General features: G+C 38.5%; 1 protein-coding gene and 1 pseudogene across 1 annotated transcript; both read right to left on the bottom strand.

The window, feature by feature from the left end:
• Window positions 1-16,691: 16,691 nt before the first annotated feature.
• Window positions 16,692-20,365, bottom strand: LOC101599603 (annotated as a pseudogene).
• A 23,959-nt stretch (window positions 20,366-44,324) lies between these two features.
• On the bottom strand, window positions 44,325-44,966 carry LOC101599890 (P2Y purinoceptor 6-like). Its single transcript, XM_004666958.2, has one exon. The coding sequence runs from the start codon at window positions 44,964-44,966 to the stop codon at window positions 44,325-44,327; it is 642 nt and encodes a 213-aa protein (XP_004667015.1).
• Window positions 44,967-72,089: the final 27,123 nt, after the last annotated feature.

Genomic DNA, 72,089 nt, shown 5'->3' with positions numbered 1-72,089 from the left:
ACTGTACATATAAATTCTGGTTAAACTGGATAGAAGAAATAATTGCATGATGTCATGCAGCTGCTTACAAGTGAGAAAACTGGGACAGCCCCCTGAGATATCTCCTTGGTTTTTGGGGATCAGGACTGTATGGATGTGAAGTGACCTCTGGGCCTCTCCATTGTTTTAATAACAGTTACCTCTGTGTGAGTAGTGTGGACTGTTTATACCCAGATGAATCATCCATTACTATTACCCCCAGGTAATGGTGAGGGTGGAGCAGGTCACCTCAGGTGCACAGTGACAATGAAATAGTCTTGCAAACAGAATTCAACAACACATCAAAAGCATTATCCACATTGACTAAGTAAGCTTCATCCCAGGGATGCAGGGATGGTTTAACATATGGAAATTGGTCTACTTAATACACCACATAAATAAACTAAACCATAAGAACCAGATGATCATCTCAATTGATGCAGAGAAGTCCTTTTGCAAAATCCAACAGCACTTCATAATCAAAACACTGGGAAGAATAGGTATGGAGGGTTTATATATCAATACAATTAAGGCTATAAATAAAGCTCCTAAAGCCCAAGTAATACCTAATGGAGGAAAACTCAAGGAGTTCACACTGAGATTGGGAAGAAGACAGGGTGCCCACTCTCACCCTGCTCTTCAACATAGTACTAGAAGTATTAGCCCAAGCAATAAGACAGGAAAAAGAAATAAAAGGGATTCAAGTTGGAAAGGAAGAATTAAGTTAACCCTATTTGCAGATGACATGATCCTATATATAAGTGACCCAAAAGTCTCCATCCCAAAACTTCTGAAGGTGATAAATTCCTTCAGTAAAGTGACAGGATACAAACTCAATGCACAAAATCAATAGCTTTTCTATATGCAAAGGACAAATATACAGAGAAATAAATCAGTGTGACTGTCCCATTTTAAATAGCAACAAAAAATTTAAATACTTTGGAATAACACTAACCAAGGATGTGAAAGACTATATAATGAAAACATAAAAACACTTAAGAAAGAAATAGAGGAGAACTTGAGAAGATGGAACGACCTCCCATGCTCCTGGATAGATAGAATTAACACCATAAAAATGGCAATTCTACAAAAAGGAATATACAGATTTAATGCAATACCAATAAAAATACCAGCATCATACTTCACAAAGATTGAAAAAATGATCTCAAAATTTATATGGAATGGCAGGAAGCCTTGGATATCCAAACATATCCTCAGCAAAAGAAACACATCTGGTGGTATCACCATACCTGATCTAAAGCTACATTATAAAGCCATAGTGACAAAAACAACATGGTACTGGAATAAAAAGAGAAACATAGAACAATGGAACAGAATTGAAGACTCAGACCTTAGGGCAAGGAACTACAGCTGCTTGATCTTTGATACAGGTGCCAATAATGTAGACTTGTAAAAAGACAGCATATTCTACAAATGGTGTTGAGCAACTTGGATGACCATATAAAGAAAAATGAAATTAGACCCACTCATTTCACCATACACAAAAATCAAGTCCAGGGTCTGGAGAGATGGCTTAACCATTAAGTGCTCGCCTGTGAAGCCTAAGGACCCCAGTTCGAGGCTTGGTTTCCCAGGACCCACGTTAGCCAGATACACAAGGGGGTGCATGCATCTGGAGTTCGTTTGCAGTGGCTGGAAGCCCTGGTGTGCCCATTCTCTCTCTCTCTTTCACTCACTCTTTCTCTCTCTGTCACTCTCAAATAAATTAAAATTTTTTTTAAAAATGCGTGTGCTATCATGCCTGACATTAAAAAAAAAAAAATCAAGTCCAAATGGATTAAAGACCTCAGTGTAATATGAAACACTTCAACTACTGGAAGAAAAAATAGGAAGCACTCTCCATGATATAGATTGGGAAACTTTTGTTCACTTAGAATGATCTGTTACAAGTTCCAAGTAAACAAAACCCCAGTAGTCCAGGAAATTAAATAAGCACTCAACCAATGGTATCTCATAAAGCTAAAAAGCTTTTGCATAGACCAACATACGACAAGCAGAGCCAACAGATTACTCACTGAAAGGGAGAAAATCTTTGCCAGCTATACCACTGACAGAACCCTAATATCTATAATCTACACAAAGAACTCACAAAAGTAAACAATAAAAAATCAAACAACCCACTCGAAAGTGGGACAGAGAACTGGATAGGGAGTTCTCAGAGGAAGAATTACAAATGGCTAACACACAATTAAGAAACTATTCAACATCCCTAACCATTAGGGAAGTGCAAATTAACTATGAGATTACACCTGACCCCAGTAAGGATAGCAAACATTAAAAAATCTAATGAAAAACAAATGTTGGTGAGGCTGTGGAGAAATAGAAACACTCATTCACTGTTGGTGGGAATGTAAGCTGGTATAACCACTATGAAAATCAATTTTGAGGTTCCTGAAAAGGATAGATATAGTCACCAACAGACTCTGTTATTCCCTTACTGAGCATTTACCCTAAAAGCTCCACAACTCAGTTCAGAGATATTTGCCCAACCATGTTTATATCTGCTCAATTCATAATAGATAAAAACTGGAATCAACCCAGGTGCCCATCATTGGATGAATGGATAATCAAGATGTGGTATATCTACACAATGGAATTCTACTCAGCATTAAAAAAAAATGACACAATGAAATTTGTAGAAAAATGGTCAAACTTGGAACAGATCATCCTAAGTGAACTCACACAAGCACAGAAATACAACCTTCATATGATCTCACTCATTTACAGTTCCTAACCTGGATCAGCCCAAGTTGCTGACATAAATGAATAGCATCTTGTAGATTAGACAATAGGGAGGGTAGGATTTGGGGGAAGGGGAGGACACAAAACTGAACCCAAAATGAACTGGTACCATAGAATCCTATATCCTGGAAGTCAGACTAAAAGGTGGAATCCTCAAGATATCCTTAGAGGGATCACCTGAATCAAAGGACCCTGAAAAGAGTGAGACAAAACGTAACCTCAAATTTCTCCTGTTTCTCTTTCTTCTCTGGATGTGGTCTATATCCACAATGATCAGAGAGACCTACTAGATCTCACAAAACAAACAAGACAGACTTCTGTCAGAGCACTTGATTACCTACCAGAGGTTACTAGTAAGGCCCTACTGCTGAAGACACCAAATGCTGTTGGCATGGAACATGGAAAGACCTGGTTGGAATCCAGTCCCCAGACAACTAGTCCCTCCAGTACTGGAAGGAGATAAATGAGCTACCAGGGGAAAGTGGCTGATATCTACCCAAGCAACACAATGTCTAAGTGACTCAGAAGCAAAGAACTTGACATGATGCTCACAGAAGTGCAATAGTGACATACAGCCACGGTGGGTAACCAACTGCTCTTGGATTCGCTAACAAATCAACTCAGTGGAAAAGAAACCATATCTGGAACTGGGAAACAAGTCAGAACCATATCCAGATAATGATTCTGTTTTATATTGTCAAGCTCCCACTAACCTTAGACTAGAAGAGTGTCTAAACCCTTTTAATTCTAAATTAGTAATGGATATCCCATTTAACTGATGCTGACTTCACTGTCCATTGGAGAATCTACTTCTCTTTTTCAGATGGGAACTGTACTTGAGGAGATAAATGACCCAGTGCACTCCACGCTGGCCCCAGCTGAAACCACAAAGGAATTGGGGAAATGAGCAAGCGTGCTGCTCTCTTAGTTAAGCTGATATCAGCACAAGGGTGAAGGAAATTGACAATGAGGACACTCAACACCTAACAAACCAGAGATTCCTAAGTGCCCATCACTGAAGCAGACTTAAAATGCTCCCACCATGGCTCAAGGAATTTTGCAGAAAAGGGGGCAGAAAGATTGTTAGAACCATAATTTGGGACATTTTGCTCAGAGACATTACCTCACCCCCCCCAACAATGCATGACCCACAATCCTCATTGGGTTGACCTGCATCCCCAACAAAGAAGGCCTCTTCAGAAAAGGGGCAGGGAGGAGGGCAAGGATAATACCAACATGTGATGTTTACATACAAAATATGTCCATATCTAATGATAAAATAAATTTTAAAATAAAAGAATGAGCAAGTGGCTGGGTGGCCGGAGGCTACCAGCAGCCTCCATCCCATGTGACATGTGACATGTGACATGGCTGGAGTTGTCTCAACTCTGGCCTTTAGGTTGAAAGATGTTAAAATGGAACCTCAGACTGCATATGGACCATTGCTGGCTGGCATAGGCATCCACAACTGGAAGGACCTAGATCAAGAGGACCAGCCCATCAGAGACCACCACCAGCACACAGCCTGATCAGACATGGATTCTTTGGGATTTGGCACCTATTAACCACAGGGACATATTACTCTGGGAAGCTTCTGGATTAGATCTGTGGCTCATGGCCAACCCATGTGGATTTTGAGAGAACTTCTTTTATCATCATGTTCCATCCTGATGTTGCTTTTTTTTAAATGTAAAACTGGGCAGGAAGCTGGCCATCTGCAGAGAGCAGTGGGCTCTACTGACCATCCCAGAGAGCAGAGAATTGTCAATGATGGTGACTTTGATAGGTGAAGAATGCAGCAGACTTTGGTACAGGTCCAGCTTTCAAGTTGTATCTGCCTGGAATAAGCTACATTTCCTGAATGTAAAGCTATTACCTCTGTCCTTTATAAGTAGGTTTCAGAATACTGTGAAGATGTCTAATAGGGATAAATGTGTATAATTTTCAGAGTGTTTTTATTTATTTATTTATTTATTTTAATATGTTTGTTTTTATTTATTTATTTGAGAGAGGGAAAGAGGGGAGGGAGGGAGAGAGAATGGGCACTCTGGGGCTTCCAGCCACTGCAAACAAACTCCAGATGCATGCAACCTTGTACATTTGGCTTATGTGGGTTCTGGGAAATTGAACCGAGGTCCTTTGGCTTTGCAGGCAAACACCTTAACCACTAAGCTATCTCTCCATCCCCAGAGTGTTTTGTTTTTAGATGAGATCTTTGTTTCTTAAAAGATATTTTCCTATTTAGACCTCAGGGCTACCTTGGACCCACAAATAAATGTAGCCCTTCCCACAGTAGCTTCAATTCTTGATATTCAAAAGTTTCATAGTCTTCAAGTTAAATATGTTATGATTCAACTTCTGACAAATTCTATCCAATGTTTTAGAAATGTAGAAGAAAGAACTAATGACAAAAGACTTAAAAATCACTTGAAAAATGATCATTTTCATAGCAAAGAAAAAAGAATCTGTAGCCATCTGATTTTCAACAAAGGTGTCAAAATACTCACTGAGGAAAAATATAGTCTATTTAACAACTGGAAAAACTGGATATTCATATTTTAAAGATGGAAACTAGATTGCTAACTCTCACTCTGCACAAATATCAACTCAAATAAGACCTGAAACTTTGAAATTACAAATGAGATACTTTAGGATCTAGGGATAGTCAGTGACTTTCTGGATAGCTCAGGAAATAATAATAATTGACCAGTGGGAAATTGGGGAGCTGACTCGCTTGTTAAAGATGATTGATTGCAAAGCCTATCAGCACAGGTTCAATTGCCCAAACATACACATAAAGTCTGATGGTCATACATTTATAGCAGAAAGAAACCTTGGCATGTGTGTGTCTGGAGGAGCTTGTTGAATGGTGTCATACCTTTCCTTTGGTTCTTAGATTCTTTCTGCCACTTCTTTCACAATGGACCCTGAGCCTTGGACGATATGATAGAGATATTTCAGTGCTGAACACTCCTCTGTTACTTCTTCTCAGCACCATGGTGCCTTCTGAGTCATCCTAAGGTCACTGACAAAGCTTCTCTAACCAAAAGTGAGAGTAGCATTAACTATTTTTATTTATTTATTTATTTATTTATTTATTTATTTATTTGAGAGCGACAGACACAGAAAGAAAGACAGATAGAGGGAGAGAGAGAGAATGGGCACACCAGGGCTTCCAGCCTCTGCAAACGAACTCCAGACGCGTGCGTCCCCTTGTGCATCTGGCTAACGTGGGACCTGGGGAACCGAGCTTCGAACCGGGGTCCTTAGGCTTCTCAGGCAAGCACTTAACCGCTAAGCAATCTCTCCAGCCCGAGAGTAGCATTAATATATTGGTATGAACCTTAAGAGGAGTACTTACCAGGCAGTTTGGTGAGCATAATGTATTAATTTAGCCAGACACCAGCAGACATTACACCCATAGGGCTCATTACTACCCCTGTTATAGGTTTTCAGTATCAGAGATGTATTCCCTCCCATGGAGCAGGCCTCAAGTCAAGTTAGAGATGAAGCCTACTTTGTTGAGGTGAATGATCTTTCTGATATATTCTGGTATTCTGTTTGCCAATATTTTGTTGATCATTTTTGCATCTATGTTCATGAGGGAGATTGGTCTGTAATTTTCTCTTTTTTTCTATCTTTGTCTGTTTTTCACATCAGGGTGATACTGGCTTCATAGGATGAGTTTGATAGGATTCCTTCCTTTTCTATTTTATGCAAAACTGTGAGAAGCATTGGATGAGTTCTTCTATGAAGGTCTTGTAAAATTCACCAGTGAATCCATCTGGGCCTAGCCTTTTTTAGTTGGGAGATTTTTTTTTATAATTGCTTGGATCTTCATGCTTGTTAGAAGTCTATTTAAGTGGTTAATGTCATCTTGATTTAATTTTTGTAGGTCATATAAATCAAGGAAATCATTCATTTCTTTCAGATTTTCAAACTTAGTGGAGTATATATTCTAATAGCGTGTCCCTGTGAGTATTTGAATTTCTCTGTTATCTGTTGTGATGGTACCTTTTTCATGTCTAATTTTATCAATTTGTGTCCATTCCCCCCTTTTTTGGTCACATTTGTAAAGGGTTTATCAATGTTGTTTCTCCTTTCAAAAAAACAACTCTTTGTTTCATTGATTCTTTGGGGGTTTTTTGTTGTTGTTGTTTCTATTTCATTAATTTCTATCCTAATCTTTATTATTTCTCCCCATCTACTGATTTCTTGTTTGCCTTGTTCTTTTTACAAGGCCTTAAGGTGAAGCATTAAATTGCTTACTTGTGATCTTCCTAATTTCTTACTATAGGGACTTAAAGGTATAAATTTCCTTCTTATGACTGCCTTCATTGTGTCCCAAAAGTTTTGGTATATTGTGTTCTCATTATCATTATAATTTGATTCTATGAATTTTTTTTATTTCCTTCTTGATTTCTTCATTGACCCATTCATCATTTAGTAGTACATTGTTTAGTTTCCATGATTTGTGTATGCTCTATAGCTTTTCTTGCTATGGATTTGTAGTATGATCCCATTGTGTTCAGATAGAGTGCAAGGAATTATTTAAATTTTCCTGTGTTTGTTAAGATTTACTTGGTATCCTAATATATGGTCTATTTTAGAGAATGTTCCATGTGATGCTGAAAAGAATGTGTATTCTGCAGCATTTGGATCAAATGTCCTGTAGATATCTGTTACATCCATTTGTTTTATGACCTCAGATGCATCTGTGTTTAATTTGCCAGGATGACCTGTCATTTGATGAGAGTGGGGTGTTGAGGTTATCCACTATGACTGTGTTTGATGCTATCTGTGACTTTAGTCTAATAGTATTTATTTGGTGAAATTGGGAGCCCCCATGTTAGTTTAACATATATGTTAAGGATTGTCATATCGTCCTGTTGGAATGTTCCTTTAGTGAAAATAAAGTCACCTTCCTAATATTTCCTAACTAATGTTGATCTCAAGTCTATCCTGTCAGATATTAGGATAGTGACCTCTGCTTGTTTTCTAGGCCCAGTTTCTTGTAACTTCTTTTTCTAACCTTTCCTATGAAGATAGTGTCCATCCTATATAGAAAGTTTAATTTCTTGGAGGCAGCAATTTGAAAGATCCTGCTTTTGAACCCAGTCTGCAAACCTGTGTCTTTTGGTTGAAGCTGTTGATATTAAGAGATTTATTGAAATGTGTGTATTTATTTTTGCCATTTTTCTTGTTTCATAGTTCTGGTTTTATGATTGCTCTCTTATATTAACTAATATTTGAATATGGTTTGTTTTTTTCCAGGTTCCTTATATGTGTGATTTTCTTTCTCTTCCATGTGGAACATCCTTTCAAGTATTTTCTGTAGAGTTGGTTTTGCCTTAAAATATTCCTTTTGCCTGTTTTTGTTGTGATATACCATTATTTATCCATGTATTTGAATGGATCAACAAAGTACCCTTTGTTGACAGTTGTTATCTTTCAGAATTTGGAGAACATCATTCCAAGCCCTTCTGGTTTTTAAAGTTTGTGTTGAGTAATCTGCTCTGATCCTGATGGGCTTGCCTTTGTATGTGACTTGATTTTTCTCTCTAACTGCTTTCAATATATTTTCTTTGTTTTGTGTGTTTGGTAGTTTAATTATAATATGGCGAGGAGAGGTTCTTTCCAGGTTTTGTCTGGTGCTCTAAAGGTTTCCTGTATCTGTATTGGCATATGTTTCCCAATTTGAGGGAGGTTTTCTTCTATGATTTTTGTTGAAAATACCTACTATTCATTTGGAGTGAAATTACTTTCCTTCTACTATACCCTGAATTCTTATGTTTGATCTTTTCATAGTGTCCCAGATATCTTGAAATTCCCATTCACACCTTACTATTAGTTTATCTTTCTCTTTATTGGACTGTATTAGATCAGCCACCTAGTCTTCTAATTTAGATATTCTGTTCTTCATCCATTCTAATGGTGAGATTTTCTACAGATTTTTTAAATTGTATCTAATGTGTTTTCCATTGCTAGTATTTCTGACTTTTTTTCTTGATTATTTCTATTTCCTTATTCATGTCTTGTATTGACCCCCTCGTTTCATTAAATAGCTGTGTCTTTGATTCCTTTGGTTTCCTCTTTGGTTTCTTTGAAAATATTTATAATCATCCTTTTGAAATCTTTCTCAGGCATTTCCTCTAAATCAGTCTCACTGGAGGTCATTTTTGATTGATTGATAATTTTTTTGTGGATTTATATTGGTAATCTTTTAATGAGTAGGATACCAAACACACAGACAACAAAAGGAGAAATAAAAACTAAAAAGCTGATATAGACTAAAGAAACCAGAGTGAAACAGAAACCTAGTAAATGAAAAAAAAAATACCTTACAGCAATGTATCAATAGTTGGCTTATATCCAAAATAAATGAGGAAATCCTACAAGGTCAAAGATATTGGGGGCTGGAGAGATTGCTTAGTGGTTAAGGTGCTTGCCTGCAAAGCCAAAGGACCTCAGTTCAATTCCCCAGGACCCAAATAAAGCCAGATTCACAAGATGTCACATGCATCTGGAGTTTGTTTTCAGTGGCTGGAGGCCCTGGTGTGTCCATTCTCTCTCTCTCCCCTTCATTCTCTCTCTCAAATAAATAAATAAAAATAATATTAAAAATAAAACTTAAAAAGAATGAATGAAGGAATAAAGGGAAGAAGGAAAGAAGAAGGAAGAAAGGGGCACAGGGGAAGCAATAACTTTATTTTACAAATGGAAAGTTACTTAAATAGGCACTTCTTCAAAGAAGACATAAAAATAGTCACCAAGTATGTGATTTCCACATCATTCAATATCAAGGAAAACCAAAAAAGAGATAGCAACTCATTCCTGTTCCAATGGCCTTTGTTCATGATGTACAGAAAAGAATTTCTTTGGCTAAATAGATGGCATCATGGTTAAGATGCTTGCCTGAAAATCCAAAGGCTCTGGCTTTGATTCCCTAGGACTCATGTAAGCCAGATATACAAGGTAGCATATGCATCTGGAGTTAGTTTGTGGTGGATGAATGCCCTGAAACACCCATTATCTCTCTTTATCTATCTGCCTCTTTCTTTCTCTCTGTTTCTCTCAAATAAAATAAACAAATAAAAAGTAAAAAGGAATAAATTTCTCAACTAAATCTTAAAGATCACAATTACCAATGAAATCATGTTGTGGCTGCATATTGTCTTTCTTTATTTTTACACAATCACAGGTAGATTTCTCTGATGGTCTACCCTTAAGTATCAAACGATCTTGAAGGAAATGATCTTAACTCCAATCTCAACTCTCATTTGAAAAAGAATTTCACTGCTCACTGAGTACTTTCAAAACCAGACATTCTCACATGAAGTATTTTCATACCCCTGGTAATTTAAGAGACTTTCCTAGTAACAGATTTAACAAAAATAACTAATGCTTTCAAAAGACATGATAGGATACCATTTCAATTAATTTTTTTTGCAGGTATAAAATTACTACACCAACCTGTTTCCTAGCCAAGCTTACAATTTTTTTCTAGTATATATGGCCTCTTATAAAAGACACAGAGAGAGAATAGACATTCCTGAATGTTTTGGAACCAAAACAATGACAGGTCATTTTGTCTGACTTGCATAGCTAAAGCCTGGTCATGAAAATCTTGAAGACAACAATCACATGTTCTCTCTCATATGTGGATCATGATTTTGAGTATTTCTATGTATGTTATTAGGTAATGTGAGAGTAGGTACAGGCCATAATACTATATAGAAGAACATGAAAGAAGAGTATGAGTTATTGAGAAAGGGTAGAGTGGGCAAATGCACTCTTGAAACATGAAAGTAGAGGCAAGACTATAGTGGGGAGAGGATATGTGGGAGGGAAAGAAGTAAGGGAAGAGAGGAAAACGGAAGCAACATAATTTGGGAAACAACATAAAGAACCTATTTGTATGCTAATACTTTTTTGTTGTTTTTTGAGGCAAGGTCTCTATCCAGCACAGGCTGACCTGGAATTCCCTATATAGTCTCAGGTTGGCCTCAAACTCACAGTGATCCTCCTGCCTCAGCCTCCTGAGTGCTGAGAGTAAAGACTTGCTCCACCACTCCTGGGAGAGAGAGAGAGAAAAGAAAGGAGGGACAGAAAGATATAGAAAAAGAGAGAGAGAATGTACACAACAGAGCCTCTAGCTCCAGCAAATGAACTCCAGACCTATGTGCTACTTTGGATATCTGGCTTTCCATGGGTATTGGTGAATCAAACTCGGGCCATTAGACTTTATAGGCAAGCACCTTAATGGCTGAGCCATCTCTCCAGCCCTATGAATACATTTTTATTTGAAAAAAATATAAGCTGTTTTCCAGGTGATGATAAGAACAAACCTTTATTCAACATGGAAAAGTAAAACACTCTGATGGGTCATAAAGTGTTGGGAAATCAATCATGTACTTCTCCAGCATCTAAAGGTCTCACTCAGAAGGCCAGTTTTTCTGCTGTAGGGTATGAAGCAGGTATGTTGATTTGTCTACCCTATGGAGCTAAACTGGAGTCATAGGACACAGGTTTTAGTCTGCTGGTACATTAATCCAGATGGTAATATTTCCAAACTTCTGGTAATATTAGCAAGTGGTTTTCATTTGAAGGCAGACATTTGGTCCATATATGGTCAATCAATGACTACATTACTGTATATTTATTCCAGTGTCATCTCATCTTTGTAGAAAAAGCAACAGTAGCATTTTCAAAAGCAATAGTAGTAACTAGTTGTAATAAAAGAGTAGAAGTAAGTATAGTAATAGTAACAACTATAGTAATGGAACCTTGTGATTGTGCATTCTCTTTTTTAAATTATTTACTTGTGGGCTAGAGAGATGGTTTCACAGTTAAGGTGCTTGCCTGCAAAGCCTAGGGTCTCATATTCGACTCTCCAGATCCCATGTAAGCCAGACACACAGTGAGGCAGGGGCACACATATGTGGAGTTCAATTGCAGGGGCTGAAGGGCTGGGCACTCCAATTCTCTCTCTCTTTCTCTCTCTCTCTCTCTCTCTCTCTCTCTCTCTCTCTCTCTCACACACACACACACACACACACACACACACACACACACACACACACATGAAAACAGCCAGTCTACTGGGCTTGCCTCAAAAAAACAATTCCTTGCAAAACTTTCATAAGCATCAGCTAATGTAATATTCACAAAAACCTCATGAAATAAATAAATAAATAACCTTGAGATATAAGAGGTATTGGCATTATTAGTATCATTTGGAAGATAAAAAAAAAAAAAAACCTAAGTATGAAGTTCCTCTTCCTAGAACAGCACCTTAATGGCAAAACCAGGAGCACATGAAAGTTATGAAGCCCTGAAGAAGCCTTGTAGTGCAACTTTTGCATTTTGCCTATAGTGAAATGGATTTCCAGACAGGGCATATGGATTACTTAAGACTACACAGAAAATCCCTAGAAAAGCCCAGACATCCTTACTCAAAAACCAGTAGCCCATTAGACGATATAGTTGTCATGCTGAATTCACTTTATGTTTTCTTTTTTGTACTAACATCAACTTTCTTCTTTAATTTTTCAATTAGCTTGTTAAACTAAAGTTTTCTGTAATTATACAGTTAAATGGGATTCTTTATGATGTTTTAACACATATGTATCAGTACACATTATTTATATTCGCCTCCATCACCCTCTCTTGCCCCTCCTGTTAATCTCCTTCCTCCCCTAAAATAATAGTTCCCCTTTTGCTTTGATCACACACACACACACACACACACACACACACACACACACACACACCACTCTAGGTCCCACAGATGAGAAAGAACATTCATTCCTTTAGACATACTGAATTCTAATGAACATTTAATGTTCATCAAAGTCAGTTCTCCTTTATTTTTAGGTGCATGGAGAAATATAGTTTCTTCACCCCAATCTATGAAAACCTATTCTGTCTAGGATAATTTAAGCAAAAAATATGTCCATGCAGAGCCAAGCATCTAAGCATCATTGCTTGGCTCCACAGACTACTTGGCTCTGCCCTGGTTACCTTAGAAGTGTATGCTGAGATGTTACAAAATCTGAAAGTGTGGGTACCTGAATGAATACATTGAAAAGGGACAACCCTGTGGACCTTCCTGGGTGTGGTAGTTTGATTCAGGTGTCCCCATAAACTTAGGTATTCTGGATGTTAGGTTCCCCAGCTGATGGCAACTGGAAATTAAAGCCTCCTGGAAGCAGTGTATATTTGGGGGCAGGCTTATGGGTGTTATAGCCAGTTTCCTCATGCCAATGTTTGGCACACTCTCCTGTTGCTATTGTCCAACTTATGTTGGCCAGGGGGTTATGTCTACCCTCTGATCATGCTGTCATTTTCCCTGCCATCATGGAGCTTCCCCCTCAAGCCTGTAAGCCAAAATAAACCTCTTTTTTCCCACAAGCTGCTCTTGGTTGGTTGATTTCTACCAGCAATGCGAACCTGACTGCATGTGCCACCTTGTGCAACTGGCTTATGTGTGACCTGGAAAATTGATCCTGAGTCCTTAGGTTTCACAGGCATACACCTTATCCACTAAGCCATCCCTCCAGCCCAAGAAATGTATTTTTGTTGTTTAAAAGTAACTAAAATTTGTGGGTTTGTGGTACCATAGCATATACTAGCCTGTTGTAGGTAATTCAGTCCTTGCTACTTCCCTACTTGTTCATTCGTTTTCTACTAAGGCCTACTAATGTGGCTGTGGCACATATATTTTATGATTGCCTAATCCATGTTTCTGTCTTCTCAGAACTGGCACCCAGCCACTTATTGGACTAGGTGTCCTCCTCCCATTTCAGAGTAAACATTTGACCAATCTCAGCCACATAGATTATTTTTTTTCTTTTAGGAATTTAGAAGTGGTGATTGGGGGAAATCAGAATTGATTTCTGTGGTACAATATTTGGCCCCACAGACTCCAATATTTTTATTAAGATTAAACTTCCTACTTAAGTCCCCAGCAGGCATATCTCTGTTGCAGGGGCCATGGCACTGGGGGAAGATCTTTAGGCCAGCCCTACTAGGTGTATAGAACAGTTTGAGCTCTGCTTTTTTATGATGTGGGTGCTGACTATTGTCATTCTGGTATGAATCTACAGAAGTGAGCCAGCTCATTCCTCCATGATTGAACTTCCCCTGGATTCTGTAAGCCTGGAATAAATCTTTTCCTCCCATAAGCTGTTTCGGGTTGGATGTTGGTCCCAGGAATGAAAAGGGTAACTGCAAGTTTCTGATCTCTTTTCTGTACTCAGAAGTGTAAACTTGGTATCAATGAAGTAGATGCCAGATGAATAGGTGCATAACCAACAAAATAAAATTCAACAAGAAAAGAAGGCAAAAACTGAATGAAGGAAAAGAAGAATAAGGAAAAGGATTAGAAGGAGGGAGGGAGAACAAAGAGTAGAAGAATGAGTGATAAGATAAAGAGGAAAAATTAGATGTGTTGGAGAAAGTAGAGATGATAGATTTTTTTTGCCAGTGTTATTAATGATTTCGCAACTCCAGTACCTTTTGAAACCGCATGTTCTGCCTTTGGGTTTTGTTAGCTGTTCCCTCTCATATCTTCACAATTTATTACTTTTACTGCTTAAATACATTTGAAATACATTTATACACCTTAAAAATGTATTAAGCAAGGACGTCTGACTTTTAGCTGTAGGTCTTTTCCATTTAGTCAGAGAGAATCAAATATAATGCTTAGTTCACCTATGTGTCATCCATGATTCAATTAACCGTGTGAGACAAAATCTATTCACCCAAGGAAAATAGAAAGAAAGAACACCTTAAGGGATAACACTGTTTAAAGGGTGAGAGATAGAAAAGAAATCAGGAAATGAAATAGAGGTGTGTTTAGGGACATGATAAGACTCCTGCAATAAATGTTTATTTTATGCCTACTAGATATCAGGTGGTGATTCATGCACTAGGTACACAGCACTTCCAAAACAGGTGAAAGTCTCTGTTCTTGCCAAATTTATAGCCAATTGGGTACTTTAATAAAGGCAAGATATCCACATTAGATGTTGAGAGAATGCTACTCAAAGAGATTATATTTATGACAACTCAATACCAATAAGTACAGGGCTCTGAGAAACCAAAAAGAAACACAATCTCAGATAGAGACATGAACTGAAAATAATTTTAGCTTAATAATAATGACCTCAGGGATAGAAGGATTTTTTTTAAAGATGGATGATAGAAAAAGACAATTAACAAGAGACAAAAGAAAAAGGTGAAGGAGGGTAGAAGTGTTGGCTCAGCAGTTAAGGCACTTGCCTGCAAAGCCTAAGGATCTGAGTTTGATTTCCCAGTACCCATGTAAAGCCAGATGCACAAGGTGGCACGTATGTCTGGAGTTCATCCATTGCAATAGCTAGAGGCCCTGGCATGCCCATTCTTCCTCTCTCTCTCTCCCAAATAAATACTTTTTTCAGTTGGAATTCTTTTAATGTTTAAATACAAAAAGTAAGCCCTGACTTTATTTTTTAACACAAAAATGCACACAGGTCTTCTAGTAGTGAAAATTTTCAAAGGAAAAGAGCTCCTGTTCTGTACACAGCCCCATCACTCTATCTTCTGGCTCTCTCTTACCAACATACACAAGGATTCCTAGTGGCTGTTTTGTACTACAGCTGTGAAGTATTTTGTCAGTTTCATTTTGTATACATGTCCCTCTCTGAAATATCCATTATTTATTTATAATTATTATTATTAGTTATGTACACAGTATATATACAGCCATGTTGGTACCATCGTTAGCCTCCTCCCTGTCCTGCCCACCTCCTTGTTGGGGAATGTGGGTCATGAATTTTGGGGGTAGCCATCAGTTATGTGTAAGTGGCAATGTCTTTGTGCATAATGTCCCAACTTGCGGCTCTAACAATCTTTCTGTTCCCTCTTCCGCAAATTTCCCTGAGCCATGTTGGGTTCCTTTTAGGTCTACTTCAGTGATGAGGTCTTGGGAGCCTCTGTGTCTCTGGATATCTGGCTTGGTAGTGGTTGAGCGTTCTCTGTGTCTCCTTCACCCTTGTGCTGGTACCAGATTCACTAAGAAAGCAGCACTCTTGTTCATTTCTCCAATTACTCTTGGTTTCAGCTGAGGCCCTGGTGAGATATAAACCGTCCTTGCTTAATCTCTTCAATGTTTTGATCATAAAGTGATGTTGTATTTTGTCAAAGGCCTTTTCTGCATCTATCAAAATGATTATGTGGTTTTTGTGTTTATCCTTGTTTATGTGGTGTATTACAATGGCAGATTTCCGTATGTTGAACCACCCCTGCGTTCCTGGGATGAATCCCACTTGATCAAGGTGTATAGTACTTTTGATGTGTTATTAAATTCGGTTTGTGAGGATTTTATTCAGGATCTTTGCATCTAAGTTCATCAGGGAAATAGGCCGGTAGTTTTCTTTTCATGTGGCATCTCTGCCTGGTTTTGGTGTTAGTGTGATAGTAGCTTCATAGAAGGAGTTGGGGAGCTTTTCCTGATCTCCAACTTTGTGGCACAGTTTGATAAAAATTGGTTTCAGTTCTTCCATGAAAGTTTGATAGAATCCTGCTGAGAAGCCATATGGTCCTGGACTCTTCTTTACAAAAAGAAAACTGTTGATAATTGTTATGATTACTTGCTTTCTTCCCTCTGGCATTAATGTTTCACCCCACAGTGGGACAGTGAGAACTCTCAGTGAGGAGCAGCTTACTAAAAGCAAAGCTGGACTAACCATCTGCATGGCTGCACTCTGGAATCAGAGTCAGAACAGGAAATAAAAGTGAGGACATCATAAAGAGCATGGTTGCAAGTTGGGAGTCTCCATGAGACAGTAAGGGAGTGTTCACACCCCCTCCCAAGTTTAAACAGATCAATGTGTCAAAGTTAAAAAGGGGGAAGGGAATACAAATAATCAGTTCAGACGCAACCGCATTTCAAAATTCTCCCACAAAGACAGGTTAATTATAGCAGCTGAACATCTAGATTTTTTTCCAGGAAGTGAACATACAGCCTGAAAGGCCCAAGAATTCAGAAGCTCAGAAATACTATCACGCTCCAAAGGGAGCTTAAGCGGGCCACCTTCATACCTCAAACTCCAGGTTTTACTCTCTGTCAGAAGCAAGTAAAGAATCCCTCTTCTCATTGTATCAGAGCCCACTCCTAATATAAAACTAGGTAAAAAGGGCATGAGATAGCCCTCAGGGATGGGAAATAAATAATAAAGTAAACCACTTATTTAGTTTCTGTAAATAGCCTGCACCATAAGCCTTAATAGCCCACACTGTAAGCCTTAGTAGCCTACACTGTAAGCCTTAGCCTTAGTAACTCGCACCATAGGCTGTAGCAGCCTGCCTCAGACCACCAAGGTCATAGGAGGCTGATACCATACTCTGTTACCCCCACCTAAGGAATTGCACAAGTGCTGACCTCCAAGGTCACAGGAGACTGATACCACACTCTGCTACTCCCACCCAAGGACCTGCGCAAACGCTGACCACCAAGGTCATAGTCATAAGAGAGTGATTGGTCCATGAGGGGCTTGAGCAAAGTAAACTAATTGGCTTAGAAACTGTGGGGTGGCACAAACTGACTGGCTAACACCCTGCAGGGGCTCCTGATATTAAATAATGATTGGTCTAATACACAGGCTTTGTTAGAAACCCTATAAAAACTACCCCATTCCTGCATTCGGGGCTCTGCAGTCCTCTACCCCTGTGCGGTGTACGACCGTGGGCCCCAGCGCACTTGGAATAAAATCCTCTTGCAGTTTGCATCAAGACCGCTTCTCGTGAGTGAGTGATTTGGGGTGTCGCCTTATCCGGGCAGAGCGTGGGGACCCCCTGGGGGGGGTTTTTCCCACAAGCCCCTGGCATTCCTCCTCACAGCCAGCCCTATGAGGACCTAGAAGTATTTGTCCCTGCTTCTGTTGCTGCATTTGCAACTTTTTGTCTCAAAGACAACAGGAAAAACCAGGATCATAAAGGAAGTTGTCCCAATCCGCAAGGCTGCTCTGGAAGATCTGTACATTTTTTGAGCCACAAAGAGCAAGAGATCACAGGTGGGTCCGGCTGCAGACTGGACCTCTCTAGAAACATTTCTGTCAGACTGCAGAGTCTCTCCATAGCTCCTCAACGTCTTCCTCTTCCTTTTCCACATCGCCTCTGGTGAGCAATTCTTCATGGGACAGAGGCTCCCCAGAGCCAACGGCAGTGGCAGCAGCTATGGCTGTAGGGAACAGGGAACAGTAATTATTTTTTTTTAAGCTTAAGAAGAAATGGAAGAAATCCAGAATGCAATATATTAGGATTAATTCAAAGATTACTATATAGTGACACAAAATAGTGATGCCACTTTTAAAAAACGGTTTGGCAGTTTCTCATAAAGCTCAACACACTCTACTTCCATGGCCCAACAATTTTGCTATGAGGCATAGATCAAATGGAAATAAAAACACGTGTTCACATTCAAACTTTCCACATAATTTTCCTACCAGTTTTATTCAAAATTGTCAAAACATAAAAAAACTCATGTTGAAAGACCCATAGACTCAATAACTAGATAGCAGTGTGTTCATATGATGGAATAATATGCAATATAAAAGAACAATTTATTCAAGCAGCAATATGAATAAATTGGAAATGAATTTTAGTATTTTTGCTATTTTTTTACATTTTCATACACGTATATAATGTATTTTGATTTTATGCCTCACATTTCCCTCTTTTATCTTCCTCCCCTCACATTAGCACCCTTCTTCTCCATTAATTCCCATCATTCTTTTATGTCTGTTTAAAAACCCATTAAGTTAAATCAGGATTGTTTGCATGATCACGGGTGGAAGGTCATTTTGTGAATGGGCAACTTACCAGTGACTGCATTAATGAGGAACCTGACTCCTCTTTCCAAGAAACCATTAGCTACTCTGGGAGGTGTAGGGATCTCATGCACTCTTTCCCATTGATAGTTAAGTATTGACAGGCTCAAACTTGTTCAGTAAACCACAGCTGCTGCAAATTCTTGACTGTATTGGCCATGTATCCAAGAAATAACATTTTTCTGTCCTCCTACCCATCCTCCTGCTCTCACATTCTTTCCATCTTCTTCTGAGAGGTTCCCTCAGCCCTGGTTGGGGTGTTTCAATGCTCTGTTTAAGGCTGAGAACATATTAGTTACTTTTTTTTTTTTGCACATTTGCCAGCTATGCATCTCTGCATTAACCACTGTCTATTGTAGTAAGAAACTTCTGTGATTGAGGCTTTAGTTTATGGGAACAATATGAATATTTAGATGGCAGTTTAACATGTTATCTGTTTAACAGAAACCACAGTAATGGATTCACTTTTGTAGTTTATGTCCCTAGTCATAGGCTTTTGGTCAGGTCTGCAGTACCAGGCATGATTCCCTTTTGTGGAGCAGGCCTCAAAGCCAATCAATGAAATGTTGATCATTCCTTTAACATTCATGCCACTATTCCACCAGTGGGCATATCTTCTTTGGAAAGTGGGTTGTAGAATACAGAAGATCTGCAGCTGGGTGAGACTATCAACTCTCTATCAAAGCAGCTTATATAGCACTTTCTGGTTTGAAGAAAGCTCTTCAGGAAGAAGGAAGCTTCCAGCTTAGTTTCACAATGTCCTGCAGCAACAACAAAAAAATGTGGTGCCTTCAGCAAGAGGGACTTAGGATCTAGTTTTGGTGGATAACCAAGAGCAATGACAATAGCCTATATTTTTAGGTACCTCTGTAGCCTTCCTCACCAACATCTTAGTGAGAGGTATCTCATATCTGACAATGGAATTTATGATTAATAATTTATGGTTCTTGGGCATTTTGCTAAATGAAAGATGCCAAACTACAAAGGAGCCACATTGAATGTTATTCCATTTATATAACATTCTTGGGGAAAAAAAAAAAAAGAAACATTGAGATTAACAACAAGGGCCTTCCAGGGACTGTGGTGAGAAGTGGGACTGATTTAAAAGAAGTAGTACCTGAGAATTGCACAGAAGGAATATTCATAAGTTTTTCTATATCACACAACAAAGGTTGTTACTTGCATATTCTAGAGTTTCTAAAATCCTAGTATTTGTTAATAAGATTCTTCTAGTTTCTTTTTTTTAAAAATTGTTTATTTATTTATTTCTTTGAGAGCGACAGACAGAGAAAGACAGATAGAGGGAGAGAGAGAGAATGGGTGCGCCAGGGCTTCCAGCCTCTGCAAACGAACTCCAGATGCGTGCGCCCCCTTGTGCATCTGTCTAACATGGGACCTGGGGAACCAAGCCTCGAACCGGGGTCCTTAGGCTTCACAGGCAAGCACTTAACTGCTAAGCCATCTCTCCAGCCCTCTTCTAGTTTCTTTTTGAATATTATGGCCAGTTGATACACCTCAAATTAATTTGATTGATTCCATTGTCCCTTAACAAAGAGCAGGACCACAAACACATTGGACATCTGAGACAAGTTAATGGGTGAAACAGAGGCTTAACTATCTTCAGAATAAAATGTACTCTGGATGGTCTTTGGAAAATTGTCAATTGCTTTCTTAGTCACTAATTTCTTGGCCAAACAATAGAGGCCATGCATTGAGATCACTATGCAGTTAGGTTTACACAATGCCAAACCCTGAAAGACATTTAATAAAAAAATTAATGAATTTAATAAAAAAAATGGTCAGCAAGTAATCTGAGAGCTCATCAGATGACTACAGTTTATCTGTGTTGACAGAAAACCAAATGCAAAAAATAGATCACAAGTCAAAGAGAAACAAAAGTATCAAAAAGACACACTAACTTTTAATTAAATTTATCTGGTCTTAGCCATTGTAAGCAGTTTAGCTATGAAAGTTATTTGTAAACTCAGCATAAAATCTACCTGCTGTGGTAATCAAGATAGACTAGATGATCTCAAGATTATTTCTTGCTTTATTTTAAAATGTTTCAAAGCTTTTGTATATATAAAATATTCATCTAGTATAAAATACTGTATGTTATACTGAGTGAAATCACCCTAAAGGAAAAATGCCACAGTTCTCTCTTATATATGGATCTGAATCTCAAATGTCCAGGGGTGTGTGTGTGTGTGTGTGTGTGTGTGTGTGTGTGTGTGTAACTTGGAGTATCTGCAGAGATAAAAAAAAGACAAAAGCAGACTTGGGAAGGAGAAAAAATCTTTAAGGGGGATGGGTTGTAGAACACAAGTTACATCAAAGTAATGGGGTAATACTGAGGATGGAAAGTGTTAAGCAGGGATGAGAGCAGTGGAATGGGTGAAAAAAGAGAGTGGGAGAGAGTCTATCAGACTCAGGAAATATGAAAAAAATATGATTGTCTGCTACCTTATAAAATAAAAAATAATTAAAAATGAAGAGAAAGAATAGAGGTATGCTGCATGGATAGATAAAGCTGCTCCTGAAAGCCAATGGTTAGTGATTAAATGGAAATAACAATATTTGGTGTGGGACACCTGCCTATGGGTCAAGGAAGCCCTAGAGGACCCCAGAACAATATAGACTATTGCCACTGCTGTGCATGCCCAGTAGAACTAAAAAGAAAGACCCTATTACTGAAGACACTACACACTTTGGGTATGGAATGTAGAGAAATCAAGCTGGAACTGAACAAGAATCCTTCTCCCTAGCAGCTAGGTTTTACAGTGTGGGAAGGTACCATGCAGACTACTGGAGTAGAAAAGTCATCAATGGTCTCACCCAGTGATGGAACATCCATTCTATAATACTACCTGCCAGACAAAAGGTATCCACTGGTGCAATAGTGTTATGACTGCTATGAGGGTAACTCACCAATTTCTGGTTGGATTTGAGACCCACTCTACAAGAGGGAATTCGTGCCTGATACTACAAGCCAGGGCAAAAAGGCCATGGCTGGGTGGGTTACAGGCTGTGGTGGTGAATTGACTACTATTGTTTTGCTAAACAAATGTGTTGTTGAACTGCCTTCTAGAATATTTGTATAAATACAAACAGATTAGTGCTGCTATCAGCCTTGAGGAGAAAAAGCTTACTGTCTGCTGGTCAGAGTGATTAAAATAAGTGATTATTGAGTGTTTAACACTATATGGGACATATATATACAATCTCTCCCCAAGGCTCAGGAAACATCATAGAAGTGGAGCCAGAAAGAATGAAAGAGCTGGAAGGTGGTGAAGAAGGCCTTAGAACTCTCTCATCTGGATATGATATGGTAATTGCACTCATAATCCAACAGCAGCTGTGGATACCTGCATGAGACAGGGTCAATCACTATTCTGTCATGGATGGGGAAGGGGCTTATGAGGCATCACATCTTGGAGGAGCTATTGGTAGTCAATGAATGCTGGGGGGGAGAGTCATTGTCTCTACTGATGTATCCACTAGTGTATGGGTGGAAGAAGGGGTTCAGCAGGAGTTGGAAGGAGATCATAATGGATATTTTATATATATATAATTACAACGTGTATGTGTGAAATTGTCAAATAAAATTAGATAATTAATCACTTTTAAGATATTTATTTATTTATTTGCAAGCAGAGAGAGATAGAGAGAGGAGACAGACAGAGAGAGAATAGGTTCGCCAGGGTCTCTAGCCACTGCAAACAAACTCTAGATGCGTGCATCCCCTTGTGCGTCTGGCTTACATGGGCCCTGAGGAATCAAACTTGGGTCCTTTGGCTTCACAGACAAATGCCTTAACCACTAAGCAATCTCTCCAGCCCTAATAAATCATTTTTTAAATAAATAAAAAAGAGAACAAGTAAAAAGAGAAAGAACAAGAAACACAAATAGCAAAAAGTTAGGAGGTACTCAATATGAGTAATCTTGAAGGAAATGTAAATTAAAACTATAATAAATGTCAGCTTTGGTCTGGAGAGATAATTTAGTGGTTAAGGTGCTTGCCTGAGAAGCCTAAGAACCCAGGTTTGATTCCCCAGTACCCAGGTAAGCCAGATGGACAAAGTGGCACATATGACTGGTGTTTATTTGCAGTGGCTGAAAGCCCTAGCATGCTCATTCTGCCCCCATCTCTCTCTACCTGCCTCACTCCCTCCCTCTATCTCTCTCAAATAAGTAAATGAACAAATAAAATAAATGTCAACTTATGCTTGATAAGATGGCTATTTGCATATGTAAGTGTAAATGTACATGTATATGTGTTGACAAGGCTCTAGAGAAATCAGAACCCCTGTCTGCTAATGGTAGAATATAAGATAGTGCAATTGCTATGGAAAACAGTATGAAAAATTTTTGAAATATTAGGAATCAGAATTATCATATAAAAATGACAGAAAGAAACAAGACTTAGCCGGGTGTGGTGGCACACACCTTTAATCCCAGCAGTCGGGAGGCAGAGGTAGGAGTTCAAGGCCAACCTGAGACTACAGAGTGAATTCCAGGGCAGCCTGGGCTAGAGTGAGACCCTACCACAAAAAAAAAGCAACAAGACTCAAAGCTTTTCAGTGGAATTACTCAAAGAGATGAATTTTTGCCAAAGGAGATTTGTATAAAAGAATGTTTCTTTGAAAGAATGTTGATTTATATTTGGTTCTTTGAATACGTCAAAGGAAGATCCTCTTTATGTCATCACACGTACCTTTGTCCTAATATATCATTGACCATGGGACCCTGGGGATGCAGAAAGGTCTGTATTTTCATCACAAAGAATAACTCTGTATGCATACTGGATTAGAGTAAAAGACAATTATCCAGCCAACAACAGCTGGGGAAAGGCTAATCATTTTCAAATGTCAAAGCAGAAGATAAGAAGAAATACAACTTAACAAAATATTGTGAAACTACCTTAAAAATTTAGTGAGTGTCATCTTTTTATTTTTATCGCACTTACTTGAGGGAGATGACAAAGATTTCGTTTGCTCAATTCAGAAAACTAAAGCCTAGACTTCAGCAATACTCTCCATTGGTAGAAAATATCTGGGTACTGGAGAACTACACATCAGTTCAGCAAGGTGATACTCATCTGGGAATAGGAGTGAGCCTTTGAACAGATTTATCCATCTTGAAAGCACCTTTAAAACTAGAATGAAGGGAGAAAGTTCTATATTTCTAGAGATAGAGATTTTACACAGTATTGTATGAAAGGCTCTAGCTAAATAAGTTTTCTCATTATCTGGTTTTCCTTAGCAGCTCTCAACTTGGTCTTTAAAAGACTATGAATGCCTTCATGGAAAATTCAATGAGAATCAGCATCTGGCAATAAGTAAAAGAGCACAGAAATGCCACCAAACTGACCACTGAAATTGGGAATAATTTAACATGGAGGCACAGTAGTGCAAATTCAAAGGTATCTCTGAGATTATAGAATAAAAGCACTTCATAGCTTGTGTAGCTATTAAAGACTCTTCACCAAACAAACAAACAAAAAAAAAAGTTTAAACTGATTTTGTTAAAATCCATGTCTCTATTTGGTAAAACTGCAAAGCAAAGTAATATATCTTAGATCACAAATAAATTGTTGAAATGTTCCAGTGTTTTGGTACCTAATAGGGAAATTTGTTATCCCTGGTACCATCAGATGAATAAAATTTCTTATACACTCTAAGTGCCTTATTTACCAAGCTAAGTCAGAGAATAACTCAATTCAATGAAAATTTTATACAGCCAGGCATATTGGTGCACACCTCTAATCCTTGCTTTTGGGGGACAGAGATAGAGGATCACTCTGAATTGGAGGCCAGCCTGAGAATACAAAGTGAGTTCCAGGTCAGCCTCAGCTATAGTGAGACGCTACCTCAAAAAGCCCCCCCCCCCAATGTGTATATAAAGCTGGGTGTGATGGGGCTGGAGAGATAGCTCAGTGATTAAGGCACCTGCCTGCAAAGCCTAACAACCTGGGTTTGATTCCCAGGTTCCCACGTAAAGCCAGATGCACAAAGTGGCATATGCATCTGAATTTCATTTCAGTAGCTAGAAACCCTGATTCCTTCTCTTTTCTGCTCTGCTCTTCCCTGCCCTTTACCCTGTCTCTGTCTCTGTCTCTCTCCTTGCAAATAAATATTTTTTTTTTCAAAAGCCAGGTGTGGTGGGACACACCTTTAATCCCAGCTCTCAGGAGCCTGAGCAGCTCCATGAGTTTCAGGCTATCTTGGCCTACAGAATGAGTTACAGGTCAGCCTGTGCTAGAGTGAGACACTGCTTTAAAAATGTGCTAATAAAGAGTTACTACATGCAAAATATGAGCCAGAGACTGGAAGGACAAGTATCCCAAATTAAAAAAAAAAAAAAAGGCAAAGTCTTTTCTCTCATCAGACAGAAAGGCATGAAAGCAAGCTACTCGTTCAAGAAGCATGGTGACAATTCACTGTGATGGGTACCCGGGAGACAGAGGTGAATTAGTTCGACAATTATGCTAAAGAGTATCTTTGAAGGCCTAGACTAGCTAATATTTACCCATGTTCTGAAGAACTCAGCAGATAGAAAGTCGATAAAGGTGGCCAAAGTGCATGGTAAATTTAAATCCAAGCAAGCATTCTGGTTTAACTAGATAATGATAGAGAATGTAAAAAGACAGGGTAGAAAGGTAAATTAAGATGCCCTTGAGTTCCAGAATGAGTTTTATTTTTAATTTTATCCTCTGACAATGAAGAACAATTACAAGTTTTTCAGCAAGAATATAAGGAAAACTATTCTAAAGAAAATAAAACCAGTACATGAAACTGCTATAGTCCTTCAGAAAAAAATAAATACATAAATAAATAAAGTAGCAACAATGGTATCAGAAGAGCACTGCTACATGTAGTGTCTTCTTTTGACATCCAAGAAACTATGTTTTCCATCTTTTTGTTCTCTTTTAAAAAATATTTTATTTTAAAAAATATTTTATTTATTTTATTTATTTATTTATTTTTAAAAAATATTTTATTTGTTTTATTTATTTATTTATTTTAAAAATATTTTATTTATTTATTTTTATTTATTTTTTTATTTTAAAAAATATTTTATTTATTTATTTGCAAGCAGAGAGAGAGAAAAAGAGAGAGAGAGAGTATGGGTGAGCCAGGGCCTCTAGCCACTGCAAACAAACTCCAGATGCATGTGTCACCTTGTGCATCTGGCTTACGTGGGTATTGGGGAGTTAAGCCTAAGTTGTTAGGTTTTGCAGGCCAGTGCCTTAACTGCTAAGCCATCTCTCCAGCCCTGAGTTTCTCTATTGAATTAAAAGAGAACACTGGGCAGGAGAGATGGTTTAGCAGTTAAGACGCTTGCCTTCAAGCCAAAGAATGTCAGTTTGATTCCCCAGGACCCACATAAACCAGATGTACAAGGTGGTGTATGTATCTGGAGTTCATGTGCAGTGGCCAGAAGCCCTGTTGCACCCATTCACACTCTCTCTCTCTCTCTCTCTCTTTCTCTCTCTCCCCCTCTTTCCCTCTCTCAAATAAATGAATCAATAATAAAATATAACAAAATTAAAAATAAATAAATAAAAGAGAACACTGCAATTTCAGAGTTGTAATTCCCCATTCATGGTACCAGTGATGAACCCCAGGTCAAGACAGGAAGGGTCTTCCCTAGAGTCACATGACTTGTTAGTGGATTTTGAAAATTCAAAGTTAACAGCCCATAGGTGAACATCATAATGACAACACAGAAGCGACTGTGTCTACCCAACATTAGGTGTGAAAGATGCAAGGAATATTGGATTATATCAAAAGTGGAAAGTAAACTTAGAAGTCTAGATATTCTGCCCAAGCTACTCAGTATCTTTAATGTTTAGAAATCATTGGAAAGTCATGGTTTCAGATATAAATCTTAAAAAAAAAAAAATCTCTGAAAACTTGGTCAACTGGAATTTTAACCGAAGACCATGATAGGTTCTTTTGTTTTGTTTTTGGTTTGGGTTATATTTTTTTTTTTACTTCCTTTAAATAGCATGTACAGATTTTAGTATTATTCCTTCTGGAATTTTCTTCTTTTTTAGTTTTATTTATTTGCTTACTTATTAATGAGAGAAACAGGCAGATAGAGAGAAGGGGCACACCAGTGCCTTTAGGCACTGCAAACATACTCCAGATGTATTCACTCTCTTGTGCATCTGGCTTACATCTGTTCTGGGGAGCCAAACCTGGGTCCTCAGGCTTTACAGGCAAGCACCTTATCCATTAAGCCATCTCTCCAGCCCCCATTCTGGCATTTTCAAATGAAACTTGTTTTCGTTGATTGTTCTCCCTCCTCCTCGCCCCAACCCCATCTCCCCCCTCAGTACCCTCCTCCCTTCTGTTTACATGTCACATGTGCCCCATGATGCTTTTTTGCACAAATCTTCATCAGTAGAGGATGTGGTAACATGTCTCACTATTTTTTTGTTATTTTATTTATTGCAGCTTGAGAAAGTGCACCCCAAATTATTTTTGAGTCTTTGTGACCTACCACTAGTGAGATACCATAGCATTCTCTGCAACAACTCAGTTTTCATTTTGAGGTTACCAAGACATTATACTTAACTATGTTGCTATGAACAGACCCAAAATTCCAAACTGAAGCTTCCTACTTAATGTGGCTTCAGACCACAGAAAAGCTGCTGCTTAACTCCTGATATTTCTGGGGTATACCTGAAGATGTTTTACACAAGAAACAAGGCATCAAGCAGAGAATCAGGAATCCAGAGTGAATCCCTTCAGCCACAGAGTTTGAATTTCTAAAATAGGCAGAAGTAATATCTTGTGCTCTCCTGATCTAAAATATTCTTTTCTCCTTGTGCCTTGCTTCCATGCCTTCTTCAGATGTTCACACAATAAAATTTCACCTTATCAATGAAGCCAACATATATAAAATTTAAATCATTCCTCCTTTCAATATTACATACTTCATTTACCTGCTGTGTTTCTTCATAGAACATAACAATACCTTACATGTTATAAATTATGTATTTTACTCATATCATTTTCTACTTCATCCATTAGAATAAGTACATCACAGTGGCAAGAATTTTATTTTTTGTTTTATTTCATGACATTAGCCTTGAATATTCTCCTTCACATACTAATAAATATTTCTTAAGTTAAAGCATGAATGTTCCTATTTCAAACATCACTGAATCTCTAAAATTTTGAAAAATTCTAGCAGATCACATTTCTGATAGTGGGTGAAACTTTTGGCATTAAGGATTTATGTCTTGTTACACTGTGAACTTTCCCATGCCAATAGGTGTAATGAATATATATATATGGACACTATTTTTTATTTTAACAATCAATTGGGGTCTCTAGATCTCATGAATGTACACAGGTACATATGTACAACATAAAAACAATAAGGAAACTGTTTGGGGAAAAGATACTAATGGGAGATGAGGGGGCACTTTAGAGTAAAGGAGGAAAATATGGTCAAAGTAAACTGCTGGACTTGAATAAAATATCTCAATTAAATTCATTATTTTGTACACTGAATACATTCTAATAATATTTTCATAAATGTTTCTGGTATCATTTTTCTAACATTGATTTATTCAATGTCAACATGTTGGCCAGAATTCCAGCCACAAGCACAACACGATACCAGTAAGAAACTGTCTAGCACATTCAGATTTATATCTAGTGTAAAAAAAAAATGAAGACACCTGGTTTTGCCTATAAGTCTCTCTGTTGGGCATTCATCATTACTGAACTTCTTAGTCTAAGTATAGGGGCTTCTGGTGAACATAAAATATATAACCAAATTTCTATTTTGTATCTGGAAAAACCGGCCATTGTTTATTAACGCATTATTACAATATCCAACTAAATATTTTTAAACTTATATATAATCTTTTAAAATTTTGTTGTTTATTTTTATTTATTTGAGAGTGACAAAGAGAGAAAGAGGCAGAGAGAGAATGGGCATGCCAGGGCTTCCAGCCACTGCAAACGAACTCCAGACGTGTGCGCCCCCTTGTGCATCTGGCTAACATGGGTCCTGGGGAATCGAGCCTGGAACCGGGATCCTCAGGCTTCACAGTCAACTAAGCCATCTCTCCAGCCCACATATAGACATTTTAATAGAGTTTAGTTTAGTGCTTCCATCTTAACCTTTTAACAAAACAATTGAGAACAAGGCAATACAAAAGTAGAATTTATAAACTAATTTGAATGAAAATCTAGTCTTTAGTAGTAAAGCTGATCACAGATGAATCGAGCTCCAATGAACAAGGAAAACCATTGAAAGAGAAAGAAGTTATAAATAGTTCAGAGAGAATGTGGGCTAGAGGTATAGTTCATTTAAAAATAAGAGGCATGTTTTCTAATGGCTAATAGAAACTTAGGACAAATTATGCAACAATCCAGATATCTAATGGCTTCAGGAAAAGGAATTTCAGCTATGTAAATTGTCCACAAAATTCAACTCCTTAGAAGTCAAAAATTGGGCTGGAGATATGGCTTAGCAGTTAAGGCACTTGCCTCTGAAGCCTAAGGACCCAGGTTTAATTCCCCAGTACCCATGTAAGCCAGATGCACAAGTTGTCACAGGTATTTGGAGTTTGTTCTAAGTGGCTTGCCCATTCTCTCTCTCTCTCTCTTAAATAATAAATAAGTAAATTTTAAAAGTTTTCTAGTCAAAAATTGGCCATAAAATTACTTTATAAGATTTTTTATAATATTGCTCAAATCTTCATCTTCTTTTACAAAGGACACTGATTGAATATGTTTCTTTTATATTACTGAAGTTAAACCAATAACTAGCACTGTTTTCCAATTACCAGGAAATGAGTTTAAATGAGTTTATTTTATAGAATCGGGACCAACTCTGGGCTTTCAGACTATGTCAAATGTGCACAGGATAACTCTATCGCTATTCAAAAGCAGTGAAAAATTCAGTTACCAAAACATTCACTATGCTAAGATCACATACCTTTTCTAGTCTGTTTTTCTTTTCTCTATCTACATCTCCATGTAATTCTTTTTGGCATCTTCCTTTTGACTGTAAAGGAAGAACCAGGACTAGTGATATAGCACAGTGGGTAAAATGCTTGCCTCACAAGCATAGAGACCTTAATTTGATCCTGAGTACCCATGGTAGCAGTATGGGCAAGAGGATCCCTGGAACTTACTGGCCAGCCATTCTAACCTGATCAGTGAGTTCTAAGTTGAGAGACCCTCTCAAAAAGACATGGACAGTGTACTGGATAATAAACCTTAAGCTTGTCCTCTGGATTCTACATTTATGAAAAAACATATGTATGCACACCTAATTCACATGTATAAGCACACACAGGAGCATGCATATACACATGCATGTATACCACACATAAAAGAAACTTAAATAAATAATATTTTTTTTAAAAAAAAAAAAGGGAGATCCACTCAGCCTGTGATGTTTTCCTGGCTCTACTCCAATTCTTTTTCTTAGTTAAGCTCTATTTCTAAGGTCTTCCTGACCTCTTAGCAGTAGTCCTGAGTCATTTAGTATTCCTGGCAAAATAGATCTCTAGTGTTCCAAATCATGGGAAGAATCACATTAACCCACAATTTTGCTTCCCTGGTTTCAGTGAATAAGACTTTTAAGCTGATTTTTCCATATGGAGAAGAGATATACTTAGTGACTGCATTGATACAGTTGTCTTCATCTATGAAGAATGAAATGTCAATAAGTGGGAAATTATCTTTGTATGATGACTATGACTAATTCTACTATTTCAGCTCCATACTCCATAGAAAAAAAGAAAATAAATAAGAAATAAGGCAAGATAATTTTCTCAATCTGCAGTTACATCAGAGAAAGGACCAAAGAAATAAATATCAGTGCTAGGAAAAATCTACTGAAAATTAGTCAGTTTCCAAGACAGATATTTTATGCTCCTTTTATTTCTAGTTTACATACTATCCTATTCCTTTTCCTAGATTTCTCTAAGTCTGAATCTTAACATTGTACTCTTAGACTTCATGTGTGTCTACACTCATATTCTTCTCCCTCCTTTCTAACTCCAAAAAGTCCTTGTGTTTGAGTTAAAGCTAGTGATCCAAAGATAGCAATTACAGAAATGTTTGTGCTCATGAGAAAAAAATATAAGAACGTGAAAAGAAATGCTTGTACTAAAAAAAAATAAATAAAAAAAATAAAAAATTTTCCTCAGCCTTTAATCTTTAAGCTATATCCTTTTCTCTAAAATATGGGTTAATCCTAATATTCTGATTCACTGGATAATATTTTGACAATTGACAAAAGAGTATATCTAAGCAAAACAAATACAGACAAATGGATCCTGCTTAGTGTATTTACTTAAGGCATGTCAAGATTCAGTAACCAAAGATATTATTGATGTTAGGGAAAGCCAAATTCCCCTGAACTATGCAAGAAATACGTAAAAAAATAACGTGTTCATATGTCATGTCTAGGTCAAATTGTTCTTGTCTAGTGCCCTGAAATTCAGAACTCAAAGTTAATAAAATTAATATCTTTGACACAGCTCAAGTCATACATAAGCAACTCAGTACAAAATGTACTTTTCCTCTTACAAGCATATACTAGGTGTTGTGGGACATTTCCTGGAGTGAGAAAATGTCCATTCACCACAAATAGAGCTCTAATGATGCACCAAAAAATTATTGCACTCGTTTAGCTTGGTGAGCCAGTGATTTTCTTGGGGTTACTTACAAGAGAGTTGGTGAAGGGTTACTTGTAGGACCATGGGTGATTCAAAGGCAACTGAATCACAGAAAACCACACTACTGCATATATGCTAACCCATGAAAACTGGATCTGTAGACTTCCCACACAAATTTCAGGCAGCTTGGCTCTTGGAGAGTCTCCACTCCCAGGATTTGTTCACTGCTTTTATACCTTAGGGAGAAGCTTTGTAAGTCTTATAACTTTCTGAACTTCCCAAGTCTTCTACATTTCATGGACTTCCTAGGTCTATTAAGTTCCATTAGCTTCCTGAATGTTGTGGGCCTGTCTGTTGCCTCTGGAAGACAATGTTTCAATTCATAAGGAATAGCTACATGACAATAGGTTAAGGGTCACTTATCAAACATTGTTCATTATCTTTTCACATATGATACACATATGTATTTAAGGTGTTTTCAGGCACAATTTCTCTACATCTCTGGCTTCTAAATTGCTTCTCATGCTATTTTGGCTAATGTGGTGGTTTGAATGTAAAATGTCCCCCATAGCCTCAAATGTTAAGCTTCTTACTTAGGCCTCAGCATGTGGAGCCTTGGGAAAGTAGAGTCTTGCTGGAGGAGGGGTGTTGTAAGAGGAAGACCTAGAGATTGATGAGTCTAGCCCACTGGATGTTCAAAGCTAGTTTATTCTTTTGTCTTTCTGATGGGATGTATGATGAAGTGAGAGAACTTCCTATGCCATGATGAAGCTTCTCAAAGCTATAAGCCTGAAATAAATTCTTTCTCCCAATAAGCTGCTTCTGGTTGGGCATTTCGTCACAGGAATTAGAAGCTAACTGCTAGATCTATTAACCTAGCTGTATAAGGACCCAAAGTAACCAAGTAGAAATAGTAACTTCCAAATCAATGTAACATTGTTTTGTGTCTTCATGATAGCCCTCCTCACCAGGTACTAAGACCTCTAGGTCAGCATAACATAAGGTTGCAGTAAAAAAAAAAAAATGTTGCTAGTGGATTAGTAAAAGCAATAGTAAATGATAATGTTTCATTTGTACTATGTGGATACTGGACCATACATCTTGGCTATGGGAAAAATAATAGCATATGTTGGATGGTCACCTACAGAATAAACAGCATTATGGAGAACAATATCCCAGTCATTAAAGACATTTCTACCCAAGTGTTACAATGACTGAGTTTTCAAAAGGCCCCCCACAAGTCTACCTAGCCAACTGGTACAGGAGGGTGAGCAAACAATAAAATCAGTGAAATCCATGAACATATGCCCACTTCCACCACTCATTTATTGTACAGTTATTCCTTGAACAGTAATAATGCTGGATAGAGCACCTTGATTACAGATAAGATATTTTACAAGTTACGGGTACTGTTTTAGCATTGCCTGTAGTGAAAGCAAATCTATATACCAAAATGATTACTTTGCTGGTGTTAATTATGGAATAGAAGACTCCTGGTCAAGGTGTCTTTTGGGGAGTGGGTTGAGAGGTGTTATAGGAAGCTTCCTTTTGCCAGTGTTTGGCACACTCTCCTGCTGCTGTTGTTCACCTAATGTTGGCCAGGGGGTAATGTCCCTCTGTTCATGCCATCATTTTCTCCTGCCATCATGGAGCTTCCCCTCGAGTCTGTAAGCCAAAATAAACCCTTTCCTCCCACAAGCTGCTCTTGGTTGGGTGTTTTGTGCCATCAACACAAACGTGCCTGCAACAAACCTTACCACTTCAGCCATAATAACTTAATTAGTAAGCCCACTGGGTAATGATATAAGTGACTGGGGAAAAGGCTTCCTGGTATCCACAGATTGACTCATCCTTTCTGTTAGCTTATTAAAAATCCTTCTCTGGGGCTGGAGAGATGGCTTAGCGGTTAAGCGCTTGCCTGTGAAGCCTAAGGACCCCGGTTCGAGGCTCAGTTCCCCAGGTCCCACGTTAGCCAGATGCACAAGGGGGTCCACACGTCTGGAGTTCGTTTGTAGTGGCTGGAAGCCCTGGCGCACCCATTCTCTTTCTCGCTCTCTATCTGTCTTTCTCTCTGTGTCTGTTGCTCTCAAATAAATTAATAAAAAATGAACAAAAAAAATTTAAAAAAATAAAAATAAAAATCCTTCTCTGGGATCCTTTGATGAAAACTCACAGTGGTCAGAATTATTTTCATGTTATTCAGCAATTAAGAAACTAAATTAGGGCTGGAGAGATGGCTTAGCAGTTAAGGTGCTTGTCTGCAAAGCCAAAGGACCAAAGTTCGACTCCCCAGGACCCACATCAGCCAGATGCACAAGGGGGCACATGCATCAGGAAGGAGTTCATTTGCAGTGGCTGGATGCCCTGGTGTGCCCATTCTCTCTCTCTCTACCTGCCTATTTCTGTACCTCCCCCCTTCTCTCAAATAAATAAATAAAAATAAAAATATTTTTTAAAAATTTAAAAAGAAAAAAAGAAAGTAAACTAAATACATGTGTTTTCTCCCATCAAAAAAAGTCCATTAAACTACCAAATTGCCCTCTAAATATTTATGTTTATGTCCATATATCATTTTTTGGATAATGAAGCTTCTCTTTTCAGGTGGTGGTGACTAATAAGGACACAAAAAATTTGCCCAAGTACTGAGAATAAAGCCAGAAGGGTTATTCAAATAGATGCACAAATTACAATACAAAATAAAACAAATGATAAAAAGCAAGGCAATGTGATTTGTCCAATGAATCATACTTCTTAACTACTGAATTAAAATTTACTGAAATAATTGAAATCCCAGGTGGACTTTTCAAAAGTTTATTAGCAAAAAATGATCAATGGCCTTAAAGAAGATACAAACAAGCAGAATAATTCAATCCAAGATTGGGAGAGGAAAATTAGTATGAGAGGAAAAGTTCAGCATAATGGATGAGGAAAACAGCAATATGGATGAAAAAGTTAGCAATAGGGAAAATTTTAGCAAGGTAGCTGAGATTTTAAAAATAAAACAAGTAGTGCACACCTTCAATCCCAGCACTCAGGAGGCAGAAGTAGAAGGATCACCATGAATTTGAGGCCACCCTGACACTACATAGTTAAGTCTGAGTCAGCATGGGCTAGAGCATGGCATTACCTTGAAAAACCAAAGAAAATGAGAAATAAAGCTGGAGAGATGGCCCAGCAGTTAAGGCATTTGCCTGCAAAGCCTAAGGACCCTAGTTTTATTTCCCCAGTACCCATATAAAGCCAGATGTACAGGGTGGTTCATGTATTTTGAGTTTGTTTGCAGTGACTAGAGGCTTTGGCACACCCGTTCTCAGAAACCCTCCCCCTCACTCACTCTCAAATAAATAAATTAAATATTGTTAAATTGAGAAATAAAGAAGGATGCCAATAATAACATTTCAGAAATCCAGAATATGACCAGGGCACCAAATCTATGAATACATGGGATAGAAGGAGCTTCAGCAGAAACTAAAATCATAAACACAATCTATTTAATAAAATTATAGTAGAAAATATGCTCAGCCCTAGAAAAAATAAGTGGATATTCAAATATGAGTTATTTTGAACCCCAAATTGAAACAAATAGAGAATATCTCCATGGTAAATTATATTCAAGATGTTAAAATACAAAGCAGGGCTGGAGAGATTGCTTAGCAGTTTATGCGCTTGCCTGTGAAGCCTAAGGACCCCAGTTCGAGGCCTGATTCCCCAGGACCGACATTAGCCAGATGCACAAGGGGACACACGTCTGGAGTTCATTTGCAGTGGCTGTAGGCCCTGGCGCACCCATTCTCTCACTCTATCTGCCTTTCTCTCTCTCTCTCTGTCTGTCGCTCTCAAATAAATAAATAAAAATAAACAAAAAAATTAAATACAAAGCAAAGAACCAATATTAAACTCTGAGTGAGAGGCTGGAGAGATGACTCAGCAGTTAAGGCCCTTGTCTGCAATGCCTAACAAGTGAGGTTCAGTTCCCCAGTACCCATGTAAAGCCAAACAAAGTGATGCATGCATCTGGTGTTCATTTGTAGCAGATAAAGATCCTGGCATGCTCGCTCACTCTCATTCTCTCTCTCTCTCTCTCTCCTTGCAAATAAATAAATAAAATATTTTAAACCTATAGAGTTAAACTATACCATAGATCAAATGGACTTAACAGATATCTACAGAATATTGCACACAACATTCTTCTCACCATCCCATGGAACCATCTCTAAAACAGAACCCGTTCTTGGCCAAAAAGAAAACTTTAACAAATGCAAAATAATTGAAATAAATTCTTGTATCTTATGAACACATAGTGGAATAAAACTAGAAATCAATAGCAAAGGAATCTAGAGAAAATACACAAATACCAAGAATCTGAACAATAAAATCTTGAGTGATCAGGCTTGAGGTATGGCTTAGTGGTTAAGGTGTTTGCCTACAAAGCCAAAGGACCCAGGTTTAATTCCCCAGGACCCACATTAACCAGACACACAAGGTGACACACATATCTGGAGTTAGTTTGCAGTGGTTGGAGGCCCTGGCACTTGCTCTCTCTCTTGCTCTCTCTCTCTCTATTTCTCTATCAAATAAATAAATAAAATATTTTAAAAAAATCTTGAGTGATCAATGGGTCTTTGAAGAAATTAGGGAGAAAGTTAAAAGATTCCTAAAATCGAATTAAAAAAAAAGCACAACCTACCAGAACCTTTGGGATACAGCTAAGGCAGTTAGTTATAAAAGGAAACATATCTTTTTGTTGTTGTTTTTTGAGGTAGGGTTTCACTATAGCCCAGGCTGACCTGTCATTCACTATGTAGTCTCAGGGTGGGCTCGAACTCATGGTGATCCTCCTACCTCTGACTCCCAAGTGCTGGGATTAAAGGCATGAGCCACCATGCTTGGCTCAACATTTCTTTTTTTTGCTTAGATTAAAAAATGATACTGCCCAGGCATGGTGATACATGCCATTAATCCCAACACTGAGGAGGCTAAGGTAAGATGATCGCCATGAGTTCAAGGCCAGCCTGAGACTACATAGTGAATTCCAGGTCAGCCAAGGTTAGAGTGAGATCCTACCTTGAAAAACCAGGTTAAAAAAAATACTGAAGGTAGCCAGGCATAGTGGTGCATGCCTTTAATCCCAGCACTCGAGAGTCAGAGGTAGAAGGATCCCTATGAGCTCAAGGCCACCCTGAGGATACAGAGTAAATTCCAGGTCAGCCTGGGCCTCAAGTGAGACCCTACCTTGAAAAACTGAAAGAAAAAAAAAACTGAAGGACAAGTACATGGCTCAGTGGCTAAAGGCAATTGCTCTGCAATCCTGCCAATCAGAGTTTGGATCCCCAACATGGATGTAAATCTGGAAACAAATGTGGTGTACCCATCTAGCAACATAATAAAAGAGACCCTGCCTCAAGCAAGATGAGGGGAGGATCCATACTGCAAGGCTGTCCTTTGACCTCCACACCTGCTCCATGGTACACAAGCAACCATACACATCATTATCATCACTACACACACACACGTTTTTTTAAATCATACTTATCTTAAATAAAGAACCTAGCCATGCACATTCACACCTTAGAAAAACAAAAATAAAAGCCAGGTGTGCTGGCACATGCCTTTAGTCCCAGCACTTGGGAGGCAGAGGTAGGAGGATTGCTGTGAATTCAAGACCACCCTGAGACAACATAGTGAATTCCAGGTCAGCCTGAGATAGAGTGAGACCCTACCTCAAAAAAGCAAAACAAAACAAAGAATAAATGAAAAGAAGTGATAAGAAGTAATAAAAATCAGGGCAGAAATTAATAAAATAAAGAACAATACATAGAATCAATCATGTAAAAATTTGGTTCACTTAAGAAACAAGGGGCTGAAGAATTGGCTTAGCAGTTGAAGGTACTTGCTTGCAAAGCACGGGTTATTTCCCAGTACCTATGTAAAGCCAGATGCACAAAGTAGTGCATGTATCTCAAGTGTGTTTGCAGTAGCAAGAAGCCATGGCATGCCCATTCTCTCTCACTCTCATTATTTCACACTTTCTCCACCCCTCTCTCTGCTTGTAAATAAATAATATTTTTAAATAAACAAGAATGAGAATGACAACCCCTCACCCCTTAGTCATACTAATCAAAAGAAAAAGAAGTCCCAAATTAGTCAAGTTAGAGAGGATAGTACACTAAATTCCAATGAACTCCAGAGGATCATTAAAGAATAGCTTGAAAGCTTGGTCTAGAATGAGACCCTACATCAAAAAAATATAGATTGAAAATTTATATTCCAATAAACCTCCAAAATCTGTGGTATTTCAGTGTCTTAGTCTGATTTTGGTTGTCATAACAAAATATGTAAGGTTTGGTAGTATATAATGAAATGGTGTTATCCGGGCGTGGTGGCGCACGCCTTTAATCCCAGCACTCGGGAGGCAGAGGTAGGAGGATTGCCATGAGTTCAAGGCCACCCTGAGATGACAGAGTTAATTCCAGGTCAGCCTGGCCCAGAGTGAGACCCTACCTCAAAAAAACCAAAAAAATAAAATTTAAAAAAAATGAAATGGTGTTTATTTGTCTCACAGCTTTGCAAACAGAAATAAGACTGGGAGGAGCCATGTTTCAACATGGCAGAGAAATGGAAAAGGAAACAATCATTGCAGAAGGAGATAAATATATCCACTTGCTTCACTCTGTAAAGGTTATTCCAATGAAAATTAGCTCACTCCATAAAGTTGGCAGTAATTCCTTCAGAGGGTAGTATTCCCATAGTCTAGTCACTTTCTAGTAGGCTCTATCTTTTAAAGGTCCTGCCATCTTTCCAAACTTTGACATGGGATGCCAAGCTTCCGGTATACAAAACTTTAAGGGACAGCACATTCAATCCATAGCAAGCAGTTGAGACCACTGACATTCAGGTCATTTCTTGTAACTAACTTATGCCTTCCAGGTTTGCTCAAGCCTATTTTCATGTGCACTACAACCATTGGATGATGGAACATGGATGTGAATACCCATTTTCTGGTTTTGTGCATCAGACAACACTGAGTTCAAAAAGAGAAGCTCAGTTGCATGTAATCTGGTGGCCCACAGTTGAACATTTAACCTTTCATAAGGCCCTCCAATAAGCCAAAACTATACCACCAATGGTAGTTATCAACTGATGATAGTAGAGCTTTGCTTCAAAACTCTAATTGCCTATGCTATGACTCATGTATACAGTCCTTGCATTGGTTCCAAAATATATCAGCATCTGCCACTATTGCTCCCTGTACCTTCATGTGTCTGCCTAATCATAGGTGACAAATGGCAGAGCACCTTACACATCTGCCGAGGCCTAGTGCATTCTTTTCTTGCTCTGAGGCCCATTCAACCAACATGTGTTCAGCTTACTCAGTACCAAAATAAATAAATAAATAAATAAATATTTCAAATACCACACTCAGGTGAGCACTATGTTGGCTCCAAAATCCAAAGACACTCACTAGACCTTGTGCTATTTTGGCTATAGAGGGGACCAAATACAAGAACCAATCCTTCATATTAGAAAGTATATCTTGACATTGACTAAACTCCTGACCTCTTAGAAATTTAATTGCAGCAGAAGACTTCTGATGACTTATTCCTAACCTTCTGAACACAGAAAGATCTCAGTGATAAGTTGTAGTTGCCACATTTGGTGCACTGGGTCCAATAAGCATACTGCTATTAATGTAATGGACTAGTGTGATGTCTTATAAATGCAACAAACACTACACACTAAATTATGGCATAGGAGTGGAGAGCCAATATACCCTAAAGACATGCAAGGTGAATTACTGGTCTTGGTAGCTGAAAACAAATTCTCTCTGATAGTCATAGTAATAGGTATGGAGAAGAAAATATTTTCAGATTGGTAACTGCATATTAATACCAGAAGATGGGTTTATTTGCTCAAATGATGAAACTACATCTGACAAAGAGGCTGAAATTGGAGGAAACTTAACCTGGTTGACTTTATAATAATCCACTACCTTGCACAAAGATCTATTTTCTGGGTTTTTGTTTTGTTTTGTTTTGTTTTACTACCTTGTTGTGGAGATTGTCACCACTTGACACTTGCTTTTGGGGCCTGCTGTATCTTTTGTCTCAGGTAGGTTCTGGGAGTAACAATGTAGACATGTTGAATTGATAGTGGTGAGAATCCCCACCTCTGAAATCTCTAAGTCCTTAAAGGTGATAATAATCACTAAATCCCTCTAAGAAACTATTGCTTTTTTTATGATGTCCCTAGATAGAGGCAATTCTAATGGCTTTCACTTAACCTTTTCTGCCAAATAGCCCTTTCTCTGTAGGCCAGGGTATCAATGTGGAGATTCTACAAGTTGTTGAGCATATCCATTGCAGTAATGTTCCAAAAGTCTATTACTTGTTTCTTAATGCACAAAGTAGTTTAAAAAAAAAAAAAACGCAGGGCTGGAGAGATTACTTAGAGGTCAAGGAGCTTGCCTGCAAAGCCTAAGGACCTATGTTCAATTCTCCAGGTCTCATATAAGCCAAACACAAAGGAGTGCACGCATCTGGAGTTTGATTTCAGTGGCTGGAGGACCTGGTGTGCCAATTCTCTCTGTGTCTGTTTCTCTTTCTCTCATGCTGTCTCACAAAAAAAGATCAGTCTGTTGGGCTTGCCTCAAAGAAGCAACAGTCCCTTTTGGGAAGACTAGGAAGACAATAAACAATATAATTTTTGTTAGTGTTTCTTTCCTCAAAAGCATACATCCTCCCCTTGGCTTAAGTAATTCTGTTTCTGAAAACTGGCTTTGGGTGTAGGAATGGATTGAAGGGTCATGAGACTTGGTTGTGATGATTAAATTTTATTTCTGGCCGGTGTGGTGACCATGCCTTTAATCCCAGCACTGAGGAGGCAGAGGTAGGAGGATCACTGTGAGTTCCAGGCCAGCCTGAGACTACATAGTGAATTCCAAGCCAGGCTGGGCTAGAGCAAGATGCTACATACAAAAAGAACAAAATGAAATTATTTCTGTCAATTGTATTGTGGGAGAGGATCTCACTATATATCTCAGGCTAGCCTCAAGCTCATGATTCTCCTACCTCAGCTTCAGGCACACAGCACCATTCTCCCCTCCTCCTCCTCCTTTCTGTATATGTGTGTATGCATGTTCATAAGTATGTGTGGACATAAATATGTGCAGCTGCATATGCAGATGTATGACTATGCATGTAGAGGCCAAAGGACAAGGTTTGATGTCATTTCTCATCCACTTCTTTTTGAAACAGGGTTTCTCATTGGCCTAGAACTCACCAATTAGGCTAGATAGGCTGGACAATGAGCTTCAAGGATCTGCATGTGTATATCTCCTCTGTGCTGGAATTATAGGCATTTTATGTGGATTCTGGAAATTGAATTCAGGACTTTCTGCTTGTAAGGTAAGCACTTTACAAAGTGATCTCCCAAGACTTTCTTCTTGATGATTCAACCAATCATGCACTTGGCCTAGAAGTCATCGACATATAAAGATCAAGTAAGAATTGAGTAAACTAACCATCATCCTTTCTTAAAGACATCATGATTAACAAAACAAAACTGTGGGTTTCTGACTCAGAGTCAGACTAGTCTGTGTGGTTTTTTGACTCAAATGAACATTAGTATAACCATTTTCATCTAATCTCTGGTGATATGTGCAACCAATTAGCTGATGACAATCTATTGATTTAAAGATCCCCCTGTCAGAAGCTACAGTTCCCACTCTAATTCTTGTCCTGCAAAGAGTGGGAAGAGTTATTCAATAATGTTGGCAAACATTTCACAAATGTATTATTTCCAGCAATGGTAAAAGTGGTGCTCTTTGGTCCCACCTGTGTGGCTGAGCAGATCTTATGTGATAAACCTTCTCTAACATTCCAGTCTCTCTCTCTTTTTTTTTTTTTTTTTTTTGGTTTTTCGAGGTAGGGTCTCACTCTAGCCCAGGCTGACCTGGAATTCACTATGGAGTCTCAGGGTGGCCTCGAACTCATGGCAATTCTCCTACCTCTACCTCCCGAGTGCTGGGATTAAAGGCGTGCACCACCACGCCCGGCTTCCAAGCTCTTTAACTCTAATCCAACTCAATATTCTGTCTACCATTATCATAAAATCTTATCACCTTGTAACCCCCACTACCAGCATGGGGCTATTATCCACAATGAGCTTTTGATCAGAGAAACCTACAAGGTTTCCTGAAACATTGGCAGATTTTTGTCAGAGTACTTGATGACCCACCAAAGGCCAGTGGTAAGACCCTATTGCTGAAGACTCCATACGCAGCTGACACGTAAAATTGAATGGCATGGCTGGAAGCCAGGAGAGAGTCAGTCCCCAGACAGTCAGCATGTCTAGCGCCAGAAGGTGCTACATGGGCGACTGGGGGAAATGACCAATATCTGTCCAAGCAACTCATTGTCGAACCTAATTAGCAACAAATAACCTGGTGTGATGCCCACACAAGTGCAGTAGTGGCACACAGCCATGGTGGGGAACCAACTGCCTTTGATTTGGCTAACTGATCCCCTCAGTGGTAGGACACCCATAGCTGGAGCTGGGAAACAAGTCAGAACCATATCCAAACATAAGCCCACTCTCCAATATCAAGCTACCATTAATCATGGGGTACAAAAGGGCCTACACCTATTAAACTCTCTATCAAAAAAGTAAGTGTTGAGCCGGGCGTGGTGGCGCACGCCTTTAATCCCAGCACTTGGGAGGCAGAGGTAGGAGGATCGCCGAGAGTTCGAGGCCACCCTGAGACTACATAGTGAATTCCAGGTCAGCCTGAGCCAGAGTGAGACCCTACCTCGAAAAACCAAAAAAAAAAAAAAGTAAGTGTTATCTCAATTTTACGGGTGCTAACTTACTCTCTGTTGGAGAATCTGCTTCTCTTTTTCAGATAGATGCAGATCCTAAGGAGAGAGCTGCCCCAACATACCTCAAAAGGGGCCCGACTGAAACTAAAGAAAATTGGCGAAACAAACAAGGGTGCTGTTTTCCTGATGAACCGGATACCAGCACAAAGGGGAAGGAGACCAACACAGAGAAAAATCAACTCCTACCAAATCAGAGAGCCAGAGCCTCAGAGGCACCCCAACACCTCAGCACTGAAGCAGACCAAAAATGAACCCAACATGGCTCAAGGAAATTTTGCGGAAGAGGGGGTGGAAAGAATGTCAGAGTCACATGTTGGGTCATGATATGCAGACATTTATCGTACCAATAACTGTGGGCTAACTCCACAATGCACGACCCATTTACATCAACAAGGAGGGTCCATTGGGAGGGGGTAGATCATGGATGAACCTAAACAATGGTACCAGACTGCCTGTATTTGCTGAAAACTAATAAATTAAATTAAAAAAAAAAACCTTAACACCTATTACTAATATTTTATTCAGATTTCCATCTGTACAAATTATAAAAATCATGACGATTGGACCTTAACACAGACTTTTATGTAACATATATTGTACCACACCCTTTGAGGCCTGCTGGGACTTGAGTCTAGTTATATATTCAGAAACATCAGCCTCCATAGAGGATGCCATTATAGTTTACTTGGGCAAAGGAAAGTTCCTTCTCAGGGACAGGCAGAAAACTGCTTCTACTGTCAAAAATAAGTTGGCTAAATTTAGGGTTTCAGTGTCACTGGCTTCATTAGCATCTGCACATATATCTCTACAACACTTCTGAAGATCTTATTCCTTCCCAACAAATGTCTTCACTTTACTAACAGATATCCTGCAAGGATAGGATGTCTGTTTACGTTGTAACTTTGGGGTTTGGACTTTCACTATGTCAGCTCTACTACAAGTAAAAGTTTCTTACAGGGCAGACTAAAATGTTTTCAGGTCATTAATTCTCAGCACTTGAATTGCTAATTTCATGCCTTAAGCTCATCCCTTTCTTTACCAAAATCAGTAGCAATTGATCAATATCTCAAAACTCACTAGTTTTACAAGTATGAAGCAGGGTATCAAAATATTTGTGCTTCCTGGCTGGAGAGATGGTTTATCAGTTAAAGAGCTTGCTTGCAAAGCCAAAGGACCCAGGTTTGATTCCCCAGTACCCATATAAGCCAGATGCACAAGGTGGTGCATTTGTCTAGAGTTATTGTTCTCTCTCTCCCTCTATCTCTCTCAAATAAATAAATAAAAATTTAAATATATATATATATATATATATATATATATATATATATATATATATACATATATTTGTTGATGTCCAAGTATGGTGTTTCATGGCTATAATCCCAGCACTCAGGAGGTATAGTCAGGAGGATCAGGAGTTTGGGGCCTGACTGGGGTATATGAGTCTCTGCCTCAAAAAATATATAACTGTTTGCTTAAGTGTATCCAATAGTGATATCTTACCTTTGTGTAGTGCAGTATAACACTGTGCACCATAAGAACCCTCTTTACTGCTGGAAATAGAAACCCTAGTAACCTTAAATCTAATCAGATTATAGGAACCAAGTTCAACAGTCCCAAAACCAATTTTCAAAATTCATCCTTAAGATTAGATTCCTATGGAATGATTCATAGTAGCAAATCAGTATTAGTCAGGGTTTTCCAAAAGTACAGCTCAAAGAAGCACAAAGCCAATAGTATATTATTTTTTTTTATTTTAAGCAATTTTCATACATGACTGTCAAGGCTGGTAAGTTCAAAATCTGTAGGGAAAACCATTAAGCTAAAATCTCAGACAAAACAGAGCTGTCATCTTTAGTTTTCAAGGTAGGCCAGAAGCTTGCAAATTCAAGTAGGATTTATATGTTATAGATCTAGGTCAGAAGGTCTTATTGCCCCGGGAGAGGGAAAAAAAAAACCCTGATCTTAAAGCCTTCAGTGGATTAGATGAGGTCCACATAAAATATTTATAGTGTTCTTTTTTACTTAAAAGTAATTATAAACTTTAATCACATCTACAAAATTTCACAGTAACATCTAGATTAGTATTTGAATAAAAAAACTAGGCAACATATCCAGCATTCCTGACATATACAATTAACCATAAAAATTTCTGAAATACACCTTATAAAAGAGATATGCATTGAAGATCCTTAAAAGTAGTCCAATTGGGAAAATAAGTGACTTCAGCAGTTTTGAGACTCCATGGAAGAAATTCAGCAGCAGCAGAAGTTGCCAGTGAGTACCAAGAGAGGAGGAGATGCTGAGGTCTGTGAAGCATTCGAGCTGATAAAGGAAGCACTCACTGATGATGGCAGTCCAGATGATCTGAGAAGCTACCTTGGCACATCTAACATTCCTTATGTGGCGAGTCTCAACTGGAAGAAAAATTATTAGAAAGGCCTCAAGGCTAACACAGCTGAGGAAAAGGGAGCTGGCATGTACATTTGCAATCTGGAAATTCTGCTTTAAGGTTGATTGAAAAGACACTGATAACATTTCACTTTTTATCACATCTGGAATCATGGCAGAAAAAATGCTGCAGCCAACTAAGATATCGGCCTGAGCTATGTTGCTAATAAACACTGCAGTGGGTTTTCTGGATACCGAAGGTAGTGTGAATATCAGCATAACATACAGACTGGCAAACAATCCTAGCAGAGAGATGATGATAGTTGGAGAAGGTAGGACCAGATATTGGATATATTTGAATGCCAAGTACCTTCGAAGATCTTTCATATGGTCTCGATTTGTAAAAATATTAAGTTGAGCAGGATTCCTGCAGTGAAGTAGAGAAGCGTGATGTAAGAATATATGCAAAACAATAACTTAAAGTCACTTAAAACTATACTTGCCCCCCAAACTTAATTATGTAGCAGACAAGGATGTTATTATCTTTCTTATTATTGGAGCTAATGTCACAGTAGGTCATATAGACACATGAAATTACACTTTACTGATGGTGACAATTGATGGTAAAAGCAAAAATCTATTCTAGTTCAGTGCTTTCTACATATAAAATCACATCTTTCCTCATGTTTTGTGTCAATATTCTGATTATTTCACTTAAGTGAAGAAATGGAAGTGATTTTTCTTCTCAGATAGATGTATATATCACAAGCAGAGGAAAAAACTTGGACCACATATCTAATGGAGAAAAAGCAGAATTCCTCTTGGAATGACTAAAAATGGATATACTTGTTACAATTAAAGTTTTGTGAAAGAAAATTAGAAACAGAGGTGTTCTCTCCCTCTAAGCAGAGACCCTGCTCAAAACAGAATGAATTATATAATTCTTCATACTGTGATTTTTCACATTGGAAAGTAGCATGCCTGGAACAATTTCTCTGTTCATCTGAAATGTCCTTTATGTCTTCTATAGTATCTAACATCATGACACCAACTGAGATATATGTGAGGTAAGTGTTTAACAGTGGCATATTAAATCTGCCCATAAGGAAATCAATTAAGCATTTATAGTACAACTCAAATTCATCCTCCCTCCCTCCCTCTCTCTCTGTTTCAAGTACTGATGATGAGATAATTCAAGATTTGTCTGGTTAAACACAAGCTAAATGAAAGTTGATATAAAATATAAAATGAGGGAAATTTCACTTTGAAGAGAACTATATAATAATATTATTATTCTCATATGTATCTAAGAATATTTAATATATTTAAAAGATCATACATCGTAATGAAGTAGGATTTCTTCCTAGAATACAATAATGGCTCTTGATTTAATACTGGCCTATAAATGTAGGAGTGCTACCCTTAAAGATGAAGAAAAAAAATCTAAATCTTAGGTTGAGTAACTTGACTAATTTCACATATAAGACGTAGGGGAATGCCAAACCAGGTTTGTCTGACTACCAGGCTTTTGTTCTGTGTGTCCCAACATGTTTTCTGAAGATTTAACAAGAGTTTATATTGGATTCTTCCCATTAATGTGGAGGTTATAGGCTAGGATGTCAATACCAAAAGTTTTTAAAAGTGATACTTGTTGCTGGGCATGGTAGTACACACCTTTAATCCCAGCACTCAGGAGGCAGAAGTAGGAGGACTTCCATGACTTCAAGGCTACCCTGAGACTACATAGTGAATTCTAGGTCAGCCTGGGCTAGAGTGAGACCCTACCAAAAAAAAAAAATCATACTTTTTTTTTTCTCTCTTCTGACCTTTAATATTCCCTCATTGTTAAAGTAATTTTATGGTACTTTTTTTACTGTACATAAAAACATATTAATTTTCATAAAATAGAAGACTTTATTGACTGTTTTCAAATTCCATATGGAGATTTTAAATTTTAGTGTTTCATCATAAGGCAAAAAAGAAGATGTGAACATGCATACACACATTATACACACATGCATACCACACATACACACATCTAGAAAAATGGTAAAATTTATCTGGAAAGTTTAATTTCTCTTATTTCCCCAAATATGCTTACCTATTCATCTTCTCCTACCAAATTACTTTTGAATATTTTGTTTTCTCTGGTTATCAGTCATAATACTTTCCCCCTAAATCAGTTCTCTCTCCATTTCACCCTCAGTACTATCCACTTTAACCTCCTCCAGGACATTTCTGTGTTAAACAGCTCCTCTCTCTCCTTCAACCCATGAGAATTCTTAACTCTCTTGCAAACTATAAAACTCAAAGAGGAAACTCTTTTGTCTACACTGCCTCTACCTATAGCCCTCAGCACACACACACACACACACTCTCTCTCTCTCACACACACACACATACACACACACACACACACACACACACACACATTCTCTCTTCTCTCTCTCATCAAACTTCTTGAATGATTTATCTACTCCATTGTCATCACTTTCTCACTTCCTTTCTTGCTGCAACCTATGTGATCTGACTTCTTCCCACAATATTCCAGCAATACTCCTTTCCCTAAGGCTCTCTGCCTTATGGCAAGTACAGTATATCTTCTCAATCCTTTTGATAAGGGACTTCTTTGCTACCTTTGATACTCATGTTTATGCCTTCATTGGTGATATTACATCCCCTTAGCCTCTAGCATGCCACATTCTCTGATTCCTTCTTTGACTCTAGATCATCACTTGCTCCAAAATTGATATCCTCTAGCATTCCACCATCAGTCTACTTCTATGTTCTATCTACACATTCACATACAACTCTGCTTTCATTCTACTTAAGTCTCTTTTTTAAATTTTAAAACCTAAGCTCCATCTACCTTCAAGATCTATGGACTTGAATGGCTTAAATTCAGACAAACAAATCTTTAATCCAAACAAACATGGAAGTCATTTCTGACTAGAAATCTCCTTTGTACCATCCTGCTAACTTTACCTTATTTATACAAGCTTGTAAAATTCTTCTCTTTATCTCTTTTTCTGTCACTTTTTTTCCTCAGTTCCACTGACTGAGTTCAGAATCTCATCAACTCACTATACCTTCTTAACTGGTCTCATGGAAACCAAACTTAATCTTAAAAAAAAAATAGTTCTATCATAAACACCAAGGACTCTATACTTTACCATAGAGATACTTGCTCACCCAGGTTTATTGCTGCTATAGTAACAACAGCTAGGAAATGAAATAAGCTTAGATGACCATCAACTGATAATTGCATAATAAAGATGCAGTATTCATTCAATGAATAATTCAATGAAATAATTAAATAATATAATATAAATAATATAATATAATATATAATATATATAATATATAATATATATAATATAATATATGTAATAATATAAAATAATTCAATGGAATAATTAATAATATAATTCAATGAAATTATATTCAGCTATAAATAAAGATGAAATTCACAGGAAATAGATGGATCTATAAATTAATATTCTAAGTAAGGTAACTCAAGCTCAGAAAGTCAAATACTGCATGATCTTTCTCATATGTGGATCCTAAATTCAAATTCTTACATTTGTATATACGTTAGAGTGAGAATAAGTAAAGGCCAGTAAGCTAGAAAATGGCCATGAAGGGGAGGTGGTAGAAGGCTTAATGGGAGGGGATTGTAGATATATAAATAGAGGGATGGGATTCTGAAAGTGGAAAGGTCTAAGTGGGATCAGGGAAAGTTGATGGAGGAGAAGAGAGAGTGGGGAAAGGGTTAACCAAAATTAAATATGTTTGGAAAACAGCCATATGAAGCCAGGTGTGGTGGCGCACGCCTTTAATCCCAGCACTCAGGAGGCAGAGGTAGGAGAATTGCCTTGAGTCCAAGGCCACCCTGAGATTACATAATGAATTCCAGGTCAGCCTGGACTAGAGTGAGATCCTACCTCAAAAACAAACAAACAAACAAAAAAAGTCATATAAAAACCTTGGTTTACCAATTTAAAAAATAATTTTAAAATGAGATATTTTGGGAAGAAGCACTGTATGGGGATCAATAATACTGCTCCCAGAAGTCATAGGTTGCTGTAGTAAAAGCACCTTTCCAGGGGTAAGATATCCCCCAGTGTGTGTGAGTGTGTGTGTGTGTGTGTGAGCTCCCAAATAATACAGGTTATTATTACTAATAGTGCTTGGTTGCCTACCAGAACTAGATGGTAAAACCCTATTGTTAAAGATATGCTTCAGTCATATGACACTGAGAAATCAAGCTGGACCTGAGCTGGAAGCCTCCTAGCTGTCATAGTGTTGGAGAGGGCTATGAAACCTGCCGGGGGAGTCTTGGCCTGACTGTTATGGGAGTAACCAACTGCTCTCTGACTGGATTTGAGATTTGTTCCACAAGAGGGAATTTATGCCTGCTACTGAAAGCCTAGTCAAAATCTATGGCTAGGAAGGTAATAATCCTAAGGGGGAAGCCACCACTATTATTTCAATGAATAGTTATGCTGTGCCCACAAAATTTCCCTCTACATATTTATGCCTATGCCCAGATTAGTGTTGCCTTCACCTATGGTCAGAGAAGCTTATTTTTTGCAGATGTCAGTGACTACTGAGGAGACTCAGAACTCATCAAAGTGCAGAGAATAAATGACTGCTAAGTGCTCAGAACTAAATAAGTCATCTACATAGCACTCACTAAGGCTCAGGGAATATTATAGGAGGAGTAGAAGGAATGTAAAAGCCACAGAATAAAGAGGGGTGTTTTAGATTGCTTTCTCCCAGGCATTAAGTGGCCATTAGATTCATGACCTCACAGCAGCTGTCATTACATGCCCAAGGCCTGCATAATATTGGGCCCATCAACATTCCATCAAAATAAAAGAGGAGCTAGATGGCAAGAAGGGATTCAGAGGAAGGAGGATGGTGGAGAGGGGACAAAAAAGGTAATGAGAGGGGATTATGCTCAAAATATATTATTTACATGTATGAAAATTATCAATAAAAAGTTTTTTTGTGAAGTAAAGTTTTATTGGGTAAAAAAGAAAGAAAAGAAAAAAAATCTGGTATACTAGGTCTGTGCCCCAGAAGGAATCTCGGGGGGGGGGGGGCAGCCCTGAACTGTTCAGGAGTGTCAGCTTTTATTGGAAATAACCACAGATGGGAGTTAAAGCATAAATAACAATTTACATTTGACAGTTACAGCCATAAAAGTAAACAACAACAAAAAAAAGAAACTTGTAAACAGATCTGTTGGTCAGTTTATGGAAGTGCCCACCCTGGGGCGGGGGGGGGGGGGTTCAAGGTAGGCCTGTGACCAGGAGTCCAGCTTATCTTAAGGACTTTGCTAAGCAATGCAGGCCCCAGGTAATGCTATTCAGACCAGCAGAGCCTTCTGTTTACCTGCCATTAACTAAACAAGTGTTTCATTCCATTTTTTTAAGAGCTCCTACAAGGAAGTGACTTCTGTTTGTCTCTAAGCCAGGTATACAGAAATACAGAGAAGCTGAGTTTGGTGGCGCACAACTTTAATCCCAGCACTTGGGAAGCGGAAGTAGAGGATGGCCATGAGTTTGAGGCCACCCTGAGACTATATAGTGAATTCCAAGTCAGCCTGAGACCCTACCTCAAAAAACCAAAAAAAAAAAAAAAAAAAAAAAGGAAATGTAGATAAATATAACATCGTGCTCACTTTACAGTGCCATATAACTTTAATCTCTTGCAAGGCTGACATAGAAGGATCAGGATGTCAAGGCTTATCTAGGTGATGCAAGCAGTCAATAAAAAGTTTTTAGCAAAGTGGCTAAATAAGTATACTTATTCCCCATATTTCAAATCATGAGCTGTCACTTATTAGTTACATGAAGTTGGAAAAATTACTCGACTTTTCAAAATTTACACTTCTCCACCTATGAAGAGAAGAATATTACTCAAATCATTATGATATTATGAGGATTAATTATGATAATATATGAGAAAATCCCATGAAGCTATGCCTAATCTAGGTACTTGTGGGGGGAAAAAAGAGCTACATGTGAGAGCTATTGTTCTTTTTTAAAATATTTTATTTTTATTTATTTATTGACAGAGAAAGAGGGAGGGGAAGACAGAGAGAGACAGAATGGGCATGGCAGGGCATACAGCCACTGCAAATGAACTCCAGACACGTACACCCCCTTGTGCATCTGGCTAACGTGGGTCCTAGGGAATCTAACCTGGGTCCTTTGGCTTTGCAGGCAAATGCCTTAACCAGGCCCGGAAGCTTATAATCAAAGTGTGATCAGGTGATGCCACTGCTAAAAAACCCTCATTTATTTCCGTGGTATAAAAGATATAATCTAAGATCTTACTCAAGGTGTGTCATGCTCTCTTCCTTGCCAACTTCTGCTACCCAACCATTGCCACTCTCGTGCTCAAACTTTACACTCTGATACATGAGAACTCTTGAGAACACCAAATATTTTGTTAATCCTCTCTTTTCTACATAATTCTATTTATACTTTCCCTTTCCCTTTCCCTTGAAATTCATAGCTTCCTAGTTTTCCCCTGAGTAATAATGACTCAACCTCTAAAATTCTCCTTAATCTCCAGGGTGGCTATTAGTAATTACAATCATGACTTGCTAATTTTAAGAAGCAGTGAACTTGTAAGGTTTGTGAGGCTATTAGTTTTAGGGGGGTTATTTTTACTTTTTATATATGTCATAAAATCTCTTGTATTAGTAATAAAGTATTGATTGACAACAAATGCCATTAGTATGGTGCCTCATATTAATGTTTGGGATGAAATTCTTTTCAACTAAAAGTTTATGTTCTAATGCCAGGCATAGTGGCACATGCCTTTAATCCCAGCACTTGGGAGGCAGAAGTAGGAGGATGGCACTGACTTCAAGGTCAGCCTGAGACTACATAGTGAATTTCAGGTCAGCCTGAGCTAGAATGAGACCCTACTGAGATGCTACCTCAGAAAAAAAAAAAAGTTTATATTGTGCCATCATTTAATTCATCTTTGGTTAGGTATGTCTTTATTGCTCAAAATATCTCTTGAACATTTATCTATTGCATTTATCCATGGTTTAACAATTGTTAATTTATTTGCATGCCTCTAAACCAAGAGTTGCTTGTAGCAGGAAAAAGGTCTTACTATCATAATGGCAGATATTTATTAGTAACTCATCCAGTTGGTTTTAATTAATGAATACTGAAAGCCATGTCTTTAAGATCCATAGTAACTCACCCAGGTACCATTTAGGTAGTAGGCAGAAAGTTGTACTGAGCAGTAAAGGTATAAAAATAAAAGGAGGTAAATAAGTACATGGGACAATCACAGCTCAGGGTGAGAAACCCATACTAACAGTGACTAGTATTACCACTACCAATCTCTTTGTTTCTTCTCTCCTGTCATTCAGGATTATTCTTGGTATATCCCTTTCCATTGATTTCTATCAAATATATCATTGACATGTAGTCTGAAAAGTTAAAAACTTCAGTGGAAGAATTTTAGAGTTTCTGGAAATGTATGTAATGGGGAAAATGCACTTGCTTACATCATTTCAGTCACCATCAGTAACTGAGACTGTAGGAAAAAATACAAAGAAAGAATATTTCAGTAACTACAAAAAGGTTTCTGTGACCAGGGTTCCACATAATTTTTTTTTTATTTTAAAAACTTTATTTATTTGCAGGGAGAGAGAGAATGGGCTCACCAGGGGCTCTAACTGCTGCAAACAAACTCCAAAAACATGTGCCACTTTGTGCATCTGGTTTTACATAGGTACTAGGGAATTGAACTCAGGTTGTTAGGTTTTGCAGGCAAGTGCCTTAACCATGAAACCATCTCTCCAGCCTCAGGATTCCACATTTTTTTTTTAATAAACAGCATAAAATCTCTTGCTTTATGCCACATCCAAAGAACAACTGCTTCACAATGCTGTTAGCTCTGAATGACACATACTTTTCTTTTGATATCCACCTACTTAAACTCATTCATTTCACATTTCATAAAGATTTTGTCTGTTCTACACACTGAAGGTAAAATAGTAAAAAAAAAAAAAAAAAGTGGGGATAGAGAGATTGCTCAGTGATTAAGCTGCTTGCCTGCAAAGCCTAACTACCTGGGTTCTTTCCCCAGTACCCTCATAAATCCAGATGCCCAAAGTGGCACATACATCTGGAAGCTACAAGTCCTGGCACACATGTGTGCATGCATGCACATGCACATACACACACACACACACACACACTTTCTCTCTCTTTCATCTGCTTGAAAATTATTTATTTATTTATTTTGTTTTTTCAAGGTAGGGTCTTGCTCTAGCCCAGGCTGACCTGGAATTCACTATGTAGTCTCAGGGTGGCCTTGAACTCATGGTGATCCTCCTACCTCTGCTTCCTGAGTGCTGGGATTAGGCGTGTGCCACCATGCCTGGCTTAAATAAAACATTTTCTAAATATGCATGCCTTCACAAAATGCACAAGCAAATAAGAAAACTAATTAATTGAGGAGGAAGTATTATAATACTGATGGACACATTTGATCTATATAATACCACCATTTCCATCTTTGTTAAGTCAACATTGATTAATTTATAGTGAAAATTGGTTAAAATTTCCACTTGTGGATGTCATCATACAATACATGTCCCTGTGTTCTCAAGAGTGAAATCTCATTCATGATTATCCTCTAGGAAAGGTATAGGCAGTATAACAGCTAATACAATTTCTAGAAATGTACCCATGGGCTCTATTCCTGATAAATCTTTTATTTTAGTAATAGCCTTCTAGAGAAGTAATGCTTTAATACATAGCTTATAAGATTAAGGTTACTGAGTTATAGGTACTCTGAGTAGTCTGAGAATAATTATTTTCATAGCAGTTTTTGTGACCTCCTCTCCCATTATACCACATGGACACATTCCCCCTTGAGTCCTCTATTTGCAAACCTCACAGTTTCTACCCCCATTCTCTCTCTCCCCTTGCTACCCAACAAGCTTCAGGGGGCAATCAGTCACTTTCACTGTGAGAGAGTGAAAAGAAAACTCAGGATACCCAAAGATATTAAAGAAGATATAAACCTTCAATGAACCATAAATCAATTAGCATATATAAAATGTCTATTATTTGCAAGAGTCTATTTGTCTATTATTTGCAGGTAATATGTTATGGCACAGACAGATAAAAAATGGGTTTCGAATCCCAGAACTCGGGAAGCAGAGGTAGGAGGATCACTGTAAGTTTAAGGCTAGCCTGAGACATAATGAATTCCACATCAGCCTGGGTTACAACAAGACCTTACCATGAAAAAAAAAAAAGGCATGTGTTGTCCTTCAAGGAATTTACAAGTGGAATACAGATGACGTAACTGGATACAATGTGAAATATTGAAAGGCAGAAAACCAAAAGATAATAAGATAATGCCCCCAAAAATATTCTTTATTTGTCATTTTATTCAGAAAAGATTAGAAGACAAAGGACAACATGGTCAGGCCAACTCTAATATATTGTCCATGAACTACAAGTTATATCTTTTCCCCCCTTTTCATTTTTGAGGCAAGAATTATGTTCCTGTGTTTAACAAAAGGGAGGTTTTCTATAGCACAAAAGGTCAACAGTGCTCCTCTATTTTGGACAAGCCATGACATTTTGTGCCTTGGTAGATCAGAAAGGGGATTCCTTGGTGAATAATACTTAATGGGAAGTGGGTCAGAGCAGGAAACTGAATAAGAAAACTGCTGTTCCAAATTCTATAGACCACCATATCTCCTTATCTAGGCCAGGAATCCCACTTCAAAAGCCCTTGCATGAGTGAGTGCGTGCATATGTCAAGTGGGTGAACTCCCGTCCACACAAAAATAAAACTATGGGCTATTATTTCTATCAAAATAATCTAAATGTTTATCTCATTGACTATGGTGATGACTTCATGGATGTATGCATATATTCAAACTCATAAATTGTATACATTAGATATGTGATGATTTTTTTTCTAGAGAATTATATTTCAACAATTGTTTAAAAGATAAATGTAAAGCTGGGTGTGGTGGCGCACGCCTTTAATCCCAGCACTCGGGAGGCAGAGGTAGGAGGATCACCGTGAGTTCAAGGCCACCCTGAGACTACAGAGTTAATTCCAGGACAGCCTGGACCAGAGTGAGACCCTACCTCGAAAAACCAAAAAAAAAAAAAAAAGATAAATGTAAATAAATTTCAAAACAATAAGAGCAATCTGACATCTGAACAGTATATACTCTATTTGTAGTTGCCAAGCTGATTTGAGGGTATACTTACACAAAAAACAAAATGCATACTTGTTATTTTACTGTAAGGTCAAGTTGGTATTTTTTATGAAGGTTTTTTTTTAATTCAAATGGAAAATTGAAACTGCTACCAGAAATGGTCACGTTGGCTATACAGTTTATCTTCTGACTAGGAAAATGTGGCTTCTAGCCAGCAGTTTTGATGACATCAAACAGAAATGCTCAGGATAAAGATATGGTATCCCACCCTCCAGGAGTTTAGAGTCTAGTCAGAAAGAGCAAGAAAGGGCTGGAGAGATGGCTTAGCGGTTAAGCACTTGCCTGTGAAGCCTAAGGACCCCGGTTCGAGGCTCTGTTCCCCAGGTCCCACGTAAGCCAGATGCACAAGGGGGCGCACGTGTCTGGAGTTCATTTGCAGTGGCTGGAAGCCCTGGAGCGCCCATTCTCTCTCTTTCCCTCTATCTGTCTTTCTCTCTATGTCTGTCGCTCTCAAATAAATAAATAAAAAATGAACAAAAAAAAAACTTTAAAAAAAAGAAAGAGCAAAAAACATCTGTGCGCACACACCCACAAAAATCTGCTAACAAATAACAGTAGGTGATGAGAGTTAAGTGCTTAACAAGTACATTGGGTGCAACGATTTAAGGTAAAAAGTCATGTTCCCATCTGCAGGCAATTTGGTTGATTTTTTTCTTCCCATCCAACCTTATACACATGCTTATAGAGATTAGTTACAGACATGTTCAACACTTCTAGTTTTACATATTCAAAAACAGATGTCCCACTTACATGATGATGATGACTCCAACCAAAGACACCCCCCAAGAGGCTGGTGTAGTGGAATGGCACCGGAGCAAACGGAACAAACGTTTGTTTATATTTCTTCTTCCCTGTGTTACATTTCTTTGTAAACTGAGGGGAAACTCTTCAATCTGCATGGGTCTGCAGTGAATTTGCTGAAGCCGATTTCACAAGCAATGCCTGAATCACTGCCCTTAATAACTTTTTGTGTAATGTGGAAAAGATGATACTTCTATTTTTCAGCATAACTCAGTAACTTATTTTTTTTCTTTTGACGATTCAAGGAATGAAGTTCTCATCAATTGGAACAGCACCTGAAGTTTTAAACAAATTAAAGCTTGGCAGTTTCCAATCCTTTGTGATGGAAGCCAGGTGATAAATAAAGAAACATATACATATAATGAAAAAAAGTAGCACTTCAAGACAGAATCAGTCTTAAGAAGGGTGTGATATCTGTGTTTCCATAAGAAACTATGCCAAGAGATGTAGCTTTTTGCCCTATTTTACAGTGAGAAAGAGATAGCAGGAGAGCAGAAAGGGTAAGGGAAGAGGAAGGAGGGAAGAAGGTAGGATAGAGAGGGGGGAAGAAAGAAACAGGGAGTAACGAGGGAAAGAAAACAGAAGAGAATACAAGCAGGCAAAACAAACAAACAAAAAAAAGTCACTAAAATAGACTAGAGTTCACCCTGAGGTTCAGGGAACTAAATTTGAAGACAAACGTTTTGTTTTGTTTTGTTTTGTTTTGTTTTGTTTTTTGTTTTGTTTTGTTTTGTTTTCAAACTGAAAATTAAAGCAAAGCAGTTTCCAAATATTCCTAGTTTCCACAATGGAATTTAACAATAGTATTACCTTGTATTTATGCCACCCATTTTTCTTCATATAACAGTTTTCTCAACAAACAACCCCAACTGTGCACGGAGCTAAGTACTCACTTTTCAAATGGGAAAACTCAGAATAATTGATAAAACCAGAACTAGCAGCACACTGGGTAAATCAGAGGTTTAAATATGAGATTACGAGGAGTTTAGGTAAAGGAGCCAGGCCTACTGTGGTAAGTATAGGAGACCTCAGGAATCCTAAACTCTAAAACAGAGTACCATGGTTTTAGGATTCCATAGCTATATCCTTGGGAATTTTACCCTACTTAGAACATATTAGTAACTTCTTAAAAGATAGTGTTAAGAAAGAAAAAAAAAGATAGTGTTAAGAGCTGGAGAGATTGCTCAGCAGTTAAGGAGTTTGCTTGCAAAGCCTGATAGCCTCAGTTTGATTCCCCAGTGCCCACATAAAGCCAGATGCGCAAAGTGGCACATGCATCTGCAGTTCGTTTGCAGTGGCAATGTCCCTGGTGTGCCCATTCTCATATTATCTCTCTCTTTCTCTCCCTCCCTTTCTCTCCTGCTTATAAGTAATAGGTTTTTTTTTTAAAAAAGAAGAAACTGCTTATTTTGTAGATCATCAAGATTTGGCAGACTACCTAGCTTTTACTGAGGTAGAAGTTTGTCAGACAGTCAGGACTTGCCCTGACATTATAATGTCTGTGTATAGCAAGCTCATACTTAGCCAGGAGTATCCCCAAAGTGCAAGGACTACTGGCAGCTGTTGGCTCACAGCTGACATAGTTGTCCTTGATGATCTGCCATTGGAGAATGATTGACTGGTAAACAGATCACTGGTCTATTTCGATATCTGAGTTCTAGCACCTGCTCCTTTCTCTCTCTCCCAGAGCCAAGACATATTCTCAATTTCATTCCCAATTAGCAGAAAAGAGCAGCTGCTAGTGGTGATGAACAGCAGGGGGCTCCTATTTCTATAGAAAGGGAATAAAATGAAAATAGAAATAAATAGGTTTGGACGATTGCTCTGAGGTAGAGCACTTGACAAGCATGCATAAGGCCTTAGGTTCAATTCCCAGGACTATAATAAAGTTCTAAAATTAGGGACTGGAGACTTGGCTCAGTGGTTAAAAGTATTGGCTTGCAAAGTCTAACAGCCTGGGTTCAATTCCCCTATACCCACATAACACCAAATACACAAAGTGATAATGTATGTGGAATTCATTTGCAGCAGTTAGAGGCCCTGGTGCACCCAAACTTCCTCTCTCTGTCGCTCTCTGTCTCTGTCTCTCTCTCTCTCTCTATTATTTTTTTTAAAAGCTCTAAAATTAAACTTTGACATTGGCCTGCATATAACTCCAAGCTGTGCTGTTTTCTTTCTCAATGTCTCTGTGCCATTTTGTGAAAGAATTACAGGGTTCCACAAAAATATTTAGTTCTTCCAAAGTGAATGGTTATAGCAAGGTCCTCAGTAGTTTGGCTATAATGAACATCAAGTTCCCATCACTTTCAAAAAGATCATCCAAGAGCACACACTTACTTCCCCTCCTTCTCTCCATTCCCAAACTTAAGTCTCTCATTTGGCCCTTCTCACTCATCAGCATGCACCATGAAAGTAATTTGTATAGGTGTTTGATCTTCCATACACATAAGGTTGACTGTCTTAGATTGGAAGAACTTTAGCTTTTGTACAAATCTCAGCATAATACTTGCTTGACACATATTAAGATGAGCTCTCATTTTGGCAAATAAATGAAATATAAACACTGCCAGCTCATACTTTATGGTTGTTTTAAGGAGACAAATCATTAAATAATTGGCAATTCCCTGCCAGAAATCTAAAGGAAAAGTCAAAGGGCTGGTATTGACTCTAACTACATAACTCTATAAATTGGAAGATTAATTTCTACCTAGTGAAAGAACTCAGATCTAAATAAAGTTACTTTGCTTACCAGGAGATTATCTGATTCAACTATCAAAGAGGTATACTACTCACTAGTAATAATAGATAATGAATCAATTCCCTAGCCCAAGGCATCTTCTTCTCCTCCTACCATATACATGATTGAAATACCAATACAAGTTTGCATCAGAAGCTGGAGCAATAACCCAGTGATTAAAGGCACTTGCTTGTAAATCCAGATGGCCCTGTCTTCCATTCCCCAGTACTTATGGAAAGCCAGGCGCACCAAGTGGCACATGTGTCCAGAGTTTGTTTGCAGTGGTAGGAGGCCCTGACACACCCATTCTGTCTCTGCCCCCCCTGTCTCTCTCTCTCATAGAAAAATAAATAAATACATATTTTTTTAAGTCTACATCAAGCTGGGTGTGGTGGCACATGCTTTTAATCCCAGCACTTGGGAGGCAGAGGTAGGAGGACTGAAGTGAGTACAAGGTCAGCCTGGGACTACAGAGTGTCAGGGCAGTCTGGGCTAGAGTAAAACCCTAACTCAAAATATATAAAAGGGGGCTGGAGAGATGGCTTAGGGGTTAAGCGCTTGCCTGTGAAGCCTAAGAACCCCGGTTCGAGGCTCCATTCCCCAGGACGCACGTTAGCCAGATGCACAAGGGGGCACACACATCTGGAGTTCGTTTGCAGTGGCTAGAAGCCCTGCCTCACCCATTCTCTCTCTCTGCCTCTCTCTGTGTCTGTCGCTCTCAAATAAATAAATAAAAATAATTAAAAAAATTTTTAAAAATATAAAAGAGGGGCTGGACATATGGCTTAGCAGTTAAGTGTTTTCCTGCAAAGCCAAAGGATCCTGGTTCAATTCTCCAGGACCCGCATAAGCCAGAAGCACAAGGAGGCACATGCATCTGGAGTTCATTTGCAGTGGCTGGAGGCCCTGGCATGCCCATTCTCTCTCTCTCTTTCTCTCTCCCCCTCTCTCTCAAATAAATGCATAAATAAAATTGAAAGAATATAAAAGGGGGCTGCAGAGATGGCTTATTAGTTAAGGCACTTGCCTACAAAGCCTAAGGACTCATGTTTCACTCTCCAGATCCCAGGTAAGCCAGACTCACATGGTGACACAAGCACCAAGGTCACACATGCGCACATGGTGGCATAAAGGTCTGGAGTTTAACTGCACTGGCTGGAGGCTCTGGTGCTCCAACTCTCTCTCTCTCTCTCTCTCTCTCTCTCTCTCTCTCTCTCTCTCTCTCTCTGTCTCATGAAAACAAGGCTGCATCAGACACATCAAAGCTTTCTGGATTCTACTGATATCATTAACTCTTTTTATTCTGTCTCCCAGATTTCCACCACCTATGTATTTTATCACATTATCAATGTTCATATGTAAGTCAGCAATGAAAATAGTGAATTAGGATGGGTCCAGGACAGATTTCCCTGACATTTCACATTGATATACTAAAATCAATTTTTTGAATAATCAGTCATGAACCTGACACTGTTACCTATACTCTTTTGGTTATAATATTTTAAACTTTTATTTATTTGTGAGAGAGTGAAAAAGAGAGGGGCAGATAGAGAGAAAGAGATTGGGTGCACCAGGGCCCTAGGCCACTACAAACTCCAGACACATACGCCACCTTATGGCTTATGTGGGTCCTGGGGAATTGAACCTAGGTCCTTTGGCTTCACCGTCAAGTGCAATAACCCCTAAACCCTCTCTCCAGTCCCCACCTATACTCTTAATTTCATCACTTTGCCCCCTAAGAAAATGTCATTTTAAAAAAAGCAACCCATACACACACACACACACACACACACACACACACACACAATGACTAGAGATATATTCTGGTAACTGAAGAAAACCAGCCAGAGTTTAGGCCCTGCCACAATCTACTGTGGTCCAGGTTAGCATGACTCAAATAACAGGAATCTTACTACTTTCTTTGGAAGAATGAGTCACCCTCTAATCTTTTATAACTTTTAAAATGTAATTTTTCCCAGGATGTAGAATGGTGATTACTAGAGGTGAATTGGTAGGGAAAATATAGAAGAGGTGTTAGTCAAAGGGTGCAAACTTTGCACAGGTTAATAAAGGTTCATAAAGTATAGATAGAATGGGAACTTTATTTAAAGATATGGTACTAATAACCTTGAAATTTTTCAAGTGTTCTTACCACCAAAAATATTAAAACAAAAATAATCAAACACATATCAGACATAGGAAATACATTTATAAACAAAATAAGCAATGCCTACCATAACTGAGTCCTGACATTCTAAACCTTCTTTCGTCATATATTCATAGATATTACCTAATTCTCTCCTTGGGCTTTTCAAGTCAGGAAGCTTATAAGAACATCTACTACTATGACTCCTTTCACTTACCAGATGATGAAACTGAGCTCCAGAAAGGGGAAGTAATTTGTAGATCCTACAAAAAGCTAGGATCTGAGTAGAAACTAGAAGCAAGCTTTCTGACTTCTGGCAGTTTTCTCTCCACCATTTCACAATTTCAGCGGAGGCTCCACACTGCAGCTTGTCTTGGCTACAAAATCAAAGTAGATGGTGCTTTTGTGTCATCTTTCCTGAATCATTTCCTGATTTGTGGAGTTATGCATGGACACTTGCTCTCTTTGTCATAGGCTTTGAGAACTAGAAAAAGACAAGCAGTTGAGATCAATGATATGTTCTGTTTAGCATTTGTTCCATGTAGCAAAAACCTCAATAGCTTATTGTTGCAGAGCTACAGTCAGACATGTGGTCAGATCCTAAGTCTGGATAAGAATAAACATTTCTATTTAGCAGAGACAATGTGAATAACAAGATTTAGATGTAAGATTATACATGAGGAATAATCTTACACAATGTATTTACTTAAAACAGAAATCATTTGTAATTTTAACCACCCTATAGGGCACAAGGATCATGTAAGCATAGAGTTCATCCCAGAGCAAAACATTTGTAACATTATTTTACATTTTTAAAAATGTTTTATGAGAGTAAGAGAAAGAAAGTTGGCATGCCAGGGCCTCCAGCCACTGTACTTGAACTCTAGATGTGTACACCTCCTTGTGCACATGCATGACCTTGTGCATCTGTCTTATGTGGGATCTGGGAGTTGAATATGAGTCCTTGGGCTTCATAGGCAAGTGCCTTAATTTCTAAGCCATCTCTCCAGCCCATTTGTAATGTTAATACTTAATAATTATGGTAAATTCAAACAATAGAACACCATGGAAGCATTAAAAGGTATCAAAATAATAAATAACCTAATAAAAAAGAGGCATTCATGCTAGTCTTAAATGAAATGAGAATATAAAGGGATATATGAAGCTAAAGAAAACAGAACTAAATGGAAAGTTATCTTGTCATGGGTATGAAAATACAGTCCCTACTAAAATCCCTTTAATAGTCTTCACAGAAATATAAAAATGTAGCCAGGCATAGGGGTGCATGCCTTTAATTCCATTACTTGGGAAGCAGAGGTAGGAGGATCACCGTGAGTTTGAGGTTACCCTGAGATTGTATAGTGAATTCCAGGTTAGCCTGGGCTACAGTGAAACCCTACCTCATAAAAAAGAAGTATAAACAGGGCATGGTGGTGCACACCTTTAATCCCAGCACTCAGGAGGCAGAGGCAGGTGGATCAGTGTGAGTTCGAGGCCACCCTGAGACTCCTTAGTGAATTCCAGGTCAGCCTTGTCTACAGTGAGACCCTACCTCAAAAAACCAAAAAAAAAAAAAAAGAAGAAGAAGAAGTATAAAACCTAACCCTAAAATTTATTTGGTTCCATGAAAGATTCTGAACAGCCAAAGAAGTCGTGTGGAAGAAAAACAAAATGAAAAGCCTGATTTAAAATTATATTACAGCCGGGCGTGGTGGTGCACACCTTTAATCCCAGCACTCAGGAAGCAGAGGTAGGAGAATAGCCATGAGTTCAAGTCCACCCTGAGACTACATAGTGAATTCCAGGTCAGCCTGAGCCAGAGTAAGACCCTACTTTGAAAAACCAACCAAACAAACAAACAAAAAAAATTATATTACAAAGCTACAGAACTGAGGTTTTATCTCAGTGGTTGGGTACTTATCAAGCATACACAAGGTTTTAGGTTTAATCCCTGGTACCAGATACACATGGTGGTGCATGCATCTGGTTCATTTGCAGTGACTAGAGGCCCTAATGTGTCCATCCCCCCCCCCCCCTCTCTCTCTCTCTCTCTCTCTGTCTTCTCTCTCCCTCTCTTTCTGATAAATAAATAAAAATAAAATATTAAAAACATTTTTAAAAAATGTTTACCTCAAAGCCTTAGCACATAAGCCATTTTGCAAATGTCTGCTCTGAAGTTCTGTATGTCTTCCCCTCTGGTTGGCGGCTTGATATGTGCTAAAGAATATAATCAGAGGGGATAGATACGAAAGGAAAGTGTGCGAAAGGCATGCACAGGATTTCATTAAGGCTGATTAAGAAGCAGGCTAAGAATGCAGAAGGATCACCTACGGTTCAGGTATTCAATAGACAAGGATGTAGAAGCTGTTTGGGTGGCTCTATCTCAGAGATAAAAGAAAGGATAACTAGGATAGCCACTCCTGGTCAGAAGAATCCAAGCCCTGAAAAAATGAGATAATGGAAGACAGATAATTTTGGAAGAGAGAAATAAGAGAAAGGCGGAGTGGGGGGCTCTTCTTAGAAATCAAAAGAGTAAGAATGGAAACTCAGAATACCACTTCCTATGAAGTCCTTGCATGATCCGCTTGCCTAGCATGCAGGAGACCTAGGCTCAATGCCCATTACCGCCAAAAAATTAAAAGTAGGGACTTTTAATTTAATTAAAAACTAAGTTTTGGGCTGGAGAGATGGCATAGTGGTTAAGCGCTCGCCTGTGAAGCCTATGGATCCCGGTTCGAGGCTCGGTTCCCCAGGTCCCACGTTAGCCAGATGCACAAGGGGGCGCTCGCGTCTGGAGTTCGTTTGCAGTGGCTGGAAGCCCTGGCGTGCCCATTCTCTCTCTCACTCTCTATCTGCCTCTTTCTCTCTGTCACTCTCAAATAATCAAATAAATAAATAAAAATCTTAAAAAAATCATAAGTTTGTAGTATTCTGGTCTAGTATGCACAAAACCCTGGGTTAAATCTTCAGCTACAAATAAACTCAGGCATGGTAGCAGGGGCCATTAATCCCAACACTTGGGAGGTGGTAGAAGCAGGAGGATCAGAAATCTAAGGTCATCCTCAATTACATAGCTATGAGTCTGGGCTAAATGAAACCCTGCCTGGCAACAAAGGAAATGATTTATTTCCCATAGCATATTGGTGCATTGGTATGGCATATTGGTGCATCAACAGAGAACCCCAATTCCTTTATCAGTAGAGGGAATGAACTATAAACAGAAATATAATATAGTGTTAGAATTAAAAAAACAATAAATAGTGGACCTTGGGCAAATTACTGAAATTTTTTAAGCCTCAGTTTCCTTATTGCCAGAGTGAAGAGAACAGTTCTCAGATTCATTGTGAAAATAAATGAAAAACATGTAAAAGGTTTAGTACCATACTTTGTCCATAGTAAGTGTTGAAGAAATAATACGTGACTTCATTACCAGGTGGCAGGGACACAGCCCCAAGTAAGAAATAGCAGTGGTACAGGGGAAGAGGGTCCACTCATTAAAAGGGAGGCCAGACAGATACTGAAAAAAGGTTAAGTTTAACAAACTGGCTTCTGGTTGGGCTCTGGAGTTTGTTTTTGTTTTATTGTTTGTTTATTTTTGTCTTCTCAGAAAAAGACCATACCAACAATGTTATTACATACATAATGGAACTCAATAATATTCTCAAAGGAAAAGATTGACACTGCTGGGTAGTGGAGAACTTATAATCAGGCAGGGAAAGTAGCTGGGAGTTAAAGAATTTGCAAAACTAATGAGAACCCCAGGAAGATAGGATTATGGTGCTGCAAATGTGGGTGGGAATTGCTTCTTTGTCAACCTAAAATAGGGAAAGGCTCTGTTATTACTCACAAGTAGGAGAGCAGAGGAAAATGTGAAAATGGCAACATTCTCATAATTAAGAGTATTATGTTTGTTCAAATGAAACAGCTAGGTGTCTAATGTTCTTAGGACAATTTCACTTCTTAAAGCAAAGTATTTCTTAATACAAGGCCTAGATTTCAAATGATGAAATTTTAGACATTATGCAGAAGTTACTTGGAATCAGACAGTCCAGATCTATCCAGTTATCACATAGGTAATAGAATAGAAAACATCAGTTCTCCGTGCAAGTATATGTAGCTGTAAAAATAATTTCCAAATTCACTCCAAAGTTAAATCCAAAATGCTATGAGGTAGATAATTCTAAACCAAACTGCCTAAAGCTGCTATGGAAGAAACACTATCTAAAGATAATATAAAAAGTGAGGGGCAGCCAGGCATATTTGTACATGCCTTTAACCCAGCACTCAGGCGGCTAAGGTATGAGGATTGCCCAGTGTTCTAGGCCAGCTGGAGCTACAGACCGAGTTTCTAGTCAGCCTGGGCTACAGTGAAACCCTACCTCAAAAAAAGTGTGGGGCTTGTAACATGCTTAATGTGCAATCATGAGGACCTGCGTCTGGATCCCCAGGCACTTGTGTAAATGATGGATACAGCTGGTTATCCCTGTAATCCCAATACTGGGGAGTCAAATGAGGAATCCAGGGGCTTTGTGGCCAGCTAGTTTAGACAAACTGGTGAGCTCTAGGTTCAGTGAGAGACCCTGACTCAAAGAATAAGGTGAAGAACAATTGAAGGCATACACATGCAGGCACACACATATACACCTCACACATAAAATTAACAATAATATGAATAATAAGGGGCTGAGAATGGTGACACACACCTTTAATCCCAACACTCAGGAGTCTGAAATAGGAGGCTCCTGATGCCAGCCTGGAAATATAGAGTGAATTTCAGGTCAGCCTAAGTTAGTGTGAGACCCTATTTCAAAAAACAAAAATAGAAGCCGGGCGTGGTGGTGCACGCCTTTAATCCCAGCACTTGGGAGGCAGAGGTAGGAGGATCGCATGATTTCGAGGCTACCCTGAGACTCCATAGTGAATCCCAGGTCAGTCTGGGCTAGAGTGAGACCCTACCTTCAAAAAAACAAAAAAACAAAACAAAACAAAAATAGAGCTGGGGAGATGATTCAATGGCTAACAACACTTGCTTGTAAAGCCTGCCAGTGGCCTGGGTTCAAGACTCCAGTGCCCACATCAAACCAGATGCACAAAGTAATGCATGTAACTGGAGTTCATTTACTGTGGTAAAAAAGTTCTGGCATGCCCATGCTTTCTCTCTCTCTCTCTCTCTCTCTCTCTCTTTTCCACTTTCTCCTCCCAAACAATATTTTTTAAGTTTAGAGACACTTTATTTGTTTAAGAAAAGCATAGAGGAGGTAGTATCAGGAGATAGTATGAAAGGCTCCTGACCATGAGAAGGCTGGAGGGGGTAAAGCTCACATTAAAAATACTATTTTTTAATTAGTTTTGTACAGAGTGTATACAGTCAAGTTGGTACCATCGTTAGCCTATTGCCTGTCCTCCATCCTCTGAAGGGACCCTCCTCGTTGGGGAATATGGGTCATGTATTGTGGGGTTAACTATCAGGTATGAGTAGGAGGCAATGTCTCTGGGCATAATGACCCAACGTGTGGCTCTAACATTCTTTCCACCTCCTCTTCCGCAAATTTCCCTGAGCCATGTTGGGTTCATTTTAGGTCAGCTTTAGTGATGAGTTCTTGGGAGCCTCTGTGTCTCTGGATAGTTGATTTGGTAGGAGTTGATTGTTCTCTGCTTCAATCTCCTTCCCCCTTGTACTGGTGCCAGGTTCACCAAGAAAGCAGCACTCTTGCTCCTTTCCCCAATTATTCTTAGTTTCAGCAGGGGCCCTTTTGAGTTGTGATGGGCTGATTCTCTCCTTAGAATCTACATCCATCTGAAAAAGAGAAGCAAATTCTCCAATGGAGAGTGAAGTTAGCACCAGATAAATGAGATAATCATTGGGTTTTTTAGAGAGAATTTAATAGGTATAGGCCCTCTTGTAGCCTGTGATTGGTGGGAGCTTGGTAATGGAGATCAGGCTCATTTTGGATATGGTTTTGACTTGTTTCCCAGCTTCAGCTTTGGGATACGTTCCACTGAGCAGATGAGTTAGCCAAATCAAGAGCAGTTGGTTTCCCACCATGGCTGTGTGCCACTATTGCACTTGTGTGAGCTCCAGGTCAGGTTATTTGCTGCTGAGTAGGTTAGACCCTGAGTTGCTTGGACAGATACTGGTCATTTTCCCCGAGTCACTCATGTAGCACCTTCTGGCACTAGATGAGCTGTCTGGGGACTGACTCTCTTCCAGCTTCCAGCCATGTCACTCTATGTTCTGTACCAACAGCATATGGTGTCTTTATTTATTTATTTTTGTTGTTGTTGTTGTTGTTGTTGGGAATATTTATTTATTTATTTATTTTTAAATTTTAATTTATTAGTTTTCTTTTCAGCAAATACAGGCAGTTTGGTATCATTGTTTAGGCTCATCTATGATCTACCCCCTCCCATTAGACCCTCCTTGTTGATGTAAATGGGTCATGCATTGTGGAGTTAGCCCACAGTTATTGGTACGATAAATGTCTCTGCATATCATGACCCAACATGTGACTCTGACATTCTTTCTGCCACAAAATTTCCCTGAGCCATGTTGGGTTTATTTTTGGTCTGCTTCAGTGCTGAGGTGTTGGGGGCCTCTGATGCCCTGGCTCTCTGATTTGGTAGGAGTTGATTTTTCTCTGTGTTGGCTGTCTTTATTTTTAAAAACAAAAATACAAAGCTGGATATGGTCACACATGTCTTTAATCCCAGCATGCAGATGGCTGAGGTAGAAGAATCACCATAATTTGAGGGCAACCTGGGCCTACAGAGTGAGTTCCAGATAAGCCTGGGCTACTTTAAAAATACCTGTTTAAAAAAAAAAACTAAATAATAAAATAAAACAAACCAATAAAAGGATGAAAGGGGCTGGAGAGATGGCTAAGTGATTAAGGTGCTTGCTTATGAAGCCTAAGGACCCTGGTTCAACTCCCCAGAATGCACATAAGCCAGGTGCACAAGATGATACATGTGTCTGGAGTTTGTTTGCAGTGGCTAGAGTCTATGGCACACCTATTCTCTCTATCTTTCTCTTCTGTCTCTCATACATTAATTAATAAAACATTTTTTGGAAAAAAAAAAGATGAAAGGCCTTACCAGAAGCTCTGTTATACAATCCATGGCTTTGTACAGATAACAATAATGAAGTACACATGTCAAAAAGCTAGAGGGCATGATTTAACTTAAAGCTATCACCATAAAGAAATGGTAAAATGTTTGAGGAAATAACTGAGTTTTATCTGATTTAAATATTGTACAATTTGTGCATGCATTGAACATTACATATTACTCCATTAGTATGTACAGAAATCAATTCAGATGAATCAAAGTTCTTAATGTAAGACTTGAAACTGAAACTACTACTGAAAACAGGGAAAACATTTTGAAATACATAATCAGGCAACAACTTTATGAATGAGACTCTGATAATTCAGGTAATGGTAGCAAAACTTGATAGATAAGGTTGTATGGAATTAGAAAAGCTTTTGTACAACAAAAGAAACAATTCCTAAAGAAACAGCTGAGCATGGTAGTGCACACTTGGAATCACAGTTAGTGGGAAGCAGAGGCAGGAAGACTGCTGTGCATTTGTGGTCAGCCTGATATACATAGTGAATTCAGGCCAGCAAGGAGTACATAGCAAGACCCTGGTTGAAAAACATGACAAAGAGATTGACAAATAAAATCTTTTCCCAGCTATCCATATGACCTAATGTTACTACCCAAGATATAGAAAGAACTAAAAAAATAATACCAAAAAATAATCTTGTTGCTACAAATGGCCAGTGAATACAATTGGCACAACATAGTCTCATGAAAACTGGGAAAATATAACTAGATAATACTATGTAACATGTATAGCCAAAGGCTTGGAGCATTATAAGGACTTAAATTTTAACTCCTAGTACTGCCTTACTAGTTCTCAGGATCCATTCTATACTTCCCCTACTCTAGACGTTGGCTGAAGTGTGAAAATTCCTCAGGCCTTACTCCCACCCAAACTTTTCTTCTTCATATCCTAAGCCCTTAGCTAAGAGATAGGAATCAAGAAGCTAAACCACAATCCAGTCAATGTTAACTTTTGCTCAAACAAAGCAGGAATTTTCCATTCAGTAACACTAGCCAGACATTTAGCACCTCCCATGAATTAACACTGACTGTCCATCTGTGTTCCAGCTGCTATTTTCCTGCCTCTACTGTATTGTCACTGAACTCTCCAAATTCTTCTTCGGCTCACTCTCTCTCAGTCAATTTGTGCCTATACTTCAGTGTAAGAAATGAAAAGGGGTGCATATCATTTCCAAAATACCCTTAGTTTAAATGACAAAGATTTATTACTGTAGCTCTGAGGTTTGTTCTTCAGGGACAGAATATTTGATGTGGCTACTATGCATACTTAATATTCTCTTCATCACTTAAATATTTGTTGACTGAGGTATTATTTAATGGAAATTTCTCTATTCTGTCTAAGAAAATGTCTTTAAATATTATTCTGCAATGAAACCTTGTCTAGTCAACCAATGGACCCATGCATTTTAGGCAATAGGAAGCTATTCATTTAAATATGTATGTTTGTTATCACTAAATGGGGAAAAAGTGGAAGCTTTTCCACTAAAATCAGGAACAAGACAAGGGTGTCCACTGTCCCCACTTTTATTTAATATAGTTTTGGAAGTCTTAGCCATAGCAATAAGGCAAGTGATACACATAAAAGGGATACAAAAGAGATCAAGTTATCATTATTTGCAGATGACATGATTCTATACATAAAGGACCCTAAAGACTCTACTAGCAAACTGTTAGAGCTGATCAAAACCTACAGCCATGTAGCAGGATACAAAATAAATACACAGAAATCAGTAGCCTTCATATATGCTAACAACAAACACACAGAGGATGAAATCAGAGAATCACTCCCATTCACAATTGGATCCAAAAAAAAAAAAGTACCTTGGAATAAACCTAACCAAGGAAGTAAAGAATCTCTACAATGAGAACTTTAAAACACTCAAGCGAGGAATTGCAGAAGACACTAGAAAGTGGAGAAACATCCCTTGTTCCTGGATTGGAAGAATAAATATTGTGAAAATGGCAATCTTACCAAAAGCAATCTACACATTTAATGCAATCCCTATCAAAATTCCAAAAGCATTCTTCATGGAAATAGAAAAAACAATCCAAAAATTCATTTGGAATCACAAAAAACCTCGAATATCTAAAATAATACTGAGCAACAAAAATAAGGCTGGTGGCATCACCATACCTGATTTTAACCTATACTACAGAGCCATAGTAACAAAAACTGCGTGGTACTGGCACAAAAACAGACATGTACATCAGTGGAACAGAATAGAGATCCCAGATGTAAGCCCAAGTAGCTATAGCCACCTGCTATTTGATTAAAATGCCAAAAATACTCATTGGAGAAAAGACAGCCTCTTCAGCAAATGGTGTTGGGAAAACTGGATATATATCTGCAGAAGGATGAAAATAGATTCTTCTCTCTTGTCATGCACAAGAATTAAGTCCAAATGGATTAACGACCTTAACATCAGACCTGAAACTCTGAAACTGCTAGAGGAAAAAGTAGGGGAAACCCTTCAACATATTGGTCTTGGCAAAGACTTTCTGAATACAACCCCAATTGCTCAGGCAATAAAACCACAGATTAATCACTGGGACCTCATGAAATTACAAAGATTTTGTACTGCAAAGGACACAGTGAAAAAAGCAAAGAGGCAACCTACAGAATGGGAAAAAATCTTCGCCAGCTATATATATCTAGGATATACAAAGAACTCAAAAAGTTAAATAATAAGGAATCAAACAAGCCAATCAAAAAATGGGCTATGGAGCTAAATAGAGAGTTCTCAAAGGAGGAAATACGAATGGCATATAAGCATCTAAAAAAATGTTCTACGTCACTAGTCATCAGGGAAATGTAGATTAAAACTACATTGAGATTCCATCTCACTCCTGTCAGATTGGCCACCATCATGAAAACAAATCATCATAAATGTTGGTGGGGATGTGGAAAAAAAGGAACCCTTCTACACTGCTGGTGGGAATGCAATCTGGTCCAGCCATTGTGGAAAACAGTGTGGAGGTTCCTAAAACAGCTAAAGATTGATCTACCATATGACGCAGCTATAGCACTCCTAGGCATATATCCAAAGGACTCATTTCCTTAAAAGTACATGCTCAACCATGTTTATTGCTGCTCAATGTATAATAGCTGGGAAATGGAACCAGCCTAGATGTCCCTCAACAGATGAAGATGTGGCACATTTATACAATGGAGTTCTACTCAGCGGTAAAGAAAAATGAAGTTATGAAATTTGCAGAAAAATGGATGGACCTGGAAAGGACTATACTAAGTGAGGTAACCCAGGCCCAGAAAGCCAAGCGCCACATGTTCTCTCTCATAGGTGGATCCTAGCTACAGATGATTGGGCTTCTGCGTGAGAAGGAAAATACTTAGTAGCAGAGGCCAGTAAGGTAAAAAGGAGACATAAAGCGTAGAGAAAGGAAGGGAAGAGAATACTTAATAGGTTGATATTGTATATATGTAATTACAATGATTGTAATGGGGAGGTAATATGATGGAGACTGGAATTTCAAAGGGGAAAGTGTGGTGGTGGGGAGGGAGGGAATTACCATGGGATATATTTTATAATCATGGAAAATGTTAATAAAAATTAAAAAAAAAAAACAAAAAAAAAAAAAAAACAAAGAGCTGGTTCTTTGAAAAAATAAACGATTGTCAAAGCCCTGGCCAATTTGACCAAGCAAAAAAAGGAGAAGCTTCAAATTAACAAAATTCAAAATGAAAAGGAGAGATCACAACAGACATAAGTGAAATTGGGAGAATCATCAGTATTTATTTCAGAAACTTAACTCTCTTTGAACTCCTTCCAAGCTTTTATGAAATTACTCTAGCTTAGTGATGGTAGCATCCACACGATTATCAGTCCTTTGTTGCTTTCCTGCAAGATCTATCAGTAGGTTGGTCAGGGTTGCATTGCTCATAACTGCAATTTGATGTTCTGATCCTAATAACTGTTCTATGTTTTGATTAGATGCATTCATTGTAGGACTGGGTGGTCTAACTGGGTTTTCTTGCCTTTGATTTTTCATGTTATTTCTTTTGGGATGTGGTCTGCCCATGACAATGTATGGGCAGGTAGGTGGGTGGATCAGCACAATGGGAATCTGAGGCAACCTGGGGCAGTTGTCAGGCAGCCTGGACTTTGGCTACCACTTGCCAAACTTGCCTATTGACTGCCTGACAGGGGAGCCAAAGTTGCCTGAATTCTGAAGTGGTAATGCATCAAAGCTGCCTGTGTTCGAGCTTGGAGGGGGACTGAGGTACAAAGCCCTGAAGCAGCCCAAACTCTGGCTGGGAACCATGGGACCCAAAACAGTCTGCGCTCCCCTGCCACAGGAGAATGTAGGATGGCGGGCATGGCACACAGGTAGGGGAGGGCACCTGAGCTGGTGCAAGCCAGAGACACTCTGGGCTTGTGTGGCAATTGC

Source organism: Jaculus jaculus, chromosome X, assembly GCF_020740685.1.
Source record: "Jaculus jaculus isolate mJacJac1 chromosome X, mJacJac1.mat.Y.cur, whole genome shotgun sequence".
Lineage (NCBI taxonomy): Eukaryota > Metazoa > Chordata > Mammalia > Rodentia > Dipodidae > Jaculus > Jaculus jaculus.
The sequence above is the reverse complement of the archived record's forward strand: the minus strand, read 5'-3'. Positions and strand labels throughout refer to the sequence as shown.

What these genes read in the sequence shown, in the direction of transcription:
- LOC101599890 (XM_004666958.2), bottom strand. Translation starts at nt 44,966, where the DNA reads ATGAAAGATCTTCGAAGGTACTTGGCATTCAAATATATCCAATATCTG.